General features: G+C 43.2%; 2 protein-coding genes across 3 annotated transcripts in view; one reads left to right on the forward strand and one right to left on the reverse strand.

Moving 5' to 3' along the window:
* Positions 1–3,503: 3,503 nt before the first annotated feature.
* Positions 3,504–27,057, forward strand: SLC6A7 (solute carrier family 6 member 7; the record flags this gene model as incomplete). The annotated part of the gene is made up of 14 exons (XM_044454369.1): positions 3,504–3,533; positions 7,320–7,503; positions 10,237–10,368; positions 11,013–11,247; positions 13,637–13,775; positions 15,429–15,563; positions 16,175–16,278; positions 17,450–17,574; positions 19,735–19,847; positions 19,951–20,082; positions 20,682–20,781; positions 21,492–21,592; positions 21,768–21,938; positions 26,845–27,057. Coding segments are annotated over 14 exons (1,914 nt in total), but the record flags the coding sequence as incomplete, so codon positions are not given.
* A 37,938-nt stretch (positions 27,058–64,995) lies between these two features.
* Positions 64,996–72,089, reverse strand: part of CAMK2A (calcium/calmodulin dependent protein kinase II alpha) — a 129,717-nt gene continuing 122,623 nt past the window's right edge. Inside the window, exons 17-19 of one of the 2 annotated variants that reach the window (XM_044454398.1) lie at positions 68,690–68,784; positions 67,618–67,846; positions 64,996–66,372 (exon numbers count right to left, since the gene is read on the reverse strand). In XM_044454398.1, coding sequence (XP_044310333.1) covers positions 66,369–66,372; positions 67,618–67,846; positions 68,690–68,784 — 328 coding nt within the window. In that variant the 3' untranslated portion in view covers positions 64,996–66,368. The other variant, XM_044454396.1, reaches the window with a different exon arrangement.

Here is a 72,089-nt window from a genome sequence, read left to right on the forward strand (position 1 = left end):
ACAGCAATGCATGCAGATCAATTAAGTCATTTAAAATACTTTTCTTTCTTAATCTTCTCAGGGTTTTAGCTTTACATATACATAGATGGCGCCATCTAGTTTCCATAGTACAAGGTTTGTACTTCATCGTAATGAATGTCCAATAGGAAGCTGTTATGAAACCTGTCTCAGAAAAAGCCTTCATTATATTTCACTGACCTAAAACACCACTGGACAGCCTTCAATTTGTGATTTCTGAGCAAGGTGAGGGAGCACCAGGTTTCTCAAGGTTTCTCTGGTGAGGGAGCACCAGAAATTCTCAAGGATTTCTGAGCAAGGTGAGGGAGCACCAGATATCTGGACCCTTATCAGTCTGGCCTCCCAGCTGGGTTTATGACCCACTGGTGGGTCCATTCATTCTCATGGAGAGGCATGAAATGTATAATGTCACCTTGTGATTTCTTCTAGCTCTCAGCAGATTTTGATTCTGTAATTCATCATAACAGTCTACATCCCTTCTTGTGATTTGCTGGGCGGCGGGGGGCACACCCTGCTTTGGTGGCCAACCTTTAAAGCCCCAAATGATCTTGTCCTGGATAATTTAAGAGCTGCCTTGTTTCTGATGAGCCTGCTGAGAGCTCCATTCAACAGTTGCGTTCTGCTCTTGGTTGTGCCCACTGTCTGAAATTTGGCGGGTGGAGGCACAAGATGGCTTTGTCTGTTACTGTGCCTACGCTGCGGAACACCCCGTATGGCTACCCCACTGTTGCTAAAGTTTTGGCTAAATTAATGTTATCTTGTGGCTGTTTTAATATTGTTGATACTTTTAAAATTGCTGATTTTAAAAGGAAAATTCTTGACAGTCTCTATCAAGGAGATAGGACATAAATATTTTCATAACCAAATGCATAAATAAAATACTGCAGTGGTCTTAGGATAATAAAAGCATTGGCAGTGTGTTCCTGGTAGCTTTTCTCAGGATGAAGTCACTGATAAAGATGTTGGCAACACCTGTGTCCAGCAAGCCAGCCAGAGCCATAGGGAGATGGGGTGGGGGGCAATGGAGGCTGGTGGCCATGGCGGTGGGAAGGCAGGCTCACTGAAGGGGGAGGCATTGAGGGGCCTTGCCCAGTGGCCCTCAAACACCTGGAGGGGCCCCTGCTGATTAGGAGGAAGAGGGGCAGATTGCTATCACTCCAGAGCCAGACAACTGCACAATATTCACATGACTTCAGGATTCAGGGTAATTACGATCGTAATGAAATAACAAAAGTATAAGCTAAATATGAACTATTCTGCTTCTGAAGCATAGTTTGCTATAAAGCCAACACCAACAGCAGTTGCTTATCACAGCTCCTGTAGCCTTTTTTTGCCTGTTTCTCTTCTTCAGCGAAATGCTGGCTTCCCTAGATTTCCTTCTCAGCTCCATTTGTTCACTCTGCTGTTGCTGAGTCTTCTGCAGCGCCAACATTGCCTTTTTGCCCCCTTTCCCTTCCAATTTATTTCATTTTTATACCACCCAATACCTGAGGCTCTCTTCCATTTTCCATTACCCCCAGACTTCATACAGCCCATAGCCCAAATAGGCAGGCATTAGGCCTGGGTCTCAGTGTGGAACTCATTGCACTTCTTGGCACCCCTGTGCCTCTTTGGCTATATGACAATATACAGATGTTTCCCTACAGATGTGGATGTAGTTAAAACTGCAACAGATAAGTACACCTCTCTGCTTGTTGTTTGCTTGTACTTGTGCATAGTGCCTGCTAATGAGAACTGGCTTTTGCAAGCACATCACACCAGTCCTGTGCAGGCTGCACTGGCTGCTGGTTGCCATCTGGGCCCAATACAAAGTGCTTGCAACAACATACAAAGCCCTAAATGGCTCTGGGCCATGTCCCGGCCTGATTACTGAGGTCTTCATCTGAGGCCCTTCTCCAAATTCCTCCCCACAGTGAAGTAAGGGGTGGGGGGAGATGGCTAGGGGAATGGCCTTTTCTGCAATTGTGCCCCACTTGTGAAACAAGCTTCCAGTTGAGATCCACTAGTGATCTTCTTTTCTCTTAGTCAGTCGCCAATTAAAAACATTTCTTTTTTGCAGTTATTTTGGTGAGTATGGGGGTTGGTTGTGGAATGGTTTATTGTCCTGCCATGTTGGAATTTTAACTGTCAGACAATTTTATATAAATGATTGTATTAATCAGGTAGTTCAAATGGTTCTATTATTAAGTGAATGTTGATTGTATTGTTTGTATTTTATTGTACTATTTTATTGATTTTTATGTATGGTTCATATGGTATTGTTTTATTTGCTGCTGTTGGATGTTGTCGGATGGAGGCCTAGAAAGCTGTGGGTGCAGCATACAAGTGAAATAACTACATAGATAATAGCTGTGTCTGTGTCCTTGTATGCAGCCATACTGCCCAGTACAGGCATGTTTGGGTGTCTGGGGCTGTGCACACGGATGAACTTATGTAAGTATGACAGCATGTAACATATGGCAGGCAAATCTGTGCTTCACCATTAGGCCTGTTTCCTCACTTATGCTTTCTTCGCTTGTCTCCATGGAAACTGAGCAAGAGGAAGGGAGCATTGTAGCGGTAACCATGGCCTGCTGTGGTAGATGAAAGGTGGCTATTGGCGAAAGAGGACCAGCACTTAATCTGTGTCAGAGCTCACCCAACACAGCCTGGACTTGTTTTCAAAGATTATATGAATAAATCATCAAGATTAAAAGGTTCCTGGGCACTTGGCAGTGAGCCTTTCACCCATATGGAATAGCTTGAGCCTCCTTCCTCATGTCATGGTTTAAAAAAAAAAGACTCCGTGTGTAGTTTCCAGACAGGATTCAGCATGCACACAATCAGCATCTATACCTGCCTCCTAGCACCCTTGATTGTAATTAAGTAAGCACCAAGAAACGGTCCAACTGATAGCTTGGTCAGGGGAGGAACACTTTCAGGTAGATCTTTTCAGTTAGTGTCCTTGCTAATAGAGTAGTTCTTACATGGAGAAACAGAAGGCAGTGTTTTCTGGTTGGAGGGTGCGATTCTCACTTCAGGTGCAAGAGGGCTGAACTGGTGGCCAAGACAAGCTCCGTGCAAGTGGGGAGAACAGGGCTGTACATGAGGATGCAAGGACAGGACACAGTTTTGCACATTTGATGGTACAGCACATGCTTTGCATGCAGAATATCCCAAGTTCAATGCCTGGCACTTCCAGGTAGTGTAGAAAATGGCCCCTGTTTGAAATGCTAGAAGATGTCCTTGTAGTTCAATCCTCCCTAACATGGTGCCCTTTGACTGTTTGGACGACAAGTCCAGCATTCCTGACCATGCTGGCAGGAGCTGGTAGAGGTTGAACTCCAAAGCATCTGAGGGACATCAGGATGAGGAAGGCTGATAAAACTGTTGGACCAGTGGGTTGACTCAGTATTTATTTATTATACTACTCAACAGATGAAGCTCACAAAGCATATTTTAAAACAACAAATAAAAGATAAATTGTATTAAAAAAGAAAAAAAAATTACAAAATTTAAAATCACATATTAAACAGGTTAAGACTTTAACGGAAAGAAGAGAAAAAATATTCATAGAATCATAGAATATTAGAGTTGGAAGGGTCCATGAAAGCCATCAAGTCAACCCCCCTGCTGTTGCAGGACACCAAGTTACACCATCCCACTCAGATGGCTGTCCAGTTTCTTTTTGAATGTCTCTAGTGTGGGAGAGCCCCCCACCTCTCTAAGCAGCTGGTACCACTATTGTATTGCTCTGATAGTGTGGAAGCTTTTCCCAATATCTAACCTGAATTTGGGTTGTCGTAGCTTGTCTTGATAATTCCATGTCTTGCATGCTGGTATCATCAAGAAGAGGTCTTGAGCTTCCTCTTTGTGACAGCCTTTGAGGTACTTATAGAGGGATATAAGCCCCCCCCCCCCATTGAAGAGTATAGAGGAACTACTACTTGTGATTTGGAAGTAATACTTCTTTTAATGCATTCCAGAATAGCATTTGTCCTTTTGGTGGGTGCATCACATTGGTGGCTCATGTTTAGCTTGTCCACAATTACTCCAAAATCTTTTTTTTTTTCAGTTCTGTTTCAGACGTATTCCCCATCTTGTATCAATGCATTTGGTTTCGTTTTCCTAGGTGGAGAACTTGGCACTTGTCCTTATTGAATCTCATTCTGTTGCTTTGAGCCCTGTGTTCAAGTTTATCAAGATCACTTTGGATCTTCATTCTGCCTTCTAGGGTGTTTGCTATTCCACCCAGTTTTGTATTATCTGCAGATTTGATTATCTTTCCTTGTACTTCCTCAGCTTAATCATTAATAAAGATGTTGAAGAGCACTGGGCCCAGAACTGAACCCTGTCACACCCCACTAGTTACCTCCATCCAATTTGAGAAGGTGCCATTGATGAACACTCCTTGTGTCCGATTTAGCAGCCAGTTCTGGATCCACCTAAAAGTTTTTCAGAATGTCTGATAAGCAAATTCAGACCTGTTTAACACATGGCAGGCCCTAGAAGCTACATGAATCCCCTGCAATTTAGCAGTGATGCCAACAAGGCTGATTGGTCTATCATGTGACAGCCGCTTTCAATCCCCCTCCCTCAAGACCAGAAGTGCTAAAGTTCTAACGCAGCCCTTGTGGATATCCCCAGTCTAAGTAATATAATCAAACAGCTTGGTTGAGAAAATAGCTGCCCTTTAAAGAGAATCCTGTGGCCACTAAACAGCTCAAATCCCCAGCTACAAGGTTGGAGACTGCGCCAGCTTCCTGGCTGAGGTCCGCATTTGCATCTAAGCTCTGCAGCCAGTATCAAAAGAATGCACCAACTACACCTTCAAAGTCAGGCAAGGGGGTTCTTCATGCTCTTGCTCCAGCAATATATGGAAATTTGTTGCCATGCAGGAGGTTCAGGCAAAGCAGGTTACCAGGCCATCTGGGTGGAGGCCTGCTTTTTATGGTAAAAATTACTTTGGCAGAATCAAACTATACTGAAAAGCAGGCAGGGCCTGAGTGGGGTGGCCCCCTAGTCAGTTGCAAAAATACAACTCTTCAGTTCCCATGCGAGGGTTTGCATCCTTGCCTGATACAAGAGCTCTCTTGGCTGGGTGGTTGTGTGAGGTGTGGCGTCCATGCCATACTTTACAAACCCTGTGGAGCTCAGTGGGCCTTGCTTTCAATTAAATGTGTCCAGGATTCCTGATTAAAGGGTTTTCATAGCACAACGTTTTATAGGCCAGATCCTGGCAGCAGGGTGATTCTTCATTCCCATAAACAAAAGGGGTAGGGCTTGGGCCACACACCACCATGCACTGATCCGGGAGTGAGGGCCAGAGAAGGAATGTGGGTCTTAACCACCCCCATGCTAACGTCCTGACCCAGGCAAGACTCTCTGCTGCACCTGTGAAAAATTGACAAAAACCAAGGCATTGCTGCTACATAGAGATGCAAAGTAATATCTAAGTCCTGCGCCTCATTGGATTTTATGCACTGGATCATGATGTTGGGGTGGTGGTGATGTTTCTTAAGAGAACACAGAAGAATTTCACAGGGCTGGGAAAGTGCCCCAACTGATGTCCTCTGGATGTGTTGAACTGCAATTCCCATCATCCATAGCCAACAGTGCATTGGGTTGTTGGGAGGAGGATAATGGGGGGTATTGTCCAACAGACCATTCAAACGCCAGGTGGGGCAAGGCAGGTTGCCATAAGCCTTCCTGCTTCAGTCTACCTGATGGCTTTCGCCGGCATGGGCTTTTCTAAACCATTCAGGGTTTTGTTTTTTTGGCAGTGTTTTCATTTTCAGGTCTGCCACCAGCACCATGTGTCTCAGCAATGCTTAGCAGTTCCGAGCTTTGTCGTTAGATTTCTATGGCAGTGAGACAACTGATGTGGTACAGTAGTTAGAGTGCTGGACACAGAACAAGAGACCCACAATTTCCTGGTGACCGTTTCTTTGATCACCTCTAGTTATTAACAAAACAGAAATCACAGGCTGACCAGGGTTAAAAGAAAAAAAAAGTGGCAGGGTGAATGAGCAGGAAATTAAAGGCCAGGCCTATCGGAATGCTTCTATTTTACTGTCAGCTTATATTTTCCAGGTGGCATGTAAGGGCTTTTTATTTATAGAAATATATATATATCAATGTGGTTCTAAAGTGGAAATTGCTTTTATACTTGGCAATGATGATGCAAACATTTCTCAGAAAGATTCTTTCATACATTTAATATTTAATAATGTTTTTTCATTACTGAGTTGCAGAAGATTGTGGCTTCCCCTTTTCAGGCTGTTCACTTTTCACAAACTACCACCAAACGCAGAAGTGGTTGGTCATCCAAGCAACACTGCTACACGAACCTGAGTAATCTGTGAAGAACTGCTAGCAGGAGCCCTTTGGGTTCCCAGAGGCAGGGCAATTGTGAAGGGTAGGCATGACTGAGCACCTACTGAAGGCCCATCTCCCAGCAGGGGTCCACTGACAGCTCCTCCTGCCCTTCTCCAGTGCAGCTTGCATGTTCTTACTGTAGTCCAAAAAATGGTGCTGGTGAGGAGGAGGAAACATAGAAACAGAGCGAGTCAGAAGGGGCCTCCCGGGCCATCCAGTCTGACCCCCGGCTCCAGCCAACTCCACTCACGACATGCCCACCATGGAGGAGGAGGAGCTGTAGATACCACTGCCTCCATCCTCTCTGCCTGTCAAGCAAGAAAGTGATAACACTGAGAAAGATGGTGAGAAGCAGTAACCATTGGTGACCATGTCAGTGAGAAGGTAAACTCACTGAGGGAGGGGCATGCATTGAAAATGTCTTGCCCAAGAGTCCTCAGAAGTCTGGACCTGGAATTGCCTAGAGGTCATTGCATGGAGGCTACTGATTGCTTAAACTTGACCTTCCATGCCTCATTGCTGGAATATGTGAACTACTTCCAGTGGTGTGTTGGGGGTGGGGGTGAGTGTGTGTGTGTGTGTGTGTGTGTGTGTGTGTGTGTGTGTGAGAGAGAGAGAGAGAGAGAGAGAGAGAGAGAGAGAGAGAGAGAGAGTAGGAGGGGAACCATTGGGGTGATATGAAAATCTTGAGATGTTTGATCTGCGATGGCTGATTCACACATTCAGGTTCCCCTCTGATGTCACATGAAATGATGAATGTACATGTGCAAATGAGCCCTGAGGCTAATTGTGGCTGTGATTCAGTGGGTTACACAAGTGCTGGTGCTGATTTGGGTGTAGCTTCTATTGACCGTTTGGTTCCTTGCTCTTTGAAATGTGCCTTGATTGTTTCTCTCCTTTCATACTTGACCTTAATACACTCCTCATTTTTTTCCTCTTTTCAGACAATAATTCCAGACTTGTTAATGACTCCAAGTGATCAAGGAAATGGTGACCTAGAGATTGAGTACCCTGAAGACAGAGGAAATTGGACAGGCAAGCTAGATTTCCTTTTGTCCTGTATTGGCTACTGCGTTGGACTGGGAAATGTCTGGAGGTTTCCATACCGTGCTTATACAAATGGGGGAGGTAAGTACTGGACTGTATTATTTTTATTCCTCAATCTTCTCCGAATAGTGCCATTACCTTGCTGCACCAGAAGGACAGGAGGACATGCCATTCCCTTAGAAAGAATGATGTGATATAGAAGGACCCCAAGGCAATACAGTTTTGCCTTCAGCCGGTACTACCATCAGCAAAGCACCAAGTTGCTATCTGAATATCTGTCTCAGCTTCAGAACTACAAATGACTGTGCTGATCCTTTGTTTGTTCTATAGATTTCATACATTTTCCCAAGCAGCTGAATGTGAATGGCATAAACACAACATGGAGTTAAGAAAAAGATGAAGCTGTGTTCCCCCACACGGGGACCCCAGGCATCACAGTGCCCCAGAGCTTTTGGCACCTGTGAAGCCCAGTGTATTGGGCCCTTACTATATCAGAAAGGACCTGAGTCAACACTTTGGCACTCAGTTTCTGTTCAGCATTGCTTGTGGCAGTACGTTAAATGCCTATACTCCATAAACTTTATTAAACCTGTTGTTAGTTTTACATCCTCTTTGAGGTCTTCTCCTCATGATATGCTTCATATTAATCAACAATTTTTTTACCAGGCAGTTGGGATTGCTTCAAAGCAAAGTGGTTGCCTTCAGCTTGCCGCCATCATTATTTCCCAGAATGTCTCCAGAAAATTACAAGAGCAATTGGCTTGATGCAAACACTTTGATTTGAAGCGCTCATGGCCACCTGGAAAAAGTGGATGGTGGGGGAACCCAAGCTCTACGGCTGTTTGGTAAGCTGGGTCTTGGAGAGGCAGCTGAGAGCAATGGTGGTATTTTCTGTTGCCTGTGTTTTGTGTTGTACATGTGTTTGTTGTCTGTGTTTTCTCAAAGACAACAAACACATGCATGTCTTTTCTATAGACATGCAAACATACACTCAGAGGGCCGGGCACTCCCACCTTTTATTAGCAGCCACCACACACCCATTGCATCCCATTTGTGGACATGACCCTGACTCCTTTTGGAAATTTCAAACATGCGCATGAGCTGACCAAGTTTGGGATCCCGGTGACAAGGTAGGTTGAGAATTCTGCACTGTTTGTTTGTAAAGCCACTGTGGTACAGAGGGTAGAGTGCTAGACTAGGACGAGGGAGATTTAGATCCTAGTCCCCATTTGCTTGTGAAACTCGCTGAGTGATTCACTGGGCCAGTCTCTGACTCTCAGACTAACCCACCTCAGATGGCTGTTGAGGAGAACCTTGTTAAGTCACCTTGAACTCCTTGCAATAGGGAGAAGGGCAGGATATAAATGTAATGCAATAATATAAAACTGATAATAAAGAAGCCTAGGAAATGAAAAAGAGGTGGACATATTTGTTAAAAAGTTGAAATCACTCTGTTATGAATTTACTCTTAAGCAAGGGCTAGCTTGCTGCTGGAAGCCTCTGCCAGATATTCCGTGTGTTTCTGAGAACAGTGTTGATAAATCAGTAGGAAGCCTGCATCCTCCCGAGTCAGTGCAGAAAGCAGGCTGCATGAGTTCAGGATATGAAAGGTCAGCACTCACCGGGAGAGGTCACTTTCCCTAATTGGCAAAACAACAAGATTCTAACCATCCACTGAGAATATTTTGCTTTATATAGTTGAGTGTCAGTTCTAGGATCATGACAGAATTAGGAAAAATAATTTGATTCTCCTCAGCCAAATGTTCTACTTAGTTTCTGATTCATACTGTGTTTTAATTGCTTTTGTAAGAACTGTTGGTGGGACTTTTTTTTTAACAAGCCACCTGCATTTCAGTAGAATAGCAATGGGGCCCTTTGTGTTGACAGATAGTTTTGTGAAGTATCACACATCTGCCAACATTTGGAAATACTGCAAATAAAGGCACTGCTTTGGCAATTGAGGATGTAAAATAGATAAATAAGTAATCAGGATGCTAATCTGGAGCTTATTACTTTCTTAGTTAAACCACAGTCACTCCTGGTCATCTTGCTGTCTTTGGAATTCAACTTTCATACTGAAGGCATTGTTATATCCTTCTAGTACTCATCTAGTGCAGGGTAGGGCCTTTTAGCCTTTATATCTCAGTTCCTATCGGCCAAATAAAGCACACCATTTCCTATTCACCAGAAATGGCCATATATCAAGTTAGAGGGCCCAGTCCATCCAGTGTCACACTGGCCACTCTGCAGGCTCCCAAGTGGAATAAACACATTCCATCACTTGCTGCCTGGTCCCTAGTACTGGGGGGCACTGGGGCTTGATCCTGGGACCTTCCTCACTCTGACACTGAGCAGTGATCTCCACACAAGCACATTGTGATAAAAGGAAGACAGCAGTCATGCACATAAGGTGCTCCAAGGTCAGGGTGATAAATGGAAAGTTGCTGGGGGCAACCTGGAGACTTGCCCTGTACATTTAGATTCAATGAAACGGAAGAGTCAGAGGAGAATACCTTGCCCAGCCCTTTCTGTCCTATCCTATAGTCTGGATTTCCTTTTTTATTTCCTGCACACCTGGGGCAAACAGGCAGGCAGTGGAAAGGCAGAAGTAAAGAAGTACTTGGTTACATTTCCTGATCTGTGGACAATTTTAATCAGATCAGATCTCCAGGTTTCAACCTGAGAGCCCTTATAAAGAGAATAAGGTAACTAAGGCATGAGAAAGACATTTAGTGGTCATATCATACCTTCTCAGCTTTGACCACTTTCCAGCCATGCCAAAGGTGCTTTGGGTCATGTTTTTATCTCCCGCAGGGGCATTCCTTGTTCCATATTTCATCATGTTGGCAATGTGTGGGATTCCCATCTTCTTCATGGAGCTGTCGCTGGGCCAGTTCTCCAGCCTGGGGCCTCTTGCTGTTTGGAAGATATGCCCGCTCTTTAAAGGTGTGTGTGTGTGTGTGTGTGTGTGTCTTCATGAGTGGGTGCATGCATGCATATGCAAGATGCAGTGCTCAACTAGCTCCCTCAATATTTCCATCTCCCTTTCTTCTCAGTATAGACAGTCAGTGTTGCCAGTGCAAACACATAGCTGCACTAGCAGCCCTAGACATTGCTATCTCCTTCGCTCAATGTTGGGAAAATATACAGTGCCACTTGCCATAATGGGTTGCAATGGATGGCACACACAAAAACTCTCAAAGGAGCAAAATGCATCTTCTCTCTTGTGGTTTCAAAGACAAGATCCATTGTTTAATGGGAGACCTGGGAACCCAAATTATGCCAAATAATTTCAGATAACACATGCTTTTAAAATGGTTGTCAACAAAATACACTAGCAGAACTGGCAATTAATGTAAGAGACTGCTGAAAATGGCTGGAGTGAATTCTTAGTGATGGACCATGCAACCAAGGCAACTGTGGGATTTGGTTCCTGTGCTAAGGTGCCAGTTATGGCCGACTCAGATTTTCTGTCCTTGAAATGTGGTCCAGGAACAGTGCAATAGATAAGTTGCACCCCTGGGAGTTACCTGAGACTTGCACTGCTGCCATTATATTGATCTCTTTCTGTCATTTCTACTCTTCTTTAGGTGTTGGCATGGCCACAATCCTGATCGTCTCCTTGGTGGCCATTTACTATAACATGATCATTGCCTATGTTCTCTTCTACCTCTTTGCCTCACTGACAAAAACCTTGCCCTGGCAGTACTGTGGCAACTGGTGGAATACAAACCGATGCTTGGACCACCATGTCATGCACACAGGGAATGGTGCTGTCCCTTTCAACGTCTCTAACACTGTCAGCCCAAGTGAGGAATACTGGAGGTAGGTAGGTTAGGTAAGATAAAATGAAACCAGTGGGTGATCTATGAAAACATGGATGTTATCTTTGTAATTGTCAGCTGGTTATTCTGTATGGTATCACAGATGGCTTCGTAGAACTGTCTACATAGTACAACCCATGAAACACTCCTTAGTCTGGATATTTTCTGACAAATATGTGGATCTGTTCATCATGTTTAGGAAGTTACAACATGCACAAGGTTTTTTTTCTTCTCTTCTAGCAGATATTATGAGAATTGTGAGTTATGAAAGCCAGACTGAATAGGTTTTAAATCCATACACGTTATGGAAATACCTGCCAGTTAAGGCTATATCACTGTTCTCCAAACTCCAGAAAGCCAGGAAATTGGAAGCTAAGGCTGATGCCTTAACTGACAGGTCAGAAGCAGCAATGGAACAGCAAGCAGGGACGTGGGGGAGTGGCTGGAGTAGGATGTCTTAAGGCGTCCCTCTCTCATTTGGCTACCATCCCTCCATGCAGTCCCCAAGGTTGTAAAGGGGGCAGAGAAGGGAGAGAGTCCTTCTGCAAAGCCTTCTTTCCCTTCCTGCAATGGTGAATGCTGCTTCTGCATCTCTGTGAGCTGTGTGGAAGTAGCAATCGGACAATGTTGGCAGGGTTGGTTAGCAGCAGAGGGAAAAACAAAGGCCTGCTTCCGCTCCTGGTCTCCCCTTCCAGGCATCTCCTTGAAACTTCAGCAGCTAGGAAAATTAAGGAGCTGCTACTATGGATGGGGCAAAGGAGACAGAAAACTGGAGATCCTCCCAACTTGCCTGACCAGGCACCTTTATTGTTACGTGAGCCGTGGCTTTCTCTCTGTTCACAGTGGCAGTTTAATATTTGGGGAAAAAAGCTTTCTGCCAACTGCAAAAGAGGAGGAATAGGAAACCATCAGTGTTTTAAATAAGCAGGCTATATTATCTTCACAAATTCTGCATAAATTATGCCACCAATCAATTTTGATTAAAGTCTTGGATTTGGTTTTTTATTATTTTTTTATTTTAGTGTTTAAACTGCTCTTTTCCCCTCAAACCTACCATGTTTTCTGAAATTTACTGGGCATGTAAAATGAAAACTTTTTTCAGAAACAGTGGTAGAACCATTTCAGTTTTATAAAGATTATAACAAAGCACACACATGCACATGCACATGCATGCACGCGCGTGCGCACACACACACACACACACACCCCATTTCCATTAATATGATGGAACTCATTTGGTGTTATATAGTGTTTAACTATGTTAGGGCCATAGTGGCTTTTGAGATCTACTTTTTGATTCAAAGCCCAAAATCTGCCAACCATTACCTGGTGCAAAACAGTGGCATAGGGGGCAGACACACACCTAAAACTAAACAAAAGTTTCCCATGAGCATGTGCTGAGCCCCTTGATTATGACCACAACTGAGCTCCCAGTCCCTTCAAACAAAAACCAGCTGCTGGTTCTATTCTAAGCTAACAGAATTCCAACAAAGGGGTGTCAGAAACTTGCTGATTTACTGCAAGTCACCCAGAGACCTATAAATAGTTCCCAGTATACTGGGGGGCAATAGAAAGTTCGTTGGCCACATGCAGCTTCCATCCTCCAAGTTCCGGAGCTACAGATTGACAAAGTTGTCATATGGTAAGGTTTTTGCAAACAGCTACATTTGACCCTTTTGGCATTTCATAGTGCTATGAAAGCCATTTCCCCCCAGTGGGGATATGGGTAGACTGCAGATCATCTGCAGTTCTCCAGACCTTTGATATAATTTCTGCCTGCCTTTGTATTAAAGCATAGGAGGAAAGAATGCAACTAATTTTCAGCCCAGAGTCCTGGTGTGAAGGTATTCATTCTGTTTGAAAGAAATCCCATTGTACATTCTTCATTGTCAAAGACACTTAGATTTTAAATTGAGGGCATAAAGTCCCTTTCAATGTAACATCTCTTTTATACGTCCTTCTCAGCTGCACATTCAGAATTCTGTTTCACCATGCAAATGTGCAGCAGAATGAATGCACACAAGCTGGAAACTAAGATTGGCTGTTGTATGTATATGCACAGTGCATAAAAACTGAAAGTGATGGCTATGCAGTTGTGTAATACATTACTATCTATACATTGTTCATCCCTTCTCTAGAAGGAAATGCTTTCCTTTCCCTTTAATTCATTTCATTTATTTCATTTCTATACTCAATATGCAAAGTTCCCTGGATGGTTTACCAATATTAAAACTTTAAAATAAATTAAACTAACCATGCCAGACTTTTATATTATTTGTGGCTACCTTTCATTGCCACATGATCACAAATTATGTGATTCTGAACCTGGCGTCACTTTTACTAATAGAAGAGTGGTGCTCCTGTCCATTATTTGTCTCCTTTTACCGTAGTCGTTATGTCTTGCACATCCAAGAAAGCTCAGGGATTGGGGATCCTGGGAGGATTCGTTGGAATCTGTGCCTGTGCCTTCTTCTCGCCTGGGTCATTGTGTACCTCTGTATCCTAAAGGGAGTCAAATCCTCTGGCAAGGTACAGTATGAAATTGTATTTAGCACCAGTGTGTTTGAAGCACTATTTGGTCTGGATTCAGAAGCTAGATTCCCTTGTCTTCTGCTCAGTGAACTATTTAGGGCAGGAAAAAAAATCTAGACTCTGAGTTGTTCCTAGCATAGATATTGCATTTAGGCTCTAGATGCTAAAGTGGAGAATATCATGTTTGCCACCTTCACATTCAAGAATAGAACAGAAATAATAGCCTGCTCAGCCACTCTCAGTATGTGAAAAGAAGGAATGCTGTAGCCACTGCCTCTCAGTTTCCATCACCCTGTACTCTTGGCAGGCAGTGGTTTGAAGGGAAGAGCTTCTGGTATACATAGAGGTTCTCCATGTGAGTAGGAGACTTTCAGATTTTTTAAATCCTCTTCAGCTCATCACCCTCTGTGAGTACAGGGTACAAGATATCAGAAATGCATGAGAAGGAGTGTGTGGGGCTAGAGCACTACCTTTCCTTCTATATGGACTCTTCACAATTGGAACAATCGGACTGGGTTGTAAAGGCCTAATTGCCAAGGGAACTTTCTTTGTTAACTTTTTGTCCAGTCCTGAAAATCTGGTAAACAGTCATCCTAGATTCTGATATCAGACTCAAATTAACTTGGAAATCTTCACATCATTGTTTAAAGTTGGTTTGGGCAGTAAAAGAGGACAGTTTGTTGTACCAATTGAAAGTAGCGGATCTGAGGTGACACTGAGAATTAATATTATTTGATAAACTCCCTGACCACTGTCTTTAAGTCATCAACAGATACATATTTAATTTGTTACTTGTTACTGCTGAAATACATGGTAAATTGAACATAATACCTGTGGAAAGGATCCTAAGATTATATTTCATCAGCAGCTGAACACAAGTCCCCAGTGTTATGCATCAGCCAAAGGGAATAATATGATTTTATCATTATTCTGCATAAAAGAACCACTGTTTCCAAGTTATAAAAAGTAATAGTTCTATCTTATTCTGCAGTAGTCCAGCCCTATCTGAAGGTGCTGCATTTTCAGAAGGTGCTGCACTTTAAGAAGGATACAGAGAAACCAGAAAGGTATAAAGGAAGGCAAAGTTACAGTCAGCAGTATGGGAAACAAGTCCTATGAGGAAAGGTTAAAGGAGTTGGCATGTTTAACCTGGAGAAGCTGAGTGGGAACATGAGAGCACACCTCAAATAGAATTGCAGAGTTACATGGGACAGAAGAGAGGGGCAGAACTAGATCTAATAGGCATAAGTTATGGAAAGGTAGGTTTCTGTTGCACATCTGAAGCAGTATCTAGAGGGGATGAGCAGTTTGACAATGGAAAAATGGGTTGTATATAATGTTAGTCCCTTTCATTTCAATAGGTCTACTCTAAGAAGAGCTAATAGGATGCCAGCCAATAGGGAAGGGCTCTCCTTCACTATAATTCTTCAATACCTCTCTGGCATACTCTGTCTCTAGATTTTTTGCCTCAAGCTGGCTTAGATGCCCTACATATCTCCAGTTCTATGATAAGGTGCTCCTTTGTATTGTAAAAACTCGTGATAATACAGATGATAATTTTGCATAATCAATGGAGTATGTATACTGAATTCGATATGTATTCTGAAAATAACAATTGCAATCAAAACAGCTAATATTTTCTTCTTCCAGGTTGTGTATTTCACTGCCACATTTCCTTACCTCATCCTGATCATGCTCTTAATTCGTGGTGTGACACTGGAAGGGGCCTGGTTAGGAATCAAGTTCTATCTCACACCCCAATTTGACCTCTTGCTGTCCCCCAAGGTGAGATTTGTGCTGTGCAACTTCACTAAACAGTGGAGCTTAATTACACAGTCCTTATTATTGCCATGTACAAGCAATTAACATCCTCAAGTAGAGGTGAGTAGCAGGGGACTCCTCAAGCCTGACAGCTGCATAAGAAGAAAGTTTATATTTCATGCACATGTTCATAGGCCAATGGGTGGCATTCCTTGATTTATGTAAGAAAATTCATTTTTGAAACATATACCTCACTTAAGCCACAACTACATGTTATATTAAATGTGTGTGTGTCAACTGCCATAAGCTGTCAACTGTGTGTTTAACACACACATATGGTGTCCTCTGTAAGATCTAGGGCAACTTACCCATGAGGCCAGACATGGACTTTTGGCAGCAGATCTGCATTTAATGTAAGATACAGTTTTACCTTGGTAAATTACGCACAGAAGTGCAAAAGGCTCAAGGTTAGCACAAATTGCTCAGACTTACACTTTTGCTTTACTGGATGATATATAATTTTTCTACACGAGACTGTTAATCCACTGTATCTACTGACAATTTCAGTAGAGTTGACTTTCCTGTATTTCAGTTGCTTTCCCCTTTATTTCTCATTTTTTTCATCTCCATTCCAGGTGTGGATTGAAGCAGCTCTGCAGATCTTTTATTCTCTTGGGGTGGGATTTGGGGGACTTCTCACCTTTGCATCATATAACACCTTCCACCAGAATATCTACAGGTAATTGTTCTTCATATAGCATGACATATAAATGGAAGGCAGATAATTTTGATTATTAATTTGTGTTCTTAGCAACACTGAGTTTGTTAGAATAAGCAACAACTATAAGTTAAATCTAGTTTGTGGAATAGGAAATCACTGACTGAAAAAATATTCAGTGGTTAATTCATGTAGTGAGTTGGGGTACTGGTTTTTGGTTTCACTTTTGCCTGTTACTTTGCCTTTGTTAGGTGTAAGAAGAAAGTGCCTGTTGATATTGAGTAAAGTCCCCATTTAAAACTACAGTTATCTTCTGTGACAAGTATGTCAGGGAAAGCTTTTACTCTGCAACAACTTCTCCTGAAAGAGAATCTACATAGAACAGCAAAAGGATGTAGGGCTAGCCCAAGGCATTTTGCTGCCTAGGATGAAGGACAAGATGCTGTCCTCTCCCATTCCAGAAACTGACCTTTTCTCAGATGACCCTTCCATCACACTCTGCCATATGCTAAGCATGGCCCTGAGATGGATATTCATGGATGTGGTCAAAGGAAAGAGACAACAGTGCAATTGCTGAAAAGAAAGTTGGCACAGATAGCTGGTAAAATGAGTAGGAACATAGATTTGTTGAAAACTGAAGAAGGGAGGCTGGAGCTGTTTGACAACCAGCAGAAGGGGAGGGGGGACAGCAAAGAAAGAGTACATATACATAATGTTCCATACATATACACATACTGTTCAGTGCAGCTTCTTTACTTAGTTCTGTTTGCAATGCCAGTTAAGTATTGAACAAGTACTCTCTGTGGGAAGAACATATTTTAAGTAGAACTGCGTAGCATGTGCAAAATGCTAGTGTACCAGGGTACCAGTAAACATGAGATACTACGCTTAGGAAAGCTTAAGTCCCTGATATTAGAAAGAACATTAGGAATAAAGCATGCATAGTCACATGCTCAGCAGAACATTTACATCATTCTCTCTCCCTCAGTGGGTATCTTCTTTCCATGCATGGAGTCATAAAATTTGAGGTCCTGTGAAAGTGTGGCAGGCTGATAGGGACTGTCTGGTTGTGATGCGTAATTCCTTGCCTCGTCGTGCCTCTCTAGATATTATGTAGTATTGCAAATGGCCAGTGCCTTTTCAGGACAGCTGAGGCTACTGATTCAGCTCCTGTATTTTTTTTTTTCTATAGGGATACATTTATAGTCACGGTGGGCAATGCCATCACCAGTATCTTGGCTGGCTTTGCCATATTCTCTGTTTTGGGTTATATGTCACAAGAACTTGACGTCCCTGTTCAGGAAGTGGCCAAAGCAGGTAAGGCCTGAAAATGCCTTTCCCCCACTCTTATGTTCAAATGACTGTGTGTACTGCATTGTCCAAATATTAGCTTTCTCTGTGCTGCACAGTGTATTTGTTTGCAAATGTTTCTGAAAGAAAAAGTATTCAGCTTTGTACTGATTGACTGAGTCCCTTTTTGGAGACTCCACAATGTTCAAGTGCATCTCCCTTGCTCCCAGGATGCATTTTGGGGAGGTAAATGGAGTAAATCAGACTTCCCTAACCTTGGATCATCTGGATGTGATGGACTACAACTTCCAGCTGCTGGGGATGCTGGAACTGTAGGATCTGGAGGGCACCACCAGGTTGGGTAAGGATGGAATAGATACTCAAAAGAGGCAGTGTGGTGTAGTGGTTGGACTGGGCTGCAGGAGATCAAGGCTCTAGTTCCTGCTGAGCCATGAAATTCACTGGGTGACTTTGGGCTGGTCACTGACCGTCAGCCTCACCTACTTACAGGTTTGTTGTGAGAGTGAATGGAGAGTACCCTGTGTAAGGCACCTTAGGTTCTTTGCAAGAGGAAAAAGGCAGCATCTAAATGTGATAATGATATTTAAATTTAGTAATAGCAATAAAAGGCAGACCAGCATTGGGCTTCTGTTTATCACCACTGGAATTAGGCAACTAAATGGTTGATGTGTTGTCTGAGCTAGGCAAATAAGCCACTAACAGAAGAAGGAGCCTCCCTGCATTGGCATAGTGCCCTCTGGTTTATTATTAAGAAAAATGCATTGGAGAGTGAAACTTAGGGGAAACTCAGCTGCCTGTGGGGCCACGTCTCACAATCATCTGGCACAGCTAGGGCAGAATTAACTAAACATTGCCAAGGAAGGTGAGATACATTTGCTGACTAAGGCTGCAATCTTCTATCCACAAACCTGGGAGTAAAAATCAGTGGGACCTACTTTTGAGTAGACTTGCATAGGATAATGCTGTAATGGTGCTTGCAGATAGAGGATTCCTAGCAGAAGGCATGGTGCAGCAGTGCTGCCTTTTATTTTTCCTGCATAGATTTAATGCAGCAAAGGTGCTTCCTGGCAAGGTTTCAATGATGCAATCGCCCTACCTCATTTGCATACATTTATCAGGGATTCAGACAATGTTGTTTTCTACATGCGATGCTCTTGTGTTTTAACCTAAAAGAGAAAATCTATTAAGAAGAAAAAGAACAATAGCACAAAGGCATTTAGGCTGTTAATACTAGGAGTCCTCCAATTAGAAGCATCCTAAGATAAAAACAAGGGACTGCAGGTGGCGCAGTGGTTTAAACCGCTGTGCTGCTGGGCTGGTTGATCAAAAGGTCACCAGTTCGAATCTGCACAACGGGTGAGTTCCCATTGCTCCATCCCAGCTCCTGCCAACCTTGCAGTTCAAAAGCATACAAATGCGAGTAGATGAAAAGGTACCACTTCGGTGGGCAGCTAACAGCGTTCTGTGCACGTCGGTGTTTAGTCATGCCGGCCACATGACCACGGAGACTGTCTGCAGACAACGCTGGCTCCCTCGGCTAGGAAACGGAGATAAGCACCGCCCCCTAGAGTCAGGCATGACTGGACTTAATGTCAAGGGGAAACCTTTACCTTTACCTTTAAGATAAAAACAGCAGTGGGAAAATATGGGAGGGTTGTGAATAGAAGAGGCTGCTTGCTGGAGACTCCATAAAATTTACCGTATGAGGTAGGGCAATATCACCATAATAGCTTTATTTGGAAGCACCCTAAATCTCAGTCTATTAGCAGCATATTTCCTAAATCACAACAACTAAGGAAAGCAGTCTAGAAAGCAAGTAGTGCTTTTGGGGCTGGAAACTGCCTTTCTAAAATTAGAGAAGGACCGTCCTTGTATTTTAGGTAGGCAGTGCATCTCTGCTCAGAACTGTGCCTTACGGTATATGCTGGAATGGGAAATGTGGGACTCCCCACCACCAAGTCCTCCATGGGCTGGAAGATGTCCCTAGGTGGCCCACAAAATGCTTTAGTCCTCCATGCCAACCCCAGAGTGTTTGGGTGAGATATCCTTTCCCTTTTTGCTCAACTACCTTTATGTCTACATTCCTGAAACATAACTCACCCATAATATTTCCTGTAGAGTCCGAGTCATGGTTCTTCCAATTCTTCTGGGTCTTCTGTCTTCTAGGTCCAGGCTTGGCATTTGTTGTGTACCCACAAGCCATGACAATGCTTCCTCTTTCTCCTTTCTGGTCTTTCCTTTTTTTCTTCATGCTGTTGACTCTTGGCCTGGACAGTCAGGTAAGGAGATAGCATCTGTGCAGTAAGCGAGCACTTCAATCATTTGCCTTCAAGGGGAGGACCCTCAAGGCTCACAAGAGCACCTGCTTTCATTTGTGTGCAGTTTGCCTTCCTAGAGACGATCGTTACTGCTGTAACAGATGAATTCCCATATTACCTGAGGCCAAAGAAGGCTTTTTTCTCAGGCATTGTATGTCTTGGAATGTTCCTGTTGGGGCTCATTCTCACAACAGAGGTAAGGAAAGTCAATTTTTCAGTAACCAAACAATTTGGGGTCCTTGTTCAGGTGAAGATATGCAGGAAAATTGACATTAGGACAGGATGAGCAGAAAAGAAAACCCTAACAGGGATTCTCATCTTATGGAGTAAGCCAGCCTTTCCCAACCCAAGGCCTTTCACTTTTGTTTGACTGCAACCCTGCTAGCAAAGCTTTCCCTGGAATTATGGGAGCTGAAGTCCAACACATCTAGTAGGTACCAGATGGGAGAAGGCTGGAGTAGGTCCAAGTGATCACAAGTCAAACACATTAGATTTGCATATCCAGCTCAAGTGCCCGGTTCTATTAACACTTCATTGTGATCAGGTAAATCATACTGCTTCTGTGGCCTGATAGTCTGAGCTCATGAACATGTGACTGCTCTTAGCACAAGACTATACTGCTCCTGTCTTCTGAATATTTAAGTTATTAAACTACCTGACCAGCAGAACAAAACATGTTGTCCCAAGTAAATCCATTTGGAAGGCAAGTGAGTAGTCCCTGAAGGAGTGTAAAAAGTGGGCCCCCACAACTCGACAGTGCTGTGCCTTGGGCAATTTGTTGTTCCTTCTTCCTAGGGTGGGATGTATTGGCTAGTGCTGCTGGATGACTACAGTGCTGGGTTCGGACTCATGGTAGTGGTCATCACCACCTGCCTGGTGGTGACACGTGTCTATGGTAAGGCAAGAGACATGGGTTGTGTTTGGAATTGGTGAGTAGGATGTTCTGAACATTCTTAAAATAAATAGGCAAGGCAACAGAGATTTGGAATTCAGGAACAGATTGCCAATATCCAGATTTAGAGAGCTTAGGATTGATGTGGAACTGGTTCAAATGATACTTCAAATTGCACCAGTCTTTACTCTGCACCACAGAGATGTTTTTGATTTGGTCAGGCACAGGTGTTCTGTGCAAAAGTAAAATTTGGGTCTTTAGGACAGTAAAAGGATGATAAATTGTTTTTTTACTGGCTTTTGCCATGGTGGTTTCTATGGGCAGAGAGGGTGCCTGGCAAAATTACTGTTTGATTTGCTAATTAGTGTAGCTATTATTTGTATTCTGAACATGGAAGCAGGCTTACCCTGCTAGAGAAATTTACAGTACAATTTTTATTTCTGGGGGGAGGTTATCAGACCCACTGAAACAACAGCAACAACAATAACAAAATAGTCATATCTTATGCAAATTTACTTGAAAGTGATTCCCACTCTGTTGAATAGGTTTTACTCTCAGGTAGACTGAGGCTGCAACTCTGTATAATTAACTGGCAGCAGGTCTCACTGAATGTAGTGAGCTTTCCTTCCTGATAAACATGCACAGGGTTATGCCATTTATGCTTTAGTATCAAACAACTAATAAATTTCTTCCACATCATTTTTTCTCCATAGGCATGAAGAGATTTTGCCTTGATGTTCACATGATGCTGGGCTTCAGCCCAGGGATATACTTTAAAGCCTGTTGGCTGTTCCTGTCCCCTGTAATGATGATGGTAAATATGTTCATTCTGAAGCTTTTTGTCAGAACTCTTCTTATTCTCTCCTTGACTGCTAGCAGGGACTTTGTTTCTTATCCTAGCCCTGTAGGACAGCATCCGTTTCGCGATAGAAGGGCAGGGGAAGCTCTTGGTGCATGCTGGATCCCTGATGGCTGATGTTTTATTTCAGGCCCTGCTGGTTTACAGCATAATCAAGTATGAACCATTAGAATATAATGGAACCTACCACTTTCCATTTTGGGCTGAGGTTCTGGGCATCCTGATGGGAATCTTCTCCTGCCTGATGATCCCACTGGGAATGGTTTTTGCTGTGATCCAAGAGGAAGGGACACTCTGGCAGGTAAGCAAGAAAAACAGTGCCCATGGAGATGTGACTTGAATCATTCCAGTTCCAGACTACCCACACAGCCTTCTCTGCACTTCCCATCTCTTCTGTGCCAATCCTCATGCAGAATCACCTTTTGTTTTTGTTGTAGTACCAACATCCAAACTTCAGTCAAAGAGTGCTTCCATTTCTGCTTTTCCATTATATAACCTCTAGGGCAGCTGTGCTATTAAAAACAGTTCAAATACACATCGAGAAACCACCATTTTTGCTGTTCTAATTTGATATAAACACACACACAGGAAGATGATATGAAAAAAAAGGTCAAAACTGGAGAATCACAGCCTCGTGTAAAAAGCCCATAAACAACTGTGAATAAGGGGAATAAAGGTGAAGCACAAAATGAATGCCTCATGTAGAAAGGCTCCCCAAGAAACAAATCATGTTTGTTTTTCCATTTTTTAGGCTCATGCGCCAGAGTTACCCAGGTATTTCTTATAGTAGATACATTAAGGTTCCAATCCAGAAAAAAATCTACAACTCCCAACATTGCCCAGTCGTTGTGTGACCTCCATATTCATATTGTAGAGATGTGATGATCAGCTATGGTTATGTTAAATGATGTTTCCCATTATGTGCGTGAGCTTGGTGAGCTCTAGCTTTGGTGCTTTCACTCTCCCCATTCCTCCTCCTCTACAGTTTTCGCTTCTGTTTTTAACTGACCACTATTTAGTATCAGATCTGAACCTGGATAAATTGTGGTTAGTCTTGAATGATTTACTTTAAAAGGCCAGATTCAAACTTTGGTTTATAAAGCTAGTATGCTTAGGTAAAACATAGTTATCCAGATTTTAGGATCAGGATAACACAAAATTCCTGTAAATTGAAAACAGAAGTGAACACTTCTGATCTCCTTCCAAATGAGGCTTTTGCCCTGACATGGCCCTGCCTCCTTCACAGAATTTTATAGGGGGTCTTCACAAGGTCATCTTCTAGTCATAACCTTCCCTTGTTTTCCTCACTTGTTCTGTATTTCTCCTGCCGCAAATGTGTTCAGGAAAAAATGCTGGAATAGTTTATGTAACACTAAACCACAGTTTAGGGGTTTTTATGTTTGAACAAGGCCATTGTATATTTATCACAGTGAACACCAGTGCAGCTTTGGTAAGCACGATTGCCAGAAAAAGTATGACGCCTGCTCTCACTGTTTGGATAAAATAGGAAAACAAATGTTCCAGTGACTAATATGGTCCTTAGGGATGCCAGCTTCAGATTTTATTGGCCCAGTAGAATTTTATCCTCATAAGCTCTTGCCAGAAAATATGGGTTTAAAAGCAGGGCAAATGCATTTTGGTCATTTTCCTATTTTCCTGTAATTAAGTTGTTGTCTTTTAAAGATAGCAATACTCAGATGGATCCAACTGACACACATACTCAAAGGCACACTGGCCTTCTGTCTCTCTCTCTCTCTCTCTCTCTCTCTCTCTCTCTCTCTCTCTCTCTCTCAACTAAAGCAGTTTCCTGTTAAGAGGAAAAAAGCATTCTGCTCATTCTTTTTATAGATATTCTAGGTACACTCCTCACCATCTTCTATTTTTAAAAGAGCAAAGGAAAAAGAGGAAAGGATTACAGAACAGGTGATGAAAAAAGTCTCTCTGCCAAAAATCCTGGGCTAGGTGGGCTAGTTCTGGGTTTGGACACATAGATTTACCTGGAGTGAGGCAGCTGTGTATGTTTCAGAACAAGGGTGCCACTACCTTTCACAAAGGAAAGGTTCTCTGCACATGTTCAAAGGCACTTTGTCCTAAAAAAAAATCCATCAGAGGCATTCTATTTAAGGGACTAGCCTATTTGGAGATAAGGCTTGGCAATCACAACATGCCTTTAAACAGAAACCTGAGTCAGAAAGAGAAAAAAGGGATCCTCCCAAGCTCCCTGGGGATCCATCTAGCCTACAGTTTCCCTCTGATCCTTTTTGTTGCAGCAGTGTCCTTGCTTTGGGGCTTTTCTTTGCAATTCATACCATGTTCATTCCTCACCCCCGAAATTGATTGTGAAGAGATTCACAGAGCAAAACTATCTTCTGTTTAACAAAGTGCTAAATAAATAAATGGAGGTATAATTTTTTGCATGTACAGACAGAAGAAAACACTACAATTCCTAGGATTGTGTGCTGACAATATCTTCCTTCTTTCCATGTCTTTTGCTAGAGCAGAAGGTGTCCTCTAGTGGCATTTATGTACATTGCATAGACTTAAAACAATTTCAGATGGGGAACCAAACTGATAGTCCACAGAAAAATAGCAGAGCGTCTCACTTCTGCTTTACATCGTACAATTATAATGCTGCTGCTGTGCTCAGCCCCATGTTTTAGTACTGCTTCTCCATTTGTGGTATATTAGAGCAGCCCCTCTCAAGACTGTTAGCCAGTCTTGATGAAAAAATATCTCTCAGGTGCAGTTTCTCCCTTTAAACTCACTTAAATCATAGCACCATTATGGCTCAGTGATAAACCAGAGCGGTTAACCTCCGATGGCCTGAGGCTGAACATATTTACTTAGGAATAGGATTATTTTGTTGTAGAAAAGGTTAATGTGTTTTGAAGGTAAAAGAAGAAAATGAGCATCAGTGACCACATGCAGTGCATGCCCACCTGGCTTCCCCTGAACTCTGTCTCCTTTCTTCATCAGGAGAAAGAACATTGTGGCAAGCAGCAGCACCCCAGAGGGCACTGGCAGGGCCATGCTGACACTCAGCGTATTCCCCAGGGTCCTGCCACCTCCCGCTCCCGGCTGCTTACTTGGGGCCTCTTTGGGCCAGCCCTAGTGGCACCAGAAACGCCAGTTCCCATCGAGCCTGCTGCTGTGCAAACGCTCATCATCACTTGGATTGCCTTTGTTGTGGACATCTTGGGAGACCTGGAGATAGTTTTCCATGCTTTTTTATATAGTTTGGTCATATAACTAATTATGTGTAAACCAGAAAAACACTGCTAGCAATGCATGGACATTTAGGGCACATCTTCAATGGTTTGTTTATTAGTTTATTTGCTCTTGTTTGTGTTGTTTTGTCTTGTTTTTTAAACTGTAGCAGTGAGCACTGGAAACTTTTTTTTTCATGTGGACATTTCCATTTCCATGACTCTAAGAATCTTTGAAGTATAACGAAAATCCTTAAAAAGTGCCTGTGGATCACAGATTACCCATTAGTGCAAAGCTGTTCAGTACTCCTAAATACATACCCCATGTTTTTCTGAACTGACTAGAAAAAGAAACAGATAATACTTTTGTGAGGATAAGCATCCTCTGAGTCCAAGTCCATGTCTAGATGTCTAGATATCTAGACATTAAAAAAAATCTCTCAGGGAATGCTGGGAATTGTAGGACTTTTTCTGTCTAAACAAGCTTGTGATTGCACCGCAATGTTTTAAGGGCAACTCTATGCTCAGCCAGCCAGCTGAAGCTACCCTTTGATGGTCTCTGGGTGCCATGGCCATTAATGAAACTAGGGCTTAGGAGGTCAAGGGAAGGAAAAAGGAGGCACACAGGGAAGAATGCAGTGAGGTTGGTGGCCTCACTTGTCTGCTCCTTGGTGCCAGAGAGAGGTATTCAGAAGCCAGCTAGAAAGCCTGGTGCCTTGCGGATGTTTTGCACTATGACTCCCTTCATTCCCAGCCAGCATTCCAATGGCCAAGGATTTGGGGAATTGTAGTCAAGGCATCCAAAGGGCACGGCATCTCAGTGCTTTGCTAAATGCATTGCCATGTCTTTAGCATAGATGGCTGCAAGAAGAAGCTGCTGAGCTGCTGCTCCATCCAACATATGAAGAACAATGACGACTGGTGGGCTGCAAATATGCAAAGGTAGAAGTAGCTCGTTGTTTCAACAGCCTTGCAGAATTAACACAGTTCTCCTGCCAGTAGCATATCAACACTGGGGCATGGGCATTGTTATTTCCTTCAGGCATTTGGGAAGAAGCAGGATAGGAATTAGGCTTAATACTGGAAATGTTTAGTATGTGTATTTGCTTTCCATAATTTCATCTTACACTGTTGTGTTCCCACCATTTCAAGGCTAGTGAACCTCAGGCCTGGGGGCCCAATCTGCCCTCCTGGGGTCCCAGTTTCTAGTATTTTAGCCTTTCCCATTTGTATTTGTCTCCAAGAAGTTCTCTGAATTCAGTCCTCAGGCTGAAAGTGATCCCCTGCTCCTGTGCTAGTGGGAATGCACAAAAGTAAGTTAACTTATTCTTGGGCATTAATCCCAAATAATTAGCAAATCTGCCTTTGTAGTCATGAACATGAACACTGGAATTACACTTCAGAACATAAATGCATCTTGGGGAATTGGCAAATGTCCACTGTTCTTACTGTTCATCTAACAAACGGATAGCATGTTAAATGAAGCTGCAGCAGGATAAAGTGATGTTGTAACAGAAAAGCCACTTCAGTATGGACTGCAGAGTTTCACAAGCACCAAAATGAACAGCAAGTCAATTGCAATTGAGGACCTCTTTAGATGTTTGTACAGATGAGATGGCAGGAGCAGATCTTAGGAACACAGTTGCCATGTCACTGTATGGCTTGAGTGGCTTTTTCAGAAAGTGAACCATGGTTGCCATAATGGAAGGGTTTTCTTAAAATGATTGCTCCTCTCCCACCTTTGGTGCTTGAAATGGCTAGCATACCACCTGTATTTGCAGGCTGTTTTTAGATGTCTGGAATCCATCTAAATCCAGACCTCTTCCTTATGGGCTGCTTTTCCAGGGCAGACAATAATAAATTACATCTTCAGTCACACTTTTTCAGCACTTGGGTGACCTTGTACTGTGAACCTGGATTTCTTTGGGGCGGCCAGCTGCAGGAGTACTATCGGCTTATGTCTGTCCTTAGGCCCCCTGTGACTTGTTTCTCTTCCTGCAGAGAATCCAGCAAGCCAGCAGAGCAACCATGGACTGGGGTCCTTCTCTGGAAGAGAATAGAACTGGCATGTATGTGGCCACCCTGGCAGGCAGCCAGTCACCTAAACCTTTGATGGTCCATATGCGAAAATATGGAGGGATAACCAGCTATGAAAACATAGCCTTTCAGGTAGATAAAGAAATTGAAGAGGATGAAGAAGAGTCCATGATGTGAAGAGATGGCCTCCTTATTCACCTCATGTGGTAGAAGGCGGTGAGAATGTGGGGAGCACCTTGCCCCAGATGTTTGCGCTTCAGGCCACTCAGCAGTTTCTTTCCAGACACAGCCAATGCTGCCGACTATTCAGCATTGCAGAGCAGTGAACTCCGCTGAGAACCCCAGTGCTGTTGAGGTTTCTGTTCAGTGTGGTGAAATGTGCAATTAACCTTTGTGTTAGTGCTCTCGTGCCCCCTCCTCCTATCACGGGTGATGGATTCCTCACAACCAGGGCCCTGTACCCCAATATACTAACTTCCACCTGCATAGATTCAACTTACTTTCCTCCTTGGCATCACCTGGGAATTTGCTAATAGTTTTTAGCCCACAGACTTTATGGAGCAACTCTGAATATAACAAATCTGCCACTGTGATCCTCTGTTGTGTAGTAAGTGGTAGCTTTGCAAATACCCCAGGAGTTAGCCTCTTCTACGTAGTGATCCTAGAAGGCACAGAGGCTAAACACTTTGAAGGTCAGATATTGGTGAGAATAACAAGAATGTACCCAAATACTAAAACAACACATTAAGAATTCTAGTTTTGCATTCTTAAATAAACCAATAGACCATCCTGAGCCTTTTGGTAACAAGGAGGGACAGTATAGAAAAGCTATAAATGAATGAATGAATGAATGAATGAATGAATGAATAAAAGACAAAGGCACTGGTGAGGGGTGGAGCTATTTCTTGGAAGTATTAGACATATAATATATACGCACCTAGCCTTACTCGGCTGTGGTATAGGTTAGGGGTTAATTCTGTCGTCCAGGAAAGAGTACATTCCCCTTTTCCAAAGGATATCAATGCAGGCAAGGAAAATAAAGTAGAATAATGATGTCAAAAATGTCAGGAAAAGGTACCACATTATGGATAGTTTCAAGCTGACTGGGGAAATGTATAACTCTGCTTCTGCATATGAATGATCTGCTTGTTATTTGTGAGCTTGCCTCACCACCCCTCTATCCATAAATGGTTTGATCACACACTCAGCATCTTATTAAGGCTTTCTGAGTGGCAGAATTCTATAACACACATGCAGATAGGTGTTGACACAAAATATTTTAATACACACATACACGTGTCATCACAGGGATCAAGGATGCTGCCTTATACTGGCCCAGACCTTTGACTGATCTAGCTCAGTGTCATCTGTATGAGCATCTCTACATGAGGCATTTAATCCAGGGCATTACTGAGGCTTCTTCGGTCTTCTTTGTGGAAGGATTACAGTGTCCTTCAAACCATTTCCCCCTCCAGTGGTTTTCTTCTCTGTTTTTCTGAATGTTCCTATATGTTCCATTATACAACAAAAGGTGACCCTACGGTATAGAGTAGACTTGCAAAAATGTACTAGGTTTCTGCTGCACATAATAATAGCATTCAGGAAAACAGCTGACTTTCCACACTCAAGTACTTGCAAAAATGGCTAGAAAACAGAGGAGAGCTGCTGGAGGATGGAAAGGACTGCAACATTCCCTGAGTGAAGGAGCACAAATGTACAACCTATGCCTCACGTAGAGAAGTATTATGACTGACATGAACTGTCCAGGGTCTCAACAGCTGCAGAGCCTAGGGACTGAAGCTGGGTCCTTTTACAAGTGATCTGTCACTGAGAAAGTGGTCTTTATGAGAAAGAACAACAGCAGACTGGTGTAGTTTTGTTTGGCGAGAGGCCATATGCTTCGGCGAAAGGGTACACACTCAAAAATAACCAATGAGTGTGTTTGTGTATAACTAGCCCATAATACAACGTGATCTTTAGTTTTCCCATTGTGGAAGTACACTGATTTGGATTTACATATGAAGCTTACACATGTCTTTGCTTAAAAATCATTCTCTCAGTGCTTGCGTGTTGCATATATAGTAGAAGAGGAGGCCAAATCTGATTTTTGGTCTCATGAATGAAAGTGGTCTATATATAGCTACCACCAAAGACACCCAAGTGCAGTTTTGGTTTTGTGACCAGTGTGAGTTCTTTGAATCAGGGATTCTAATATTTGGAGGAGACCTCTTTTCCACAAGGGTTTTAAGGTAAAGAAGAGAAGGTCTACATCTTAGCTTTTAAAAGGCAGGGAAAACAACAGTTTTTAAAACAATGCAAATCACACAATGATTTGCAATCCACATGTAGCTCTTTCATTACTTAAAGAAGAAAAGGAAGGCCCTGAGCAAGCAGGGTTTTAAAATCCTCTTTCACCACCTGATTTTGAAAGGACTGATTGAAGGGGAGTGGATAAAGAACCTTCAAACATTTGTAGATGATGATTGTTTGAGATGAGGCTTCTGTTTCCAGATTCCATTGTGGAATTATGATAAGATTTTTAAAAAAGGGGCTTTTTTCCTTCACTGCCTCTCTGTATGTTCCTCTACATAACCTCTAGATGGCACAGCAGAATTGTGCAATTACACCGCTGTTCCATTCCACTCTTCCCCAGAAAACCAGATTTTCCCCAGTCATCCGCACCCATTACAGTAATGGTTGGAAAAATACATTGTATGTTGTCTAAAGTACTCCGAAAGCTTTGCCTAGACATGTTCAAGATGCCAGGCTGTCACTAGTTGGGCAGCTGTGTCAGTCCCAGTGCAGGCATCAAGGCCTGCCCAAAGTACTTTGCTCCCTGAGACAGAGGAGCAAATGGAGCCTCTCCACCCATGGCAAGGTGCAAGGTATCCAAGGCTGTTTAAATTTTTTTGGCAAAACTCAGGTGCTAGTTCTTAGCAATGTTATTTCAATCCAAGAAGGGCAAACAAGTTCCCTACAACCTTCCCTTCTCCAGCCCATGTATGCTGCTAGGTTGATCTCTCCCTTGCTATTACATTTATCCAGAGAGCAGTGTATGTGCACACATGAAGTCTCTCAGTAGCCCTTATTTCTCTGGCCAATTAAGGAGGCAATCCCAAAGAGTCTGCGATCCCACAGGACTGTCAGAGTAGCCCTTAAGTGTCTCTCTCCTCCATCAAATAATTTGCTATCCTTTCATGACGCTCAAAATCAGCTGCCAAACCTAATGACAATATTGGCCCTATGAGGCAAAGAGTGGAATTCGTTGAATTGTGTGGGACATGCCAGTAGATGCATAACTAATACAGTAGATAGGAGAATGGGAAAGGAGCTAGATAAGTAGCATTTCCTCATATTGTCAGGTTTTCTAAGAGCTGGCTCTTTCCTGTTGCTCCCTAACCCAATTGGAGTGGGCTGACAGGCTATCAGTTTGAAGAATGGTACTATGGTTATCATTTCCTAGCACAGATACACTTTGTTTTTTCATAACTGCCTCTGAACATATAAATCAGAGAGAGGAAAGACAACAGTGAGAAATATTTTAAGATACTGCTTTTAAAAAAATTGGCAGAAAAATAAGCACTAAATCTTTTGGCTTCAGCCTGCCACACACATACACAATCTGCAGACTGTTTCTAGATACTTTTCTGGGACAAACACACATCTTCCATGTGTTTTTTTCTTCCTGATCATGCCAGCAAACCTGAGTATCTTGGGGTGTTCCAAACACCAATGAGAACTCCTCTGCTTTTTAGCAAGCCTTGTTTTAGCTACTGAGAAATTCTTTTTTACTTAAAGAAGCAAATAGTTTAAACGATAGAAAAATTGTGCATTCTGGTCTGGCATTTCTAAAATGGGTCCTATTCTAATCTCTGCAAGTATGTGCATGTCTATTCTTCTGATTCATAATCACACTGCATTTGTATCCCACCTTCTTTTTTGTCCTCTTGTGAGGAACCCGCATACAGTTGTCCTCCACTCCATTTTTATCCTCACAACAGCCCTGTCTACAGCAGAATCTTGTACAGGGCACCCCCTTTTAAAGAGAGATGCCAATGTCCAGCATTTATAATGTATTCGAGACAGTAATGTGTGTTCTTTTGCGCACATGGGTGTCCGTGTCTGTGCATATGTATACTGCTTGATATTTAAATAAGGAAGGACCACCCATTTAAATGTTATGTTTTATGGAACACAGCTCTTTAAACTTGAAAGCAATATGTTGACAATACATGGGTTGCATCCAGGATCTGCCCTCTTGCGGCCTCCACTCACAAAAGTTTTCTCTTCCCCAGACACACCCCACGGCTTATGCTGTTCGTCATAGCCCCTCAGCCATCTGTGTGGCATTTTCGGGGGGCTGGAGGAGCTATGAAGGGGAATCCACTCCTGCTAGCCCAGTTGCACACAAGTAAATCTGGATCCAACCCAAGCTCTCTGCATCTTTTCAGTCTGCACCATTTTGACTCATATTTCATGCGTGCCACTGAAAAGAGTTGCAAATCTCTCACTGTTGATGTGCATGTGCAAGAGACAGAAATTCAGTTTTGAATGTGCCTTTATAGGTTCTTTAATCAAACGACATTAGGGATAAAGGAAGTAGACCCACTATCAGCTTTCAGCCTGCCTGAATTGTTCTGTGTGTCACTCATGAAAAGCTGTGTTCTTTTTTACTGCATTTTTACCCTTTGCCAAACATTCTTCTACTGAGTTGCATGAATTTGGGAATTGTGGGGGCTGGGTGTTTGGCGGCTGTGTGTGTCTTTTTTCCCTCCATATTTTGACCTCTCTTACCTCTATGGGAAGTGGTTTTTTTATTATTCTTAATGGGCAAGGTGTCCTTACCTATTTCCTCCACCATGCCCATGAGCATCCTTGGCTCAACCCTTTCCTTCACAGACTCTGGTGAAGCTGATAGGTGAATGCAGTGGGTGGTCACCTGTGGGTCCCAGACCTGCATGTAGTTCTTAGCCTGATTTCAAAACCCTTCTGCTAACCATCAGTTTAGCCCTCTCACTCATGTCAGCATTGATAAAGTTGTTAAAGCTTTTCCATGCCATTGCTAGTTTCACCTGGGCAAATGTTGGTAGGGAAGGAGGGTAGGTTGTTCCCAACCATGTAATGATTACTTTGCATCAAGCCACAGAACAGAAAGGGCCAGTTTCTGTCATATACAAATGAGGGAGTATTTCTCCCATGCGAGATAAAGAGAATGGGATCTGATTTAAAGTAGAATAATCATAACTTGTGAATGACAAGAATGCACATAGCTGAAGTGAGGAAAACTTCCACATTCACAAGTGATACAGTCTGTCCATGAAGGGCAAGCCATGCTGGGGCAGGGCGTGGGGGTGTGTGGATGCACACTGCTAAACAGTCATCCATTTGCTTTCACAGGTCACTATCTAGCAATGTAATTGCAGGGATGGTGAGCTGGATTGGGACTGTAGCAGGAAAAGTGTTTAAAAGGTTCCTGATCTTACATTAGAGTCCTAATCTGGATCTGGGCCCCTTGAAAGGGGAAAAATGAGATTTGGCTGCTAGTAACATGTCCTTTGGCTTTTATGCATTTATAAATATTATATGCCATCAGCAACACTTTTAAATCTGCATGCCTGGTATGACAAGCTGTTCCCCACATTGATTTGTTCACAGAAAGCAGCTCTCAGCTATGCCTTACTGCAAAGTATCCATACCATGTAGCATGCAACCTGCAAATGTCGCTGTAGTGTTGTAAAGCAACCTGGGCTCCTGTTTCAAATGTACCACCAGTGCAGCATGGGCACACATTCTCCACATCTGGCTTACATCTTTCTCCAGTAAACTTTGAATAATAGGTACAGGATGGAAATTCTACTAGCAGGTGTATTTTAGACCATGGTCACCTTTATCAATATAGGGTTTATGAGTAGCTCAAAAGCACACAGGTCCTGTGCAAGTGCTCACTGGCAGCATTCTGCAGGGCCACAGGAGAAGGGTGCCCTTGTCTGGCTGGAGGTACTCACAAAGGCTCCCGATCTGACATTAGAGTCCTAATCTGGATCTGGGCCCCTTGAAAGGGGAAAATCCCATGATTAAAACAATAGTAATGATAAGCCATTACAAAGCCTTCTCCAGATTTTCATGCTGAACCTACTCATTTTGCAGGCCCATGTTGGCACAGCACGATAGTCAAACTGAGAGGTTCACTGCGACAATCGCCACCAACACATTCATGGTTGTGGCTAAGGCTATCCATGGCTACCTTCAGTAATGATGGCTATGTATCACCTCCAGCATCAGAGGCATTATGCTTCTCAATGGGAGTTGCTGGGGATCTCTAGTGGGAGGGGGCCATGGCGTTCATGTTCTGCTTGCAGGCTTCCCATTAGGGCATCCAATTGTCCACTACGGGAACAGACTGCTGAACTAAGTAAGCCTTTGGTCTGATACCAAATGGCTATTCTGATGTTCTTAAAATATACAAATCACCACAGGGCAGTAGTCCATTAAACATGTGTTGAAGAAATTGGTTTCCCAGATTGTATAAACATACAGGTATTTAAATCATATTAAGAATGTATAGCTCATGAAGTGTAGAAGGGAAGAAATGCCATATATATCCTAGGCTAAACATGCCTGAATTAAAAACAGTAACACAACCTCTTAGGCACAGTTTGAGGACCCCCCATGGAATGGCAGCATGGGCTGAATGATTGTGGTTTGCCCATAATTTGGACCCAGAGGCCAAACATTTTCACAGTACACCCATGTGTCATACATTCATATAACCATTAAGTTGCTCTTCACTTGAGTACTGTACTATTTGTAACTGGACGTTGAAAATGTGAACTGATGCTGTTAGAAAACATTGTGCGTGAGGTGACATGAAATGAAACCCATGTTTTATCCATCTGTGATGGCCCATTGACATGTGCATGTTATCACTGAATATTATAGTTGTGTTAAGCTAGATCCAAATCTGAGTTTCACAACAGGAATGGTCTTCTCTGAGAAAAATGGCTCTGCTTGATTTTGGGCATTCCTTCTTCCCTCCACACCGCAGCTAACTCCATTCAGTAGGGTTTCCCTACTCTTTGCAGGTGAATGCTTTGCCCTGAGAAAGGGACTGGGCAAGTCCATTTCCATAAGCCCCGCTGAGCCAGTGTAAATCTGGATCCTACAGCTTGTGATGAACGTGCACATGGCACCCAGTCCTCAGACTCATTGAAACAGAGATAGCATGCTTGCAAACAACTATTTGTAATTATCCCAGAATGCTGGCCCCAGTAGTGGCTGCAAAGGAAATCACGGCTGCTCTCTCCTCACTGCCTGGACTAATAGGTTACACATTCAAGAATTTACTGCTGAGAATTTACGAGAGTTTCTATTATTAGAATTCAGTCAATGTCAAATAAAAGATGCAGTTAAGGTAAGGTAGCCACATTTTTACCTCAGCAGAGCAATGTTGAAGATGCTTTCAAAAAATAAAAAGGTAGAAATGGGAGGGACAGAGGGAGGGAACAGGGAGCATATTGAATTGTAGCCAATTTCTCTCCTCCCCTCTTTCTGAAAGGGGAGCCTGGGAAGCTTTGAAATGCTAGTTGTGAGATACACGGCAATTTGAATGGTGATAGTTCCAGGCCCTCATACATACACTGAGAATATTCCTTCCCTGATACTTTCTCCTCCCATCTTGAGGCAGGTGTTCTGAGGGAGATTTATGTGTTAATCCTCTGAGGAGGATGCAGATTCACAGCCCCCCGTGTATTCATATGGCTTCATGGGGATGTTAAATGCATGTCTCTGGATTCCCACTCTGCCTCAGGAAGCTGAAAGCACAGGTAGGCCACATGGCAGACATCTGAAGCAGTCTGCCTTCCATGTGGATTGTTAAACGCACTTTATGACTGGAAACAGAAACTAAGCAGCTGCTTCAGATGGGCAACATCCTGTTGACATACTTCCTTTGGCAGAAAGGAAAATGCATGATCTGTGTGGTGTTACGAAATAAAGTGGACTACATCTTAAAAAGGAATTCTGGACTTAATTTTCAGTGTTTGGGAAGATGGAGCTCAGATACGTAGTGGAAAGATTCCTAAGTAAAAGGAGGTGTTTTGAGAAAGGCACGCGCTCCATATTTCTTCCTCGAAATTAAATACTGACTATGCAGGGAGTCAATCCATATTCCTCAATGGATTATTCATCTGTTCAGCCCCATTTATAAGCATTATGAGAACGTCCATTTTGCCACAATAGCAAAACAAATGTTTTGTTTCTAGCAATGTTTTTTTAAGGTAGCTTACTGTTTTAATGTCTTTATTGTTATTGTACACCACCTTGATGGCTTTGGCAGAAAGTGTGTAAATATTAAAATAATAAATATATTTGACTGCATCAAAATGCATATTGTATGTCATACTGGTGGTTCAAGTTTTTAATGCTAAGGTGCAAACTGTCAAAGGATTCTTTCTTTCAAAAAGCGACACACATACTTGTACACATATACCTTGACTGAAAAAAATCAATTTTGTCTCCATGTTTTCTGCCAGATTCAAGCTATGAATGTCTGCATATGGATTTTCCAACTCCAAAACAATTTTTCCCCGAAATGTCAAGGTTTCCCGCGGGGCAGAAATTCCATTTGTCAAACAGATCCAAGGGACAGCAGCACTGGCAGTACATAATTGGATCCAGCTGGAAGTTCATAATGTCGACAAATTCCCACACTCTATTGCTTTCTTTGCTTCCTGAGTAAAAACAAGCTAAATATCATACTAGGCTTTAAAGGACTAATATTAGCTATAAACACCATTAAAGCCAAATATAGTATCTTTGGCCACAGCCTTAAGCCACTTACCAGTGAATAAGTCTCCCTGAACTCAGAAGCTTACTTCTGTGCAGAAATGGCTAGGACTGCAATGTTAGTTCCTTTGGCATATCTGCTATCCTAGCACATCTGATGTGGAGCTATTACCAAATGGCTGCAAATGGAAGAAAGCTAAGAAGCTATTTGTTCTCCCACAGTAATGGATGTTGTAATTAGGATTACTGTGGGTGGTAATGAGATATGCAACTATTGCAGATTTACTAAGATTTAATTTGTCCCTTTATGGTTTACTGTTGGGTCTCCCTGGCTTCTCTTTATCCAATGTGCAGGAAATGGCTGCTGGATCTTCTCAGTATCAAAGAGATAAGGAAAATATACAATGACTGATGCAGCCAGAACGTTCAGTACCAAGTAGAAAGCTGCACTTGGAGGTGACTCTCCTTGAACCCAGATGGGGCATTTCTTCCTCCTTTGGGAGCACCGTACCAAGGCCAGCTGGCAGCTCAAACGTACGCAGAATTGGGCACATCTAAGCTTCCAACAAGTTTCATTCTGCATCAGCTGGCAGCCTTGAAAACCTGCCACGTGTCACAGCCTGTAAGGTACAGATACTAAAATGTTGGACCAGGACTGGTGAAACCCTGGTTTAACCCTCCCTCCGTCATGCTTTCTTAGCCTATCCTGCATCATGGGGAGGCCTGGCAGAAGGAATTCTATGTGCTGACTTGAGTGCTGCGGACAGCAGGATAATAATATAATCAGTCAATCAATCTTGGGTTTTAGTTTAGCAAGCTATGGCTGGATAACAATAGAGAAAAATGAAGATGGGGCCAGGGCAGCGATTTGTGTAGGGATTTCCATTGAAGATGAAATGCTATTTGAGAAGAGCTCTTGCTCTAGCCTAGTACATTTTGGCACAAGGCACACAACTCTTAAATCACAATGTAGTACAAGCCTGTCAGTAGAAACTCAACCTAGGTGTATGACTATTTGCTTTTGTAATTGCTGGTGTTTTTTATTGTATGCAGTGCTTTATAAAGTAGCATAAACCTAAAAAGACAAGACTTCAGCCCTGAGAAGTTTACTGCCTAATTTAGTTCGTTACTATATGCTGCTTCCTTGTTCTTCCAGGAATACCTTTCAGTGCATGATCTGCACTCTTCCGGGTCCAGCACAGTCTCTTACACCTTCCAGAGATCCATCCTTTCAGTGGAATGGCACTTCCCTTGCAAGAGGGCCCCCTGTGCAGCTCTGGGGAGCACCACCACCACCTGTTCTTTGGTAGTTACAGGCAAAAAGGAGTAGGGGCACTCATGAATCTGAAGCATCCTCAGCTTGTTTCCTCAGCGCCTCTCACCCAGCCGGTCATGCAACTATGCCAGCCCTGGAGTAGCTGTCCTTAATTCACACCCATTGTGGTCCACTGGGGAGAAGGCAAAGAAGAAGCTGGCAGGAAAATCAAATAGGCCAGGTGAAAGGGGATTGCTCCGCCATGGAATATCACACCTATAGAATTGAATTGCTTTGGTTTATTTAGTTTATGCATTTGTTACATGTAAATCCTGCCTTTCCTCCAAGGAAACCAAGGCAATGTACAGATCCTCTTCCTTTCCATTTTATCTTTACAAGAACACTGCGAAGTAGAGCTGTGAGTCACTGACCGAGAGTCATCCAGTGAGATTCATGGCTAAAGGGTGACTGGAATCCAGATCTCATAGCACCACTCTGATGCTCTAACCACTTACAGCACACAGACTCTTGTTAAACAGATATCAGGATTATCTGTATCTATTAAGTAAGCACCATCAATGCACATGGCATTTTAAGGAGTGAATTAATCAAAAGAACACTGATTATGGCTGGCTGCCTGCTTACCATATCCATAAGCTTATCCTATTCCATGCACTAATCTTTCATTCTGCAGTCAGGTATCTGTGTATTTTGGGCCGGTTCATGGGTCATATGCCCATGTATGCACATACATGCAAATGTATGCACATATACACACATATTTCTGTACCAGCCACATACTAACATACAGATATCATACTAACATGCACATATCAGCCACACATTTGTTCACACAATTCATACTTTTACCAGCTCAGTGCCAGTGGAAGGTGTGCTTTGCTTTGCCTTCTATCATTATTTACCACCCAGTTGGTACACAGTTTTTCAAAGGACTAGAGTGGGGAGGGGAGGGGAAGGGAAGGGTTAAATCTCCCCACCCGATGTGCCATGGTTCCCGCCCAGATTAAGGAGCTCCATGGTCAGGCTTATTTATTTTAAACACCTGTGTGGACTTGCATCAAGTGCCACATGTTTTTAGGTACACAACCTGGAAAATTTCTTGGTCATTGTTTTGTATTTCTGGCTTGCGACCTAAGATGGTCACTTTTGGCTTTCTTAGCAGCATTCCTTTTGGCAAAAAGTACTCATTCTACTCAGAAGCATGTGTTTTGGCCTATTCTGAAAATAAGGTCACATAAACTGAATTTTCCATTCCATTCCATCTTTTAGTAGAAAAATACAACTCTGGTGCACCCACAACTGGAGTATCGTGTTCAGTTTTGGGCCCCTCATTACAGGAAAGATATAGCCAGGTTAGAGTCAGTGTGGTGTAGGGCCACAAGGTTGGTGGCTGGTCTGCAGGGAAAGCTGTATGAGGTGAGACTGAGGGAACTGGGTCGCTTCAGCCTGGAGAAGAGGAGACTCAGAGGGGATATGTTGGCGACATACAGGTGTGTGAGGGGATCCTACGCAGAGGTGGGTAAAGACCTGTTTTTCCCTGCAGAAGAAGGCAGGACGCGCTCCAACGGAGCAAAGCTCAGGGAACAAAGGTTCAATTTGGATGCCAGGAAGCACTTCCTGACAGTCAGGACCCCGAGGGTGTGGAATGGGCTTCCACGGGAGGTGGTTGAGGCCCCATCGGTGCAGGTGTTCAAGGATAGGCTAGACGTGCACATGGTGGGCTGGCTGGGTGGAGCCGGCTGGACCTGGGGGTCAGACTAGATGGCCTGGGAGACCCCTTCTGACTCGCTCTGTTTCTCTGTTTCTAAGTTGCCTTAACATTACTTAAACAGAGACAGAGGTCTGGGATGGTTCTTTGCTTTGCCACCACACTGTAAAGTCTGGGATCAGGCTGGCAGCAGGTGGACAGTTCTACAAATGAAACGAGGGGCTAGGCTCTTGCTTCATCCTAAAAATGGAAGCTCCTCCCTCGTTTCCTTCATCCATGCCTCCAGCAGAGCAAAGCTCTAGAAGGCTTTGCAAGCCACTGAGCTTCAAGTTAATCATTAGAAAATGTACCATAAATGTGTAGAGTTTGTGGAAAGTTCAGTTTATGATGGGGGATGGGAAGTGGGGCTTGCAATAAAGATTTATTGCTATAATGAATGACTTGCTCTAACCTTGACACTGTTTATCCAAGGAGAGGCTCATTTATTGCCTAAATTGCCTTTAATTGGGTGAGAGCCGAGGAAGCCAGGAACACAATGAGGTCAAGAGAACTGGCAAAGGGGAAAATGATTGGTTCTTGAAAAGATAACTATGAGGGCACTGTGTGGTTTGGAAAAAGAACGGTTGGGAAGCATGGAAGAAGGGCGTCGCTTCAGTGGTTGATCATTTTCCACTGTGTTTTCCACAGTGTTTTAAGCATATGAGAGGTTAAAGCAACCTTACGCAATCTGATGCTACCCAGATAGGCTGGACTACAGCTCCCATCATTTCCAGCTGGCTTACATGGGTCCTGCAGTTAAGGAAATTTCATCTAATCCAGAGTGCCGGATGTTGCCAACTAACATAATACCTATCATAGAAAATGCACATTTCTCCTCTTTTTCCAGCATGGCATGAAACTTCTGGTTAATTCACCACTCTGTGAGGCACACAAGTACACACAGTGAGGTTAACTGATTTCACTGGAGTATAAATGGTTTTTGTGAGCTGGGCCAAACTTGAGATTTTCTACATAAGGCTTTTCATCCACTACGTCTACTTTCAATTTCATCACAGAACTGAAATCAGAGCTTTACCCCAAAAGCATTATCTTTCCTGTCCCCGCTCCCCACAACCTCCAGATAGCACAGAGAAATAATGCAACTACATAGGGAGGAAAATATGTTATCTCTTGCTTTCAGAAGTAAAAGTCTAGTGTCTCCAATAAAACAAAAACAAAACTCCACCTTGGGAAATTGCTCTTAAAAAGCAGAAGCTAAATTGGAGCATCACAGCATCACCTAAAAACCCACCAACAATTCTGAACAAGGAATGAGAGTACAGTAAATGCTGCATGTAGGAAAGTTCTTTGGACAGTGTCTGGAGCTTGATTATGTTTAAATTGAGATTAGCTCCATGCTTCTATCACATGCTTCCTTATTTGGGAGTCAGCCTACCTGAACCTGGCTGCCGCCTCTACCTGGCAGCTAGAGTGTGCAAACACATTAGGGGCTAGAGGGAACCTCCAATCTCTATTGCATTCCTGTATGCCTGGACACCACTGTGCCTTGTTACAGGAGAAGAGCGATGCTGAGCATCTGAATGCAGGCGTGCTGTTCTGAATCCTGCATTTTCGTGCTCTGGGCATATCACACAGTAGGACTCTAAGTGTCTCTCTGCGCTGTTGTATTCCTTAACATTGGTTTGGTTATGAGATGTGACCACACGGAGAAAGACTAAGGCAAATGAGGTTGTATGTGCAAGGAGACAGCTGCCATTTCAGTGTTTGCAAGCACAGGAGGAAAAAAAACAGAAATGGCTAGCGGTCCCCAGTTGTACAGTTCAGTGTTGCTTCTTATCAACAGCGTCTGAGCTAGTTCTGGGAATCTTTCAGGTTTGCATACATCAGTCATACAATATGATAGGGAAATAAGGATCATAGATGTCTCATGGAGAATGCCAGGCCAGGCCATCCTACTAAGGTTTTCTTTTCCTTTACTTCCCCATACTTAGTGTTAGTAAAGGCTGCTCCCTATGTATTAGTCCCAGACATGTTGGATTCAGATCCCTTGTCCTGCCAGTGCAAGGAGACCACTTGCAGAATGCATCTTCCCCTCTGTGTCTCCTCACCCTTAAGATCTGTTCTGGGGGATTGGGGAACTGCCTAGAACATGCCTGGAGGATGCCCAGGGGACTGCAAGGAAGAGGAGAGCACACAGAACCCCCACTCCACTGGTGAAAATAGGTGATCTGAATCCAATCCAGTAAACTGGTGTCCTGCAACAGCAGGGGGTTAGACCCAATGGCCTTCTTGGCCCCTTCCAACTCTGCTATTCTATGATTGAATGAACTGTTAATCTCTCCCACCTTTTCAATAACTGACACTGTTTTTATATGGACTGCTATATGTGTGGAACTGTCTACCTGCCCCCCACCCCCCAAGCATTTTATTCATGTGAGCCTAGCAATATCCCTATCATTCTTCAGGGTTGGACAGCTGTCCCCTTACCCATAATGTGGGAGATGTGAGAGCACAGCCCCTAAAATGTGTGTAGGGGAAACAGAGACAAATGAAGAAAATGGCTATTGTTAGATGCCATCAAATCACTTCTGACCCTATGTTTGAAAGCTCTGCAGAATGCCCTGTCCACAACAGCCTTGTTCAGCACGCTCATTTATAACAATGGGGTATTTTTAAGGATACAAGGAAGCAAATGTTGGACTTGTGGCCTGCCTTGCCCTGATTTCACCGGTATTGGTGTCACCGCTTCGGAACACTAGCAGAACTTCTGTGGGTGCTGAGAGGCAGCTGTCCCACTGCACAACAGGAGCTCTTGCCAAAGGCAGCATTTGCCATTTTGTCAATGGGCCTCTACAGGTCATCCAAAGAACATATTCTGACATTTACTAATCTTTTAGCCTTTCAGTAAGTGTCTTATGATAGCCCCATCTTATTCCTTATGTTATTTGCTGCAACCCTGGTTAATAAAGCAGTAGCTGAGGTGGGCAATCACTATTCTCTGAAATGTGCGAAGAGCAGCCCTTCCCATTGACCTTGCTGGTTTATAGATTCTCTCTTCCCTTACCACACTGTGGCTGCACAACATTGCACCAGTGCTAGGGTGACAGGGAATGAAAACGAGGACCTTGAAGATGAGCAGCAAACAGAGCTGAAAATCAGATGTTTGGTTTGCACTGTCTCTATTTCTTGGGTGAATGTCACCAGGCTACGTACGTATATCAAAAACACACACGTTCTGTTTGCTGCCAGGTCGAAGAACTGTTTTCGTGTCATTTCAGAAACTAAAACAAAGCTCTGACTCTCTTTAGTCACATGACCCCCAAGCCACACATGGGAACAGTCAAGAACTGTGGAGGATTCAAATGCTCCAGCTTCATTGTATTTGTGAATCTAACACAACCCTATTGGGTACATCACCACCCTTTGCTTGGAGGTTCCAGGCTGAGACCAAGAAAGACTGCTTCAGAGAGGCTACACAGTGAGTCTAAGGCCAGCGTAAGGTAGGGAGATATCCTGGTTCGCAACTCAGCCTGTTCTTAAGCATTGCACATAGTTCACTCTCACTGCAGGGCAAAATGCAACTTCCTCCACATAGGCAGAGGCAAGCAGAAGTCTGTTCTTATGTATAGGCTGGTCAGGCCCTCTGTCCTGTTAACAGATAATTCTAACTATTAGAATTAATAGTCTAATAATCTGTTTAAATACATTAAACTCCATTCTAAATCTACTGGTGATGTTTGCCTGTATCAACTTGGCTCCCCACTGGACTGTCTTGAACCCAGAGGCATAGATTCAGAAGCTGAACAGGACCAATTTAACAAGTCCTTCTCATCCACCCTCTACTCTGAATCCCTGTGGTTATTTAAAGGAAAGGCACTTCTCACCTGCAAATTCTACCTGCATGATAAATAGGAAATTTAAATAAATATATTTATTTAGCTAGCATACTCAATTGAAAGTGAACTAAAAACCAGTGGGACTTCAGAGGAAAATATACTTAGGATGCAAGCACGAATGTGAAATACACCCTGGTTGCCCTTTCAGAAATCTTGCATGTGGAACAAAACCCCCAGCCCAAAACACACATTGCACCCTCTGTGACATCCCTCTGATTCCTCTGGCCTCCCGTGTGACACTTGGCTCAAGCCACACATGTGGACCCCTTCTCAGCACCACTGTTTTTCAGGAACTGCTTTACCCCAGCTTCAATACAGAGCTAATTCTGAAGTGTTAAGAAGCAAGCCCAAGCCCTTACTTTGTGTGAAAATCACTGTGTAGGTGGTGGTGATCATTCCCCACCAGATCACTGTACAAGAGCAGGGAAGCCCAACTGGGCAAAAAGAATTGAAGCGGAGAGGAGAACGCGGCAACAGAGGGCTCTGTGAAGCCCTGAGCTCGAATTCTCATGGGAATAAAAGTGAGTTGCACTGACCTGGACTAACACTTCTTCCTGGTTCATAGAAATCTATAAACCATTTACAGAGCCAGGCGCCTATGCCAAATAAATGCTTCAAACATTGTATGTCACTGCAATGCTAGGAAGGGAAGACCAAGGAGCAAGGCAGATAAATGCCTTGCAAACACTCCTGCACTCTGTTTATGGCTGCTCCAGGCCTGAGCAAATCAGGTCTCAGCCTGGGTGAATTTCCCAGAACCTCCAGACTATTTCCTGGAGTCTGAAATGTCAATTAGTGCCAATAAAAGAGTTTTCCCTGCCATTTGAGGGCAATTTTCAAGGAGGATTGCAGCTGAAAAGGAAGACTCAGCTGTCCCTGCTCCATCTGCTGAAACATACTCTGAGCACTTCCCCTCTGCATGGCAGTGAAAGCTGACCATTATTCAGCATTCTGTGACATTTAAGTAAGTCCTAGTAATTATTCCTAAATTTACAGATGCAGATATAAGCCATCGATGCAGATTTGCATCCTACGAACTTAGGGCCTCAAACCCAGCCACACCCCCACCAGTACTTTGGTATCTTTCAGCAAGAACTTCTGAAGAAATACTTGTTATTCACAGACAGAGCTACTGATGTTCAAGAGACCCCTTTCAATGTGGGCTGCACAGAGACTTCTGGCACAAACACTTAAAGCCTTCATTTACAGGGGGAGTTCCTCTGGCGCTGGGGATATGTGCAAGAGCAGAGAAGAGCATCCCTTGCATCCAAAGCAGATGCATGATGCACTATGCCTTCCTTCACACTCCAGTGAGAGCCACTCTTGCAGATTGCAAAGTTGAACTCACACCCTGATCCGAGCCTCATTCCATGATAGTACATAAAGGCAGTCACATTGACTGCCCTTGCACACAAACAGGAATTGCCTGGCAGTTCTTCCCCAGCTGCCAGGGTTGCATTTGCCAATGGCTGGATCAGAGCCAAAAGTTTGAAGGGGGGGGGGGGAGAAAAGATCTGCCAATCCAAACAGATCTGGAGGAGGAAGCTGGATTTTTAAAATACTCATCTGTCATTTATTCTAAGAGAACAAGCCTCTTCTCCAAACCAGCCATACAAACAGAATCTTCTTTGGAGATTAGAACTGTAATCATTTTCCAATTTGTGCTTGTCTTCTGGCCATATATTTAACATGGGAAATATAACATGGGAAAGACGGAGCGGAAACAGTGCCGAGGACAAACACATGTTCAAACCACAATAATGGTAGTAGGGCAGCCACTGAGTAGGAAAAGAGTTAAGCATACCTGCTTCCCCAACAGTGTTTTTTCATTTCAGTTCTGTTTGAATGTAAGGTGTAGTTAGACCCTAAAGGCCAGAATCGGTTTAACAGAAGCAAGAGGCTGGGTTTTTCTAAGACCCTACAATTTCATTAGGGTTTTTTTTTTTTGTTTTTTTTGGTGAGGTGGGGGCTTAAATCTCCCTGCACATAGCAGATAAGGGAGATACATAAATTAAATGTATAAATATATGCTGTGCCTCCATTTCTCCTTGGCATTTTATTTTTCTATGTGTGAGTTTGCTTGTGGGAGAGAAAGGAGATGCAGCTACAATCCAGGAAAGGCTTTATTCAAATGTTCCTGTGTCCACAGTACTGAGTGCATAAGAGTCACATGCACGATGAAATGCCTTCTGGTAGTTCAACTCCATCCTAGTAGCAGAACTATCCACCTGCATGGCCACTATCCTCAAAGATCTTTATTCAGCCCAGCCTGCCATGTGCCACAAGCAGAAAACAGAATTATGAAAATACTTGCAGAGTAAACTATTCTAGATTAGGGATGCAAAAGGCATAAAGCTGTGCCTCATCAATCTTAGTCAGTGCTTGTCTAGTCCTTCTTCTCTTCTAGCCCAGAAAATAAGGAGAATGCAGGGAACATGTAACTCAATGGAATGGGGGAGCCTTGAAGGGCAACCATTATCTGTGGGACACAGTCCTTTTCATGGCTCAAGTGCAAAGCCAAACCAGGGTACATGGGAGGAAATTTCCAGGGTTTTAGATGGAGATTGTGTGAATAAGCAAGTATCTCCAGCCCCGCAACTGATCAGTTAGACCCTGAGCATTAGTGAGACCCAACCATTCAGTCCTCATAAAAATAAATTATACTATCTAAAGCTGCAAAGTTTCCAGATGTTCACTGAAAAGAGGCGGGGAGAGAAAGATCTTATTATCATCATGATAATCATAATTTAATTGTGTTTGTTGTTATTCATATATTTCTGTAATACATTTGTGTGCTGTTCTTCCTTCTGGGAACTTCCAGGCCAGGCACATGAGGCTCTCCTAATTTTTCTTCACAATGATGCACAATGATGCACAATGACAAGATTTGGCCTAGAATAGATTGAATTGCATAGTTGGGCAACTCAGTGAAAACCATCTTCTTCCTAGTAGGACACACTGTCATCAGAATCATCCCTACTCTTGTCTCTCTAAACTAAATTACTCTAGAGAAGGTACAGGGCTACTTATTTAATTAATGTGTACCCTACCTTTCTCCCAGGAAATAAGCCTGTCAAGGCAGATTGTAATCATAACTGATACAGCAGTGGGGTATGCTGGTTAGAGTGTTGGACTGAAACTGGTTCAAGTCCCCAGTCTACCATGAAAACACACTGGAGAATTTTGGGCCAGTCAATCACTCTACCCAGCCTACCTCATAGGATTCTTGTGATGGTAAAATGGAGAAGAGAAAGAGGATTATATGAACTGGATTGGGTTCCTTGCAGGAAAAAAGGCAGGACAGAAATATAATAAAATGAATAAATAAACTTGATTAATATAATTAAAAAGATTTATCCAGATTAGGCCCCTAGCATGATGGGTAGAAGGACTTTAAAGATATCTATAGGGGCCCCTACACCTACTCTAGAATAAGAATTAAAAGAAGACATAGGTGCTAGGTGAGCATTTATCCTTAGACCAGGCTTTGTGTCAGGTTCCGTGGAACTTTGTAAATCTAGACAATTCACTGGGTTTTGAGGAAATGCTATTACTTAGTGGAGGGAAGGCCCACACTGGTTTTTTAAAAAACATTGTTTTCCACAATGTTTGCTACTGTGTACTAGCATTAGCTAAAGAAGCCCTTCTGGGATTTAAGTGCATTATTATTTCTGTCTCCATGGGCACCCCAGGTGTTGAACAGCTTCCTTATGGAGGTGCGAAACAGTCCATATCTAGTTGTTTTTCCGGGCCTTTTAAATTGGTTTTTGAAGCCAGGTGGTATAGCAGCCTGCTGTATGTGGCGCCTGTCCTTTTTCTTGAAGTCTGTTGAGAATGTATTAGGATGCTTTAGCTCCTCTGGCCACTAAGCCCTGTCTGCATAGCCAAAGGACAGGCCACAATCCCAGCGTTGACCTTGAAGAAGTGTGCCAAGGTCGGAGCTGGGCCTCTGCCTGCAGAACACCCTCTGCCCTCTGGCTCTGGCTCCAGTCGTGAGTGCAACTTTGAACTGGCACTGAGGGGAAACTCCAGGAAGCAGGGGGCAGTGGCGTGTGACTCTATCAGGAGTCCTGTGGTGCCTCAGCCCCACTCCTTGCAAGCCGGGACAAAAGACATTGGCAGCTGGAACCAGCCATCCATGGCTTTTGCGGGGCAAGAGAAGCACGGAAGCACACCTCTACTGCAATGCTTGCAATAGTTCAAGTTGGGAGGGCTACAGAGAGCCACATTAGATGGAACCCATAGCACAATAATTTTGTAAACCATCATGGCATCATAAAATGGTTTAAATGATATTTAAATACCCATTAAATATTCAATGTGTTGGATCCAGGCTTAAGCATATTTAAAATAGACCCATGAAAACAGTGGAACTTGACTTAGTTATAATTAAGGTGCTTCCAGATGGAGAGCTCCTACTGGTAGCTGTCTGTCTGTGCAGCTCTCCTTTTTCTTGCCAACACATTATCTGCAGTAAGAGAAAGGAGAGAAGAAATGGTAAGAAACCCCAGGAGAGTGATGAGGGGATGACACCTTCATCTGGGCCCCCTGAAATGCCTGTCTGGATTAATTGCAATAGGTCAGGGGTGACCAGACTTGCTCAACAAAAGAACCACATATGGTAGATATCAGATGTTTGAGAGCCGCAAGACATGAACAAATATTTATTATTATTTAAATATTATGGCTTTATGAAAGTGTGTTCTTGCTTATTAGTGTATGCTTTCTTAATGTGCATGATAAGACATGTAGACACCTGGAACATGAACTGTGGGAAGCCCTTCCCAAAGAAACGGACCTTTAAAAAGAAGAACTACTCAAAGCGAATGTTATATTAATCAAAAACAGCAGGATTTTTTTTTTACGGTTGTCACAGACAGAATCGTGGCAATTATAGTTTAGTGCAAAGTGCTGATCATTCTTTGTTAGCATTCTAACTGGCAGCCCATGTCCTGTCAGGGACCTCCAAAGGAGCTGCGGAAGGGATGGGCAGCAATGGGGCAGCCATCTTCAGGGGCTGTCACGCGAATGCCATGAATTCTCTTAGGAGCTGCGACTGGTCCCCACCTGACCCCCTCATTCAGCAAGGGGGCCAAGGCACCTCTTTCAAAGTTGACTTTTTAAAGTCAGCATGAGTGGGCGGGACATGCTGGGGAAAGCTCTCCCAAAGCTGCCAGCCCGACCCACTGACTTCCCCCTCTGAGCAGGAAGAGAGCAGGCCTGTGGGTGGCTTGCGAGAGCTCCTGCTGACCAGTGCAAAGGCGCGTTGGTGGCTCCACTGCTGCTCTGGGAACAGATGGCATGCAGAGGTTGTCTGAGCCCCTCTTCCTTTCCCACTCAGCCACCCCACACCTGCTCTTAAGGAAGAGCTCGTGGCCGGCCCAGATCTGCTCCGTCCTCAGCTTCTTCAGTGGGAGCAGGGCTGCAGCTGAGGTGGCTGCTGCCAAAGACACCAAGGAAATGCCACTGCACCACAATAACTGCTGCTGCCTCCAACCCCAGGAGCACCACTGGATTTGCCGCCTGGAGCAGCAGCAGAGGTAGAATCGCCAAAGCGTCAGGAGGAGTGGGCAGGGCATGCTGGGACAAGCTCTTGAGAGGCCATCAGCCCGATCCTGAGCCTCAGGAAGAGGGTGTGATGGGCTGGCAGCCTCGCAAGAACTCAGCACAATCATGCCATCGCTGGAATCCAGACGGGGGGTGGGGGGGAACAGGGTGGCTCTGAGCCCTCTGCATGCCAGAAAATAAATTCAAAGAACTGCATGCAGCTCCTTAGCCTCAGTTTGGCCACCCCTGCAATAGGTCTTACTTTCAGGTATGCTCATGCCTAGGATTGCATCCTTAATGGATAACAGAGGCATCATAAATAGAAGTGATTACATGATATCCTTCACAAATGGACTGCTGTGTATAAGTCACTGTTCTGCCACTGCAGGTGATGGACAGGTTCCAACATTTTCTGGCACCTGCAGGTTTGTCTCCAGCAACTGCAATTAGTACAGACTTTGCCCCTTACTGCAGAGAGCTGGAATAAAGGCAGAATTAGGGGTCATGATGTGCTTTGTTGAGAGAGACAGGCCACGTGGAGAAGAGCTGCATATTGATATGCCTTGAGTCTCTGTGTCTCTGTGAAAAAGGAGTGAATGTACAGCCTTGGAAGAAAATAGAAATATTTGCCTCTGATGCTTGTTTCAAGGAGTTCCAAGGGCTTCTCTGCCCCACTTCCATTTTAGCTTCACAGCCACCTTGTGAGGTAGGTCAGGGAGAGAGAGAAACCAGGTCTCCTCAGCCTAGTCCAGCACTTGACCCACACAACACAAACCAGACCAGGTTAAATACATTGCAAGTTTGGATTATAGCAGCTTAATGGAAAAAGAATTGGCTGATGAAGGCTGAACAGCAAGTGGGCTTCTAGCTTCAGATCCATCTAATGCAGGGGTCTCAAACTCGCGGCCCACAGGCCAATTGCGGCCCGTGGGACGATATTTTGTGGCCCCCACTTGATATCAAAGTTTAGTGACAGTGCAGCCCGTGCGTTTTTCTCACACGCACCTGCGTGAGTCGTTACCCTGGGCGCAATGTTCCCTCTAAGCTGCGTGCCGGGACGGGTGGGGCATGGGCCCTGTGGCCTTCAAAGCATGGGATGAGCGGCCCACCACCACCGTCCCGGCACGCAGCTTAGAGGGAACATTGCCTGGACGTTTTATATTTTTTGTCACCTGTGGGCTACCATAGCTCAGGATCATGACAGCAACGCAAATTAACAACGTTAGTCACTTGAAACGTGATTCGGGAGTGTCACCGAGCGAAGGGAAAATATATCCTGTCACCCAGTGCAAATACGTTTTTTTTTTGTCACCCGGCCCCAGTCATGTCTTTCTCAAAACCAGCCGTGAAGAGAAAGGTTGGCGATGAGCACAGACAATTTCAGGAGAAGTGGGAGACAGAATATTTTTTTGTTGAGCACAGGGGCATCCCGACGTGTCTTATATGCACAGGGAAAGTTGCGGTGCACAAGGAGTACAACATCAGCCTCTCAGCCAACACAGTGGCAGAGCGCATTTCTGACCTGTCAGGTAACATTTACGATCAACTGTGTGAGAAAGCTAAACACTTTCATGCATACTCAGTCGCTCTTGATGAAAGCACAGATGTCACTGACACTGCGCAGCTCGCAATGTATGTCCGTGGTGTTGACGACAATTTTGAAATGATGGAAGAGTTACTCACAGTGATTCCAATGCATGGCCAGACCACCGCTCAGGAGATATTCCACCAGCTGTGTGATGCCATTGCAGATGCCAGCTTACTATGGAAGAGTTTTGCTGGAATAATAACCGACGGAGCGCCATCAATGACAGGGAGGAGAAATGGAGTCGTGGCACTTGTTCAAAGAAAATTGGAGGAAGAGGCTGTGGAAGAGGCCATTGCTCTGCACTGCATTATCCATCAGCAGGCCTTTGCAGCAAATGCCTGAAGTTTGACAATGTGATGTCTGACATTGTGAAATGCATCAGCCATATCAGATCCAGGGGCTTAAAGCACCGGCAGTTCCGCGCCTTTTTAGAGGAAATAGAGTCAGCATATGAGGATGTGCTCTACTACACCGAGGTGCGTTGGCTTAGCAGGGGAAACGTCTTAAGAGGTTTTTTGAGTTGAGAGCAGAGACGAAAACCTTCATGGAGAAAGATGGGATGGCTGTTCCTGTACTAAGTGATCCCAAATGGCTCATGGACTTAGCTTTTCTTGTTGACATCACACAGGAGCTGAATGTACTGAACAAGAAATTACAAGGCCAGGGCAGCTTGTCAGTGCTGCCTATGACAATGTCAGCGCATTCTCCACAAAACTTGTGTTATGGAAAGCCCAGCTTTCTCAGACAAACCTCTGCCATTTCCCAGCATGCAAGGCACTCATGGATTCTGGCACACCATTCAGCAGTGAGAAGTATGCTGATGCCATTGTAAAGCTACAGGAAGAATCACAGGTTTGCAGATTTCAAGACACACAGAGCCACTTTTCAAATTTTTGCTGACCCCTTCTCCTTCGATGTAGAAGATCCCCCCCCCCCCCGTGCTTCAAATGGAGCTAATTGACCTGCAGTGCAATTCTGAACTCAAAGCCAAGTTCAGGGAGGTGAGTGGAAAAGCAGACAAGCTTGGACAATTTTTGAGAGAATTGCCCCTTACCTTCCCTGAGCTTTCCAGGATGTTCAAGCGGACCATGTGCCTTTTTGGGAGCATCTCTCTGTGTGAAAAGCTCTTCTCCACCATGAACTTTAATAAGTCAAAGTTCAGGTCCAAACTTACTGATGAGCATCTTCAAGCCATACTGAGGGTCTCAGTTGCTTCCTCCCTCAAGCCAAATGTGGCTCAGCTGTGTAAGAGGAAGCGCTGTCAGGTCTCTGGCAGCAAGGAGTAGGAGGAAGTAAGAGAAGCCTATGTTCTGAAGAACCGTTCATGTTCTGAATTATTATTAGTAAAGATTGAGAAGATTGGATCAGTTGTACTCTTTGTGGAATACTTGAAATCCTTTTTTTGTGGAATACTTGATGCGGCCCAGCCTTACCCAGACTCTACTTCCAGCGGCCCCCAGGTAAGTTGAGTTTGAGACCCCTGATCTAATGGGTGGGGGTGGGGTGGACAGTAGGAATATAGATACCATTTTCTTGAGGGAACCTTCTCATACGTTAAGGTGACCCAGACTAGCTCACTTTCTTCTTCTGAGGCACAGACGAGCGAGCCCTTAACTCTACCTTTGCCTGTAGCAATGCTGCTGCAATTGCGCATGCCGCGGTCCACCTGCTTCCCCGTGAAGCACTCGCAGGAAAAGGAAAGGGATCGATCCCATCTATTGACAGCGCATAGCCCAATCCCGAACAGGTTCTGCAGCGGTAAGTCAGCACATGTATGAAGACTAACGTGAGTTGGGACTACAGGGCCCAAGGCATGCGTCCTTTATATTCAATGGGATCGTGTTCTTCTGATAAGACACCGCGTAAAGGATCGCTTACGTACCATACAGTATTAGGACAAATCTGCACAGATTTGAAAAGGCAGGAGAGAGACAGGGTATTGTGCGACCAGATGGGGAACTGCCTCTTCGAAAGTTTTCGAGTGTAGAAAAATAAGGAAGCAACCAGGTCCCCCTGCCCTGCCCTGCCCTGCCCTGCCCGGCATGTTCCCCAAGACCTCCTTCCTCCGTCGTTCCGCACACACGCTCCCTTGGCGGGCGGCGCCTTCCACCTGCAGCGCGGAGCGGTCCCAAGAGCAGCGAGAGGCCGGCCGGGCCCGCCTCCGAGAACCGCCGCCCGCGCCGCCCTCTCTTCGCAGGGGGCTGCTTTTTGTGGCCTTTCCCTGACATCTTGTGGGCAGGATGGGAATTGCGCGTGAAGCTCGAGTGGCGCTTTGGTTTCTAGGAGAGCGAAGCCGTCTGTAGGCACGACCCGGGACAGGTCACGCGTAAATCTCTGGAAGTGAGTGCGTGCGTGTTGCGGGGGGTGGGGGCGAGAGCTGGATCCAGATGCAGGTTCATGCAGCTGGGCTGGTGCATGAGGTGGGCCTCCTTCCCTCTCCTCTCCAGGTCAGGCCAGGCCTTCCCCCCTGAAAATGCTGGGCCGGATGTGCTGCGGAGGAGCCTGGAGTGGGCCGGGACGAGGTGCCTTCTGTGAGGCGGGCTTCCAGCCAGGGAGGGCAGATCCAGGATCCAACCCAGGATGTGGAGTCGTTTAAATCTCAAAAGGAAAGGGTGGAGGGTGCAGAAACCTGCTCCCGTTTCACCACCCAAACCTGCTTCTCTCCATCAGCTTTTCTTTTGTGGGAGGATGGGCTGGGTGTGCCGGCCCTAATAGGATAGATGATTTGGAGGAGGAAAGTTGGACTGGTTCTAAAAGAGTGTCCATGTTATGTGAACCCATAACAAGTTCAGCAAGGAGTCCCCGTGCGAAGCAACCTGCAGAATGTGAAGAGGCTTGCACCCGGAGCGTCTTTCCAGAGCTGTCATCAAGGGGTGGTTCGCTATCTTCTGAGGGCCTAGCCCTAGACTTGCTGCTTCTCTTCATCACTGCAACTTGCTTGTTCACCTGCCTCTCACTGTGGCCCAGATAACTGGTGGAGGTGATGAGGAGCAGGAGAGGGAGATGTCATAGCCTGCTTGCTCCTTGGCTTTCCATCCATCCATCAAGCAAGCAAATGGAAGCAAAGATGAGAGAGATGATAAGGAGCAATAAGAGTTGGTGAGTCCATACAGCGTGTCCTGTCCAGCTGACCTCAAAAATCCCTTTCCGTTATGAGGCACAGTTGTGCTGGGAGGGAGGTTTCCTCCCCCAAATGCAATCCCTACTCTGCCTACACACATCAGTCAGTAGAGAGCAGTTACTGCTGTGTCAATAATCGATGCCACATGCCAGTGCATGTATTGTAATTGCAGAAGTAGAAAAAGTTTAAAAGATAACATCTGTTTTATTATTTGTGTTTATAGCATGATCAGGTGCCAGGAACCTCTCTATACTGCTGCAATGATGGCAGAAGTGGGAAAACATGCTACTATTTAAGTGTGCTTCTTTTTTAAAAAGTACAGTAACTACATGTGCACAGGAATACAGGTTTAAAAATAAATTGTGTGATTATCCATAATTGCACAGCTGTGTTGCCATGCAGTGAAATACAGGCATTTAAAAAAACAAAGACTCTCTGCCAGCAAATCCCATAAAAATCTGCAGGGAAAGAACAGAGAAGGGAAAGAGGAAAAAAAGAAAGACTGGGGTTGGGTGAATGTGGAAAATACTTTCTACAGCTTTAACTCACTCATACCAGTAAAAGTCACCATAAACTTGACTGGAAAATGCATGAGTTGGTAGTGCACAGAGACCTCAATCACCAAAACAAACATACATTGAAGTAGGTTAGGAAAAGATGGAATATTGAGGGAAAAGCACTTCAGGACAGCAAGCTGGGGAATGCATCGTGTGTTGCTCAAGTGAGTCAGATGTTAACAGCACCAGGATAAAATGCTACTGTAGATTGGCCCTTAGATATCCTCATTTCCGCAAATGCATTTTGTCAGCTGCATGAGACAATGGCAAGGAAGGCAGGGGACTTAATTCCTCTGCAGGGTGAGTTAACATTATTATTCCCCATACTGGAGATGAGATGGCTGAAAGAGAGCCTTTTGCCTGTATCCAACTAATGAATATATGGAAGAGATGTGTGTCATTCAAGTCAGAGACATCCTGATTTGTGGTTTAGTGCCTGCACAGGCTCTCACCTAACTAAAGATTACATATATGTCACTTATCCAGTTACCAAGTTATAACATGTTGATATAACATGTTTTTAATGTTTTGCGGGTGTGCATGGATCAACATCCTGTGTATCAGTTTGCAGGTTGGCACAGATCGCCAACTTGCAAACTGACATTTGGACATGTCAACAGTATTTTGGAAAAAGCAAAGTCCTACTAGTATTTACATATACTTTGTTTATTTCTATAGAAGTCAGTACTGGCAAAATACTGGGAGCTCTTCAAGATTCTGTGTATTCTCTATTCACTCTCAAAGTCCTCTTGCATCTTTGTTTGAGTGAAGGAAAACCTAATGTAGGATTTAGGCTGCATGTATGTTCTGACAGCAATAAATGCAACTGCTTTTTGCATTTCTCAGCCAGCCATGCCTCAAATGAGGGTTGTGTCATAGCCAGAGCTGGGGCTCTGAATTATCTCATGGCTGCCTAGACTCCAGTGGCCCTAGGATTGTTCTCTTGCAAGAGTTTTTCCTTTTCCAAGAAATGTAATTGTCTTTTGTCTGCAAATCACATGTAAGAGCCACTCTGATTAAAATGGCAATCTGGAAACGTGACAGATCAATGGCTAAAAGCATGCTTTTTAAAGCTGCGCCACTGTGTTTGTCAGGCTCCTGGATCTGACTGGAGAACCAGGGCCACCGAGCATGACTTGCACATGCCCAGGCCGGGAGCGGCATCCTTGAACATTATTTTTTTACAAGACCTCCTCCTGCTTGTCAACAACAGTTCATGTTAATATGTATGTCATGAATTTCCCTTGGTATTGCATTCCACATAAATGGTGACGTTAGCTTCTGATTGACAAAAGGTAAAAACGTTGATCTGTACTCCAAATGGTCTGCCCAATCATACTTGAAATTTCCCTGCTCTTTTCCCCATGTTCCACTTGTAGCAAATTATTAATAAAGAAGAAAATCTCCAGCAATTACCTTTTCTTCATAGCTGGCTGCTTTCATTAAATGATTAGTTGCCTTAGCTTTCCTTACAGATTCCACAGAATTAGGAACAATTATCTCTACTTTCCCATATACGAGAAGCATTTCAGTATCTCTCATACATTTCAGCATGAGCATGTGCCGTATAAAACAAATAGGTAACATTCAGAAAATGAAATAACTAAATTTTCTTTAAAGGAAAAAAAATGTTTACATAACTTCCAAGATATGCAGTTGGGTTGCTCTTCTACAAGGCTTTACAGCCTAGAAATCTTTTATTTATACAGTTATATTAAAGTTTTGTTACTCATTTTCATTTAGATTCCATTTTTAACCTAGGATCTTTCTAAATCTTCAATTTCATTCAACATTTCTCTTAGTGAGACTAGGATTTGTTAATCACAAATATTGCTAGCACAGAGATTAATTTTGATCCTAATATCTTTAGTTCCTTTTATTCCTTAGTTGCATCTTCACAAGCGTTTCTAGAAGCATAGTAGATGGCAGTGATGATGTGAAAAGAGGGGCTTTCTCCCTCTCAGTAAACAGAATATTGATGAAACACAGTGCGCTTTTGTCCCTGGACAGCAAATTTAATTCATTAGCAAGGCATCCCATAAATTAATATTTCCTCTTGAATGCTTCTAAGAGCTTTTCTACATGAGACTGTTAATCAACATTTAATCCACTGTATTTACTTCTCAGATTCATCACAGAATTGAGATCTGATCACTGCATAAGAAGCATTTCCTTTCCTGCTTTTCCACCACTTACTGGTAAAGCAAAATAGCACAAGTACAAAAATTCGCACTGCTTTTCATTTTCAGAATCAAATGCCCCATTTTCTCTGCTCTTGAAAAAACTCATTGGGATTTCTGGTTAGAGAAAAAAGTGAAACTGGCCAGTCACAGTGTGGTCTAAAGGCAACTGCAAGCAGAGAATAAACGTGTGATAAATGCCTTATGTACAGAAGCCCTTAAAATTAGCAAATGGCTTTCTGGCATTTGGCAATGTTTTTGAATGCTTGGTCTTGGCTCTCCTATGTGAAGCAGTGAGCTCCAAGTGCAAAGCTAGATACACACATCTGCAGGTACCTTCCCAGTTTAGCTGGTTGATGAAGGAAGCTCCGCCATGCCACTCAGCCAGTAGTTGCAGCAGTGGGTGTCGGTACTTTCATGTAGCTGAATGGTCATTATGACCACTTTATGAAAAGTAGCTCAAAACACACAGTTAATGTTGTTTCTGAATAGCCTGAAGTGCCTGATTCGGCCTAAACTTTGAAGCTAAGCAGGATCAGGCCTGGTTGAAATCTGGATTGGTGACTTAAATGTTGCAAACTTCCCAGAGAGCTTTGGCTACAGGTGGTATAGGAATGTAATAATTATAACAGCACAATTTTGTAGCTCCTAAACAGCATTTAGAGAGCCTTTGGATAATCAGCTCCACCGTCCAGGCTGGGCATGTCCTCTCTCTGTACCTGCGGTCAGTGCAGAAAGAGCCATGCTGGCTGCCTCTCTGAGGTTGCAAAGGGGGCTGCAGAGAAGACGTCCTGTGGACAGGGAGGGGAGGAGGATGGCACCAGCAAGGTATGTTGGCACTTTGGTTTCCTTTCCAGTGGCTCCAGAGGTTGGTAGTGCAGCAGGTGGAATAGGCTTTCTACTGCTTTGCAGGTGAGAAGGGTTGCGGGCGTGACCTTTGCCTCCACAGTGTGCCTGCCTACTTGTAAGCCTCCCAGTTTGGAGGGCTGCAGACATCCCCATAGGACCGTGCTTTGTTGTCCTACCCAGTATTTTTTGCTTATACTTTGTTGTTACCACACACTGTCATCTGCAACGTATGGTAACCCTGTCCTGGACTCAAGACTGTGGCTTCTTTTATGGTCTCCAACTATCTCATAATTACTCTTCCTCTACTTCTGCCTTCAGCTTTCTCTAGCATGATTGCCTTTCCAGTGAGTCTTGCCTTCTCAGGATGTGCTGGAAGTGCAACAGTCTCAGTTTTGCATTTTTGCCTCCAGGGCAAGTTCTCACTTGATTTGATCTAAGATCCCAGGCACTTGAAGTGGCCTTTTCTGTGATGGCCCCTACTCTGTGGAACTCCCTCCCAAAAGATATATAGTTGCCTCCCTCTGTGACTACTTTTAAGAGAGTTTTAAAGCCTGCTTTCTCTGGCTTTGAAAGAAAAAAGAATTTGCTGCTGATGCAACACATTTGAACTGTATTTTTTGTATTTTAACTAGCTTGTTTTAGAATAATTTAAATTTAAGGTGCTAAAATTCAGCATAGCTGTTTTGTATTATCAGTGGCCTTGAAACACCTGTCATCTTGAAAGGTAGCTAAGAAATATCTAAACAATAACAGAGAAAGCTTCTGCTGTTCTGCAGTATAAATAAAACAAATAACAGGAAATACTGTAAATGGATATCAGTGGTTGAAGAATGGAGAGGTGATTCAGGAATTAATTAAATGAAGAAGAATTACATGGTGCCAGTTTTCCTGCACTGAACCATCCATATTGCTAATAGGAGTAGCACAAGTGTGAATGCTCAGTCGTGAAAGCATTGTTTGCATATAGGCTTAAATCCAACAGTAATATCCTACTTTGACTAACCTGTGACTAAGTAAATACCTATTCATTTCAATGGATCAATGCTAAATTGGACTTTGTATTTTACCCATTGAAAATGTGCGTATCGGGATTCCAGGATAGCCTCCTTTAATATTACTGGTTTTCTATGCACAGTGAGCACCCCTGGCCCCCAGGGGAGAGAATTGTTCCAGTGTATAAGCCCACAGTTACCACCTGATGCATTAGAAGCCAAATGAAGTTGCATCACATGCAGGAACTGGCATAAATCTGAACTTGACTAATGTCATCTGCATAATAACGTTTGTGTCACTCTTCAGCTATTTTGTTCCTTCCTTTTTTGGACAATATAGGCAGCCATGGAGGCAAGCACTCTGATCACATAGCAGCTTTGCAGCTAAATACCACCAGGAGCAACACCTGAACCTTGTGGGAAGCAGTGTATTGGTGGTGGTGGTGGGGGTATTATTATTATTATTATTATTATTATTATTATTATTATATTGCGATTTATATCCTGCCTTTTTCCTGCAAAGGGCTCAACGCAGCTTACATCATTCTCCTCCTCCATCTTATCCCCACAACAACAACCCTGTGAGGTAGGCTGGGCTGAGAGTCTGTGACTGGCCCAAAGTCACCCAGTTGGCTCCATGGCCGAGCGGGGACTCAAACCCGGATCGCCTGAGTCCCAGTCCCATGCTCTTAACCACTACACCACACTGCCTTCCTTATTCTGGGAACACATAATCAGAGCCTGCTCTAAGTAGATTCCCTATACAAATGGAAGGTGCAATGTGCACACATCTGGCAATTGTTCAACTTGTCAGAAATTTGTATTTTAAGGTGCAATCCAATTGCCCCCATAGCAGATGCACGAGGCCTGCCAAACCTGGTGTTTACAAGCATCCAATGGAGGGAGCAAGTGTGGCAGCAGTGAACTTTGCAGCTGCCACTCCTTGCAACCTGTATTTTTCCTAGATGTTTTACCCTGGGAGTGTTTGGTTGTTTCAAATTTGCATTAGTGCAATAGACCTGGCACAAAGGAAGAGGCGTGGGGGCACTAGGGTTGTTGCCCAAGAGGAAAGGTGGTGGCAGCCTGGAAAAAAATAGGGACCACTGATCCAGATAAAGCACCAGGGAGGAGCAGAGGAGACTGGAGCACTTCCACGAACCTGGGCCGGTCTCTTTTCTTCATGTTCCTGGCCTGCCCTCCTTTACCCTCTCTGGTGCCTAATTGTGACCTGGGAGGCAGAGGCAGTCAGCAGTCTTTTCTGCATCAGCTGCAGGAAAGGCAGGGAGGGGCACTGCCTTTGGAGTCTCAGCTCCAAAATCACAAGAGGATTATGCTTTTAAAATAAGCATGGTTGCTAGTGAAAAATATGGGAGTTGACCAAAGAGGAAGATCACCTGCAGTCACCCTCCTGCCAGTTTACCTGTTTGTGATTTGAAACTGGCAAAGAAAAAGGCCCCCAGACAAATGAGAATAAGACAGACTGTGGAAGTGATTTCATGAGAATCAGTGTTTTCCATACTCAAAAGAGTTTGTAGCTATTTTATTGCACTTGAAACACCAAGAAGAAAAATGACAATCCCCATTTCCGCCTCCCCGTTCCCCCAAAAAATATAGCATAAAATTTTAGCAGTGATCATTTTGTTCACAGCCACAGCCTCAAAAAACTGGAACAAAGAATCCAACACAGTCACACTGCTTTACAGTTCTGATTCACTTACAAAAGATACTGAAGGATTTTTTAAATATTCCAGTCACATCAAGTTAACAAACATGAGAGAGACACTCTCTGAAATTTTTATTTGTTTACATTACAAAGCGGCTTTTTCTGTTTCCTTTTTTCTTCCTTTTTGTTTTTTGCATTCATATGAAATAAATATTTCCATAGAGATTTCATGTATATATATATACACATATACATATACACACACATTTATAATTTCATTTTTAACACATAACATTATTTCCTGCTTTTCCCCCCAAAATATTACAAAAGCCATAAAATTGTGCAACAGTTAGAAAAAAACATACTCCCAAACTCTGCCTTCTTGCAGATTTTACCTTAGCAGTAAAAGGACAAAAGGTGGCTAGTTTGCAGCCATGCAAGAACTGAGGAGAAGGAAGTAAACCTGTCCCAAGAAAGGAGTAAATGTGGGAAAAGTGGAAGAGAAAAGTCGCCTTGTTTCCCCAGCTAGATGGAAAGTCCGATAGAAGCATATGAAGCTTTGCTTCAGGCTCATTTAACTGGGAATGCTTTTGAATATATTTTCCATTCCACTAGCAGAGTTGTAACTATAGACCCAGTTTGCACACCATAATAAGCTAAGCTTTATTGTGGAACTCTGGCTTATCATGTCCAAGCAGCATAGTCCACACTGCTTAAGTGCTCCTGCTGCAAGCAGAAGCAGGTAGACAAGCTTTGCATGACATATTGAACCCAGATCTCTGGCTTATCTCTCCCCCAGCAAGTCAAAGAAATAAGCCAGCAACAGTACATATGTTTGCATTTCATCTTACTTGTCATGCTAAACAAACCAAAGGCCAAAGGTCTGTGGGTTGTTTAACTGGCAGGAGCATTTTCTAGCATGCTGCTTGTAAACACTTTCCCAGAGTTCCTGAGACATGCAAATCCTCCTGGTGTGTAACAGAAAAAGGTTGCTAGGTACATTCTGGTTTGGAATGTAACCTCCTGCCTTTACTTATAGTTGGAAATAGATTTCTGGGATTTAATTGTGAAGTAACTTATGGTGAGATCGAATGTCCTCCACCTTAATGCACATGAAGGTTTACGTGCATCTAATGGAAAGCGTGAGGTACAACAGAGACAGTCTTCACCTCACACCCTGTATTTCATCCAAGCAGCTGCTTTTTGCCATCCAGATGAAATGCTGAATTGAGGGAGGAAAACAAGCTGGGGATCAATTTGGACATGGTGTAAGCCGTCAGCCCTAGCCCTGTCCCCAGCCTTTGTTAGCGCTCTCTGAGGCTGATTTCCAACCTTGGAGAAGCAGTTGGTGTGGTTATTTCTTTACTGGTTACAAGGGGCTGGTATGGCATCTCCCGTATTTGGAGTCCCAGCTGCAAGGTTATAGGCCTTTGGAACTGAAACTCTGAATAATCTTATGTCCCCTCCCTCAGACAATGGCAGCCATGTCATAGGATGGCACTTTAAGCCTTTTCCCATAGTGTCTGATTCACTAGGCATAAACTACTCTGGATTTATCCTGAAAATCTCAACTACCTTATGCAGTTATAGAGAATATATAAATAGATGAAGCAAGCATGTGTTAACTCTAATTTTATATTCCTATGAGGAGTTGTGTGCAGACCAGATCTCTGTTACAGGTGCTTAGATTTGATTTGGAATTCATTTGCTCCTCCTTACCCTTCTCATCATACCTTTATTGCTAATCATTGCTCTGCTGTACATACACCATTCCTTTCTGCTTGAGATTATATAGGCTCAGATTATTTTTCTGTCAAAAAAGACTAAATGTGCACAAATGCAGATATGCAGCCCTTCTTGTGCCACTAATTTTGACAGCGTGTAAAATGGGGGTGGTGGGTGACACTTGAAACATTTCTGTAGGATAATGAAGAAGCCGAGGCTCCACTTTGGAGAAACTAGTGGCCTATAGTGAATGCCAGATAAAAAGGTTTGAAAACTGCAGATGATTTTAAAGAGAAAATGATGATGATGATGATGATGCAGGAAAGGGGCAGAATAATGCTCTTATCTATTAAGAAATGTTTGAATAAGCATTAAGAAGGGGCTTTTTGGTGGGAAAGATTAGAACTGCTGTACACACCAAGGGAAAAAAATCCCAAACCAAACAGAAGTGATATATTCTGGAGACGAGTTGTATGATAAAAGTGTGCAAACACTTGTGCCCACTTGCATGGTTTGTTCATGTCATGACAGTATTGGCTGGCTGGGTACACCTTTAGCTACCCAGTTGTTGAATGGAACATCATCTTGGGAAGGCGACTTGGAAGGCAAAGTTACCACAGTATGTTTGACTTGTGTGATTTAACAGTCCTGGCAATTAGTGGCTAATGACCCTGAAGCAGGCAGAACCCTGTGCTTCAACTCGTACATCCTTTCACTCATGCCCATACTAGGAGCAGCTGCTGCTTGCTGCAGAGTATGGATGAAGTGCCACAGACATCTCATACTCTTAAATCTGCCTCCTTCCTAAAACTGAGAGTGAATAACATGCTACCAGGAAATCCATGTAACAAATGTCATATCATGGTATTGTTTTTTAAAAACTGCCTCAGGAGGCTGTAATTCTGAGAGGACAAAAATAAGGAAACTACTAAACCTTCACTCTGTCACATTTTCTGCTTAAAATTCTCCCACAATCATTTCCCCTCTGTCTGATTTCCAGGAATATTTACCCTGTAAACACACTTCTTAAACCTTGTGATGGGGAAAAAAGTGAGGAGATTTTGAGCAGAAAGAACATCTGGCAGGGAAAGGGCTGAGTACCCCACTTCTGCCAGCCCTACATTCAGAAGTGCAGTCTCAGGAGAGACTACTTTTAATTGAAAACATAGGTGTGTGGGGACACCTGGATTTCCCACAGTTGTTTGTGTAATATGTGGCATTGGTTGGTTCCCAGCTGAATCCCTCTCTTCTCTTTCCTTCCCAACCAAAAGGAGTTAGCTCTGCCTGCAGGGAGGTTCTCACTGCTTGCGGGCCAGATAGCAGGAATGTTGAACACTACTCAATTGGTCTGTCCTTTTGATCCATTGTTGGACTATGTTACAGCTGCTTCCCTCTGGCTCTCCCAGAACTAGAGGTGGTCTGGTTCTCATCAACCCCTTGGTTTATCTTGGATCATGCTGGTCTTGGCATTATATCAAAGAATTCTGATCCCAACTCTTCTTCCAGTTCTGATAAAGTTTCTGAGGCAACATCTTTGGAATGTTGCATCTTGGCAGAAGTGGGCCCAGTCCTTACAAGTTCGTTAGCCATGCCAACAACCCATTCTCAGCAGGTTCAGTTGACACAAACACCTATGAGCAAGGCTTAGGTTACATAATGGGCACTCAGAGGCACCTGATATGTGCTGCAAACCATGGTGGCTTGTTTAAGTCACTAAGGATTAAAATGATGATGCAAACCAAGTCAGTGTTTCATAAACCATTTGAGCTGCCTGATAAACAATTTGCAGGTATCATTTAGTTTGGAGGCCCAGAACGGTGGCCTGAAAAGTAATCTGGAAGGGTAAAGAGAGGACAGGGAATTTCAGACGATTAGCAGGCACTGCAGGCAATGACCAGATTTGCACAAGTCTAACAAATGTCATGATATATTGAATTGTGGTGGCAAGGGTGGCTTATGTGAGCACTGAAAAAGCCTAAGTTATGTGAGGGTTTTTAATGCTCATATAAGCCATCCTGGCTGGTTCTTGTGGCAGAATAAGCAATAATGACAACCTGCCATGGGCAATGACATACAACCAATTGTGGCTTAAATAAGCTACGGTGGTTTGCAGTGATTGTGCAAACGGACCCTATGAAAGAAAATCTGGCTAAAATCCTTCCAAAGTAAAAATTGGCTTTTGAAATGTTATTGAAATTGCAGTAACAGGGGAGGGTTTTTAGATTCAATCCATGGTTGGAGGGCCCTCCTTAAAGTGCACGTGCTTAAGTCAGATGTAGTGTGCAAAGCATGAATGGGCTGAATACCTTTTAATCTCTCAGGTTTCTCTTTTTACTGGAAGACTTAAAGAATGGAGTCTCAGGTACTAGGACCCTGCTTCTGTAGACTTAAAAGAAGTGCCTTGTGTTTGGAATTGATGTTGAAAGCTACAAAAAATGACCCAACATAGGACATAATAATGTTGCCCAAAGAAACAGTCGAGAAGAGTAGTGATTGACAGAAAGCATGGGTAAGAAAAGGCCCCTCATTTCTGAATGATTTCTCATAACATTCTGGAAGAAAACGCTCAACACGACGAGATAAGCTAGACCATTAACTTTTAGCAGCAGTGATGCATATTCCAGATTCCTCAACTAAGCATAGGGAAAGGGCACAGAAATAGTTCAGAGACCATTATTTTTGAGGTTGCTCAACAAAAAATGCTTCATGCCCCCTTGGAATCCAGAAGACTCTGGCTAAGCAAGGAGACTTAGTGATGTTCTGCATACAATTAGGGCCTATAAATACTGGCATTTCAAAAAAAATGTCCTTCAAATATAGATGCCCTGATAGCAAATGAAGAGATGTACTAACTTATTCATTTTAAATGCTGGTAGTAGTAGGGGAGGATAGGAAGCCAAAACACTTTACTGAATACCAAGGAATTTGGGGGAAAAAACGAAACAAAATTCCAACAATGTTGAACAAATCCTCAAGTCCCTATTCATAGGATAAGCCTCCCCTGGGATGAAAGCCCTTAGTAACTCAGTCTAATCCTCTCAGCATATTTTTTTTCATAAATCCATCAAACTAATTCGAATGGTGTTCTAATTCTTTATGTTTTAGAGACTGGTAAATGGTATATTTACCCTCATCCCAAGCAAAATGTCAGTTCCTGCTTGGGTCAATCAAATCCTGCCAAGTGGGCCTTATGCATCCTGAATCACTTCTTCCCCTCAGCTCCAGTGGGAAATTATCCTTGCACTTTGCAAACATGGTTTTATATCGGCAGATGGCCACCCCACCTTACAAGATGGAAAGCTAAGCACCTGAAACCACAGAAAAGGCAAAGTTACACCATTTGAAATTTATACAGAGTCTAACCCATTTTGTTGCTGTTGTTGTTGTTACTGTCCCCAAACAAGCATTTTGTTTGCTCTGAAGTACACATAGCTGTTTATAGAGTTAAATGTCATGCAAATGAAGAAAGTGCCATTTAGAAGTTCCCCTGGTCGTAGAAGTGCACGGTAGTTATTCTCACATCAAAGAGTAAAGACTTTTAAAGTTAGAAAAAAATGGAACAAGAAACAGAAAGACTGCCATAATAATAACCACCATCACTCTTCCCATACCTGTACTGGAAGGCAAGAAGGTGATGCCAAAAATAGAAGTCTTTCAGCTCTCCATACCTCATCAAAATGATACAACGGTGGCATCAGAGACACACTGGCAATCAGTTTATCATTTAAAAAAAGCTTGAAAAGGATCCATGCCTCTGTTCCTTCAAGCTAACTCTGGTGTTCTTTGAAAGCGGAAGCTGTCCTTTGACTCCAAGCCCAAAAGTGTTCTTGGTCTCCACTGGGTTCCATTAGCACACGCAGTTTTCCAAACCCTTCCATGGCACCACAAGGAGTCCTGGTATGGTGTCAAGCACTTGATGAGATTTGCCGGAAGCCCACATCAGAAATCCTTCCCCCTCTTCTAGCTTCTTTTACCTCTTGTACTTTCAATAACGATTTGTCACAAAGTCAACTCCAAATGTAAACAATAACATATTAAGCCCCGCAGCCCCCCACCCCAACTTCATTAAAAATCAGCCACAAACCCAAACAGTTGATATTTCTAGGTATTACATAAAGATCAATTTCAGCAAATACTCAAAATTCATTTACGAAATAACACGAAGGGTTTTGTTTTTGCTATAAAAAGGCATGCACTCAAAGTACAAGAGATAGCGAAAGGTTTCACTTTGTTTGTTAAAAGCATAATCAAAATGCCTCAGAGTGTCATTAGCAATGCTTGCATTCTCTGTCTTTGCTGGAAAGTCTTGGCCTCTATTTTTGTTTCAAACTGAAGGGGCAGTTCTGCTTCCATAGGGTCAGCATCTTCAGTGCTGCTACATTTCATGAAGTGTTTATGTAAGAAAATTGTGATGGGCAAGGGAAAGGTTTGAGCTATGTGTTCATTTATTTATTTTAGCTTAATTATGAAACTGTGTCTTGGAGGGGCAGAGGATAAACATGCTGTAGATAAGGGAGCAAAAGGCCATTGAAAAAAAGTTGAATTTATGGAGGTTTTTGCCAAGCTGAACATCGATAAAAGAAAGTTACAATATTCTATTGGATTGTGGCAAAAACTGCCCATGCCACTGCATTAAAAATAATATGGAAAAAGTATCCTGCTAGCAAGCTGGATTTTTAAAGTTATCCCTATTTACTCTTGGCATATTGAAATGCCAATAAAGTGTCAACTGTTTCCTTTCTGTCAAGCTTGAGAGGAAGAAGAGAATGAGCAAATATATCATTAAAAGTGTTGTGAATTTCTGTTAGCCCAGTCACAAAAAAACATTCTTTTTTGGGAAGATAGATTAATGGTGCATTTTACTTACCATTCTGAATAAAGCAATATTCACCCCAACAGAAGTTTCTGAGGGTTTAAGTAAAGTTGATACGTCAGATTTTAGCTTAATGGTGCATGGAAAATGCAGGTATTAAGGGTGGACAGACCACCATGAATGCCCTGGAATTTATATAATGAGGGGTGGTATATAAATGTTACAAATAAATAAATTGACAGAGCTTAACAGGGCAAGAGCACTGTTCATGGGTGGATACCAATCCACTAGTGAATGGAGGTGGCTACGCAGCTTCCCTTGGCACATGGTAGTTGGAATTTTCTTTGCATGTTCTGTTTTTTCTCAGTTACCTTAAGACTAGTGGAAATAGTAGACTGAATAGATCCTGTCCCTGTGACAAGCATGGTTAATTGTGAAAAATATTTAATGAATGTGAATCCGTGAGCTCTGCCGAGTATTAGCTGAAGGCTGTGTCTCAGTCTATTCTTCAGGTGTTTCTCCTTTTACACAGAAAGCTGCTTCATGCAATAGGGCCCTGGCATTTGCCCTATTCTACGAGAATGGCACAACGTGGCAAACATGAGCGTGTGAAACAGAAGGAGAAGTCTATTAAATTCTCGGCTTATTTTGGTGAGGAGCGCTGTGTGAGAGAGCAATTCCAGCAAGAACCAAGTAGTAGAGTCAGCAGCCAAGTTCCTTAGATAAAGTATAGCAGGGAACTTCCCTTGGTAGTGAGGCAGTGAGAAACTTGGCCTGCGTGGCTGTGCTTCAGCTGAAAAACATAAAAGGAAATGGCCTTTTACTCCACCAAAGTGGTGTGCTCCAGATTTGGTTCTTCCCAGTCTTTCCCATCCCCTACAACTATTCATGACATTCACTGTTCTTCACAGACATATTCAGAGATTTGTCCCCTACTGGCATCCAGCTCTCAAGGTCTGAGGGATGTGGTGGAAGGAAATTGATGGTGCTAGAAGACACCAGGTGCCCAAGAGGTCAGGAATCATGCTAAGGGGAACCCTTCTTAAGAGCAGCCTGGTGAGAGCTGCCCAACATCCAGCTCCCAGTAGTTCCGGCCAAAGTGCTCCTCATACCTCCAAAGACTAAGAATGATCTCCCAACCTGAGCAAAGAACCAAATTAAACATGGAAAAAACAGGCAAAAGCATATACTGAAGTTGTCCTCATTCCTGTGGTAACTATGGGTTGCACTACGACTCTTTGGTGCTACTGGGTCATCATTCTGCCATGAGCTACAAAGGGAATTGAGACAGTGGTTTCACATAGTACAATCTGATGTTTTATTGCTGTTAGCATCCTGCAATGCCCAAGAGTCTGGGGTGAAGTGCAGGGACACACACACCAACTACTGAAAAGTATTTGGGGAATGGACCAGTTGCAGTTAGCCAATTTTAATAAATGCAGTTTTCCTTTAGCACACCTACTTTTAAATGGCCCAGAGCCACTGGAGGGGGTATTTGAGAAGACAGGGGTGGGAGATGGAATAATCCTATGCTACCTTACAGTCTGTTTTGTGTGTGTTAAAAGTGGTTCTCTCTTGTTGAGTTGCAATTACAGGAATTCATTTAAAACAAAAACAAAACAAAAAAGCATTGCTCTGCTCCTTAAGAATTCCAAACTCTGCAGCTCTGAGCAAGTCAGAGAATGGAGGAAGAAATCCCCCTTGTTTGAGAAATAGTACAAAGCACCCCACCATGCTTTGGCCTGAAATTCTGAGGAGTGTAACAACAAGAACTACTTTTAAAAAAATCTTGCTGTAGATGCTTCAGTGCCTCAATGAAGTGCCAAACATTATTTTCCTGAAAGTCTAACACTGGCAGCAAATCCTCAGCAGTGCAAGCCAGGGAAATTAATAGCCCTTTGCCAGCCTATACAGAATAGGAAAATACATTTTTCTATCATTGTCTTAGCATGTTTGTTTAAACAAAAGATTTAGGTCACTTTTTGATATGCCAAAAAGGATCTGACCAGAACCATCACTATACCTTCAGTCAACTTACTGCGGTAAAACAGAAGGTGCTCCAGATCTGTGGAAGTGAACAATTTGCCATTTGCCATCCCGGCGGTGCCAGATTCGGGTCTCCTCAGACTGTGCAGTGCGAGGGATCCCATTTGTGTCAACATATTGTGTGATGCGGATATAAGCAATACAGGCAGACTCATCTCCCATTAAGTGGATATGTGGGTTCAGAATAGTAGTGTGGACTGGTTTGCTGTTTCTGGACCATACTGGGTAGGGAAAGAAAAGGCAGTGAAGTCAGAGCTGTCTGCTCCTTGCTTCTTCAGTATAAATGGGAAATCTCCTCCAGTCTTCACAAAATAATTGTAGCAACCAGAGGTCATGCATTTATCTAAGCTGGCATCAATTTACGCTCCCAGTTTAAGAAAGTTTCTGGAAGTTTAAGAAGGAATGAGGGGAACCCTCTTTTAAACTTTCAGAAACTGTGTAAATCATTGCAGTTCATAAGGTAAAACTTAAACATTAATTCTGCATTGAAACTTTGGGAAAGATTAAAAGGTAAAGCAATTAATGTTTATGAATATGCAAAGCCAACCACTGAGTCCAAACACTGGCCTATTCAGCTCAGCCCTGTTTATTCTGACTGGTGGTAGTTTTCCAGTTCTTCAGGTAGAGTTCTTTACCACACAGATACTTGAGCTCCCCTTTAATGGGTGATCCCAGCAATTAGATCTCAAGCAACGCTATAGACATACGTGCACACATACATATATATGAGGCCTCAATACTTTTTTTTTTTTTTTTACAAAACTCAAAAAAGATAAGGCAAATGTAATAGCAGTAAGTCCATCAATTCCTATCAACCAAAATAGTTCTAAGATGAACATTTTTGTTCAGGGAGTTGAAATTTCAACTTTTAACAGCTAGAATCTTGGTAAATGACAAGGAAGGAAAATTTATATACACTCCTTTTCCCAGGACTCTTTCATACTTTATTATTATGGATTTATACTGGCTCTAGAGATGGGGCATGGAGATAGAAAGGCAGATGAAAATATTTATGTTCTGATAAAAAAGACAAATGATATTTTGCAAAGGTAGAGAATGCTTACAGTTTTCAAAGTAGAATCGATGGAAATCTAGCCCTTCCACCAGATTCCCCAGAGCCTCTGGTTCAAAAGCGGTCATGCCAGGATCACACATTTTTCTGGAGAAGCCCACGAAAACAAAGAAAGAAGTGAGGGGATGCAGGAAAGGGAAATAAAAATACCTCATCATCTTGATTATGTAGCATCACTTCACCCCTATGAATGTACAATTAATAAAGTTAATTCATCTAATAAATAGGGAGTTTTTTTAACTTCATATTTTTTCAAACTCTGTCTCATTCCTCCTAGTCCTTATTGCACTCAGTGGCATTTTCTTCACTTCTTGGCCTTTGACTGTAATAACCACATTTACTTCTATGTCTTCTGGGTTTTGGAGAGTAAGAGACTGCAAGCATTACCAGCAAGTTGTAGGAGATACAATTTTGGCACAGTAAACCAAGGTTCCGTGAAAGCCTCATCCTGATGGACTACTGTCTAATGGAAACTTCTGTATTCCAACATGAACAAAGAGTTTAATCCCATGGACATTTACGACTGAGAGTTTATTCCATAGCACATGGTTTGAGGATGGCACCATAGCCCAACAGTGCGATGTCCTGTATCTACTTGGTCTAACTCCACTTGCCATGCATGTTGCTTTGTTTCCAAGAAAAATCTAAACCTTCTGAGAACAAAAAATATTCCAATAGAGTTGTCAGACTATGAAATTTTCTTGGAGAATGTCCACAGTGACATGAGCACCAGAATGACAACTGGTCAGGAAGCTAATCGGGGAACACCTGTTTCCCACACAACAAAAGAGAAGGAAAACCCAAAATGGTTCAAGTCAATATATATTGGAATATTTCATCAGATTTTCAATTAAGTATTGTCTTGTAACATTTTAAGTACTCTCTTTTGTTGTGCTGTATTCAGTGGTACAACCCTCATGTTGCTGAGAAATTTCCTTTCCCACCAGTAGCTTCAAAATACATGTAGGCACAGCACAAGAAAGTAACATAGTGGCAAATTTGTCATGAAAATTCAGTAGGGGGAGATAACTCTATATTCTTATCATCCTTGCCTGATACTATGTTATTGTGATGATTTTTCCTCTCCTCTCACCCTTTTGTTATAGATTATCACTAAAACATAAGCTGCAATGAACATAATGGCATGACCACAGGAACTTGTCGAGAAACTTGATTCCATAGACTGTGGAATGCACTCCCCAGAGAGCTTATATTCTTTTCAGCACCAGGTGAAAACCTTTTTATTTAACTGTCATTTTAAGAATTAGGGATTTTAGATGCTTACGTTAACAGTTGAATTCTATTTTATTTTAATTATTTTACTTTATTATTTTTCTTATGAATGTGATTTATTCATTTTTGCTTATTATCAGTTTAACTTGATGGTATTCTGTTATTACTGATTATAATTATCATAATCTATTATTTTCTATTGTATTATGGACTTTATTTTTTATTGTTGATTTTATGTTTTGTAAGCCATCTTGAGACATTTAGTGAAAGGCAGGATAGAAATGTTTTATTAAATTAAAATTACATTAAACTTATTCTCAGTTCACATAAAAATGAAGAGACATCAAAGTAGAGAGTAGCCTATTGTAGGCTGTAGTGCTACACAGAAAGTGTGCAAAGCTTTTTATACATAGCATTTTAATTGACTCAGGCAACTTGTCCATATCTCCTGTTTGTCAAATTTTGCTTAGATGGCTACAGATGTGGACAGAGCTCTGCGAAAAGTACGTCCAAATATGTGTACACTTGCCCAGACTCTCTACTTCTTATCAGCTGGGAGAGGCTAGCCAGGAGGGGCCCAGGCGATAAAATCCTCTTTTGAGGAAGGGGTACTTCCTGCTCCTTCCTGCCACTGTAAAGCCACTGCTTTAGCAGGATTCTCTAGAACAGGGCCCATATAACTAGTGTAACTACTGTCTAGGATACACCATTGCTAGTCAAGGTGACTGAACAGATGGGTTGTCTGATGTAGGCCCAGGAACTTACTGATAACACTGATTATCTTGATCTATATGCATTTGCTTTCAGGCCTGGTCTGGGTACTGAAACTGTTTTGGTCACCCTGATGGATGATCTAGCCAAGAGATAGGGATTGTGACCGTGTCCATTTCCTTTCAGCTACTTTCAGCATCGCCAACCACAGTTGCCTGACAAAGCGGACAGCAGGAAGGGCTGCGATGTCTCAGACAATGATGCTGATGGATTGCTGCTTAGGCTCATGAGAATTTTCCAGTGTGATGCTGCAAGGTTCCTTCTCCTTCCTTGAGGTCTTCAATATCTACATGAAAATACTCTTATCTCTTTTTCTACACAATCAACTGAGATAGTGGATGCCCTAAACCAGGGGTCGGCAACCCACGGCTCCAGAGCTGCATGTGGCTCTTCAATGCCTCTGCTGTGGCTCCGTCGCTCGCATCACAGCCGCCGCCGATCCACGGCTGCCGCCAGCCGAACCGGGGCCCGTGCCGGCACAGTGCTTGGATAAATCAAAGAAAAGAAAACTTTCTGAAGAAAACCAAATGTTTAATGATACTTGGGTAGATTCATTTGCTTTTACTGCTGATGAACTTATGGGGTTTGCTGTTTAATGCATGCAGCCCTTTAGCACTGACTCTGACTCTTTAGGAAGCTGTTCTCCTATTCAAAATATATGAAAGGAGTCCTACTAGTTCAACAGTTTTTAGTGACTGAACAAGAGTTGCAGCTAAATCATAATGAAGATCTACATAGCATTAAGGTAAAAAACGATATATGCAGTGTTATCTTCATTTTAGATGTCAAAAGGGTTTTGCGATTCCCAGTGTTTTCTTTTGTGTGGGAAATGGGTCCAAATGGCTCTTTGAATGTTAAAGGTTGCCGACCCCTGCCCTAAACAGTGAAAGAAAAGAAGAAAATGGAGTTCACTCAGTACAAATAAGACAAATATGTTGATGGAAAGAGGTTTGTTTGCTCTGGGAAGCAAATCCCTGTTCTTGTACCACCACCTGGAACTTTAGCTCACATTCTGGGGTGGAGATCAGAGCAACAAATGTCTTTACCACCTGAATACACTTTACCTGATGATGAAAATGGAGTCCTAGCAACCTTGATACACACACTGTAAACCTCCAGGCTGTAGTAGTGAAATATTATATGCAGTGCTTCCCTTGAAATCTCAATCCATTAGAAAGTTCAATTAATTCAAAATATGACAGTTCTCTTATTAAGTCTCATAACAGAGGTTTCAAGTGGCTTCCAGAGTAATTCAAAGTAATGGTGTTAACTTTAAAGCCCTAAATGGTTTTGGTCCAGTTTACCTTACACAGTAACTCTTCTTGTATAAGACCACCATCAAATACATTAAAATTATCTGAGGAGTCTTGTTTTGAGTTTCATTCTGT

The sequence above is a fragment of the Varanus komodoensis genome, unplaced genomic scaffold (genome assembly GCF_004798865.1).
Source record: "Varanus komodoensis strain SLA01 unplaced genomic scaffold, ASM479886v1 scaffold7_3, whole genome shotgun sequence".
NCBI classification, from domain to species: Eukaryota; Metazoa; Chordata; class Lepidosauria; order Squamata; family Varanidae; genus Varanus; species Varanus komodoensis.